Genomic DNA, 72,089 nt, shown 5'->3' with positions numbered 1-72,089 from the left:
AGGGGCGTTCCCGAGAGAGCGTGAGCTCGAGGTGTTATAAGGCCGAACTTGGCCGTTAAAAATCGTTCTTGTCAGATCGCTGAGCTGGGCAGTTCCCGGCGGGACAAGGAGTCTCGACCGTTAAAGCTAGGTTGGGATTTGTGAGCCCCTTGGCTAGAGGTTAGGATCGCGTCGGAAGTTTAGGGTGCAGTTCCGTACCGGGCAACTAGACGGATCCTGCGGTGAGACAGAGTCTCGGCCGTCGTTTCCCGAGCGGTTTGTGTACGCTCCGAGGATAGGAGAGTTAGACGAAGTTGAGAAGCTCGAGTGATTTGTGCGCACTTGGAGCTAGCGTCTAGCTGAAGTTTGAAGTTTTTCCTTTTATTACTCGTGTACCCAGTTTTCCCTCTGTAAATAGCTGTATATAAACTCTTCGTTTCACTTAATCAACCCCAACTTCTCGAGTTCGTCAATTCGACCGCCGTCTCCAAGAACTTCAACACCATCGCCCTGCCAGCCTCCTGCCAAATCAACCGGAGCCCAGGTGATTGGGTTCCTGATCGACACCGGACTTCGGGGAAACGAACCACAAACATCTTCACTCCCTGTATATTCGCTGGGGGCAAGTTATTACCGTAGCCTTTCGCCTACACCTAATTACATCAAATTTATATTGGGAGTGTTCGCATGGCGACACTTTTTAAGGAAGCCTATACAGAAACAAAACCTACCCACCAGGGCTGAGCGCCCTAATTTGCAATATTTTATAGCGGAGGTTATTGCCATTTAGCCTTTTAACATGCAATGGTAAGCAAAAGCTCCTGCATTAACTTTATTTTACATTTACAGGTTCCTATTGCCTCGGTGATTTTTTCAAAAAATGTGGTTGTTCCCTCTTCCATAGGAACCTGTAACTCACAAAAGTTAAATGTGCCTTCACTGGAGGAGTTCAATGTTTATTCGGCATCGTTATGAACTTGCGCGTCGCTATTTATATTTCGTCGGTATTGCACCGTTAGACGCATCAACGTTAGACGCTGGATTGCACGCTTAGGAGCATTGCGTAAATCCGGCTGAAACCACAGGCGCCCGCATACCGTCGGTGCGAACGAAACCAAACGGGTTGTCAGCGAATTATATCAATTATATGGTGAAAACACGGTCCGCTGCAGCGAAAGGAGCAGCGGACTCTGTCACGAGCGCGACATCCGCAAGTCGGCTATTCCGCAGCTTACGCAGCGCGTCCCCCGTACACGTAGGCACTGGCATCAAAGCGCCAACTGTCGGGGCTCATTAGCGACATGATTCACTACTTGCTTCGCCTCTCCTAGATGGCAGCACTCTGAAACGAAGCCTATAAGGCACGTTTGGCGTCCTATTCACGCGTCTGTTCGTAGCTCATTCGGGAGCGTGTTTCGTACCTCCCGTTGCAGCGAAAGAGTTCGTGGCTCGAATTCCAGCACCGCCGCCTCAATCGAAGTTTTCCTGGTGATATAATTTCCGTGACGGATATGACGTCGGTTAGATCTATGGTGGACCGCGGCATAAAACACTGCCGTGTTAAAATATGCTGAGGCAAGCTCCACCAGACCCGTTTCACCATGCATGCGCGATTGCTGATGTCGTAACTGTAGGGCAGAAAGCTGTGTGCAGCCTAGATACCTGTTTTAACGCTTCTGGCCTATTCGGCGTTATCGAGCATTTGCTCGTGCTGTGATTGTATCTTTGTATTCCCATGTAGGACACGTTGCTTTTTACACTGTTATGATGAAAAAGTAGCGAATGTGTAATAAAGGAAACCAATACTCTTTTTACCAGATTAAAGCAGAAAAATTGTGATAATTCCAGAGTCCTCTGATAAAGCAAGATACTTATTCACACAGTGTTTGGAAGAAGTATGACTTCTCAAATACCGGTCAGTATAAAGAGCTCATAGCGGTACAATCATGATCATCACCACTGCCCCGCTGATTCTCATCAGCGCGTGCACTCCTCTATCACCATTATCCATTGCGCCGGTCTCGAGAGGTCGAGCCACGCGCTCAGCATAAATCGCACACCCGTTGTGACAAGACGTCTGATGCCGTCTCTCACTCTCCTGGAATGTGCTCTACAGCTGGTGACCCCCGTACGTGAGCCGATAGCCATTGCGCGTCACCGAGCAGAAAGTAGAGCCATGCCTGACAACGACCAGGCCGATCCTTTGCCGCCGGTTACAATCGCCGCTTCTTCCGTCATGCCCCTGCTGCCACCATACTCGAACCCGAATACACCAACTGGTTCGTGCAAGTGGAGTGTTGCTTTGAGCTGGTCAATATTACCTCGCAGCCAATGTAAATCGCTGTATCACCGCGTCGCTTCCGGCAAATTTGGTGGATGAAGTCATGAACATTGCAGCAGTTTGCAGCGCCGCTCTAGCGGCAAAACCTTGCTACCAACATAAGCCTACCCTGCCTTAAAGTACTGCCAAAACCAAGCACTAGTGTGTGCGTCAAGTACTCTCTACGAAAGAGCTCGGCGATCGGCGCCCCCAGTCGGCTGTTACGACACACGCAGTACCTCATTCGTTTGTGCACACACCACAAACGCCTCCGTGAGCTGCTCTTTTTTTTCAACTGCTGCAAGATATATAATGTCCAGATTGTATTGGTCACTGCCTCCACATCGAATTTTAATGCGCTCGCCGCCCTGACTGACCAGGTCATGGAGGCTGCGGTACGTCACATCAAGTTCGCTCTATCATCACATCTTTATCGTCTTCCAACCATTCTTGGAGCAAGCCATCCGTCCTGTCCGATGTGGACCCGTTCTGGGACCCGCTCTGCGTCCAGCTCGTCGCGGCCAGAACGGGCAGGAACAACACGGCATTGTGCGGATATCGACGTCAGCGTTCGCTATCTCGCCATCGATCGCCTTCGACCCGACATCCCCGCCGCAGTTCTCCCGGGGTTGGCGCGTGCTACTATCACCACAGCTTTGGCAACCGGGAACGACACTGTTGGCTTGGTCCTGTCAGGGAAAATGCGTGGCCGACCGCTAACGGTGACCAGTGGTGCAGGCCTCAGTGAGTGTGGTGTTGAGTGTGGTGTTTTCTTAGTAGTGTTGCCTTTTGCACAGCAGTTCCTAGTCGAAACGGTATCCCAGGTCAGCACCCTGCCTGCTACACGGCCGGAACGCTCTTTCACCCCGATCATGTTCCTCCAGGCTGTCAACGGTACTAGAATTCCCGTGTACAAGCAGGGTTGGCTCACGCTGAACCTGGGGCTCCGCGGAGCCCTTCGATGTATTTTTTCTTATGTCTAGCGCTACTTGCACGACCATCGGTGCCGATTTTCTCACGTATCATAGCCCCTCGTCGACGTCAAAGCGCAACTTCTCCTCAGTGCCACCACATTCCTTTCTGTCCATGGCATTGATGCACCCGTGACTAAAGCTGTGGCACTTTTCCATGGCCATTGTCACCGAAGGGCCGTTCGCGCCATTGCTGCGTGAATTTCCGGATTTGACCGGCTGCCGATGGTCTCAAATAAGCCTGTCAAGGATAACGTTCGCCACCACATATCGACGAAAGACCACCCCCTCTTTTTCTAAACTTCCTAACTGAACTGAACTTCCACTTATTGAAAATTTTCTACTGCTCTTTTTTAGATCAAGCACTTGTGACCACGCTCACAAGCTGGGTTTTGTCTATGAAATAGCAAGAGCCCTCTAAAATAATACACAAACTTTTCACACATTGTATAGGCGTACCCTTTGAAGAAGAATGCATCCGGGGGTTGATACCAGTTTTAAAAATGAAGAGCTGCAGCACCTTCGTTGCGGAACTCTACAGAAATAATGCGCAAAAGGACGGTGCAGGAAGCTGTCTACTTTTAATCGCGGGAAGGAAGGAAAACCGCTACGAGTAGCCGACAAGCTATTGGCGGCGCAGCAGTGGGTACAGCTTTGCGATTATTGAAATCGCAACAAAATCCCGGCATACAACTGGACTACGAACAAAACCATACGCGTTTCGTTTTCTAAATTATTTCAAAATAAATACACACTTAATCACAGAGCTGGCGATTTCAATACTGCGGCACAAAACTTAAAATCACAATAGAAGTAGTTTGTACATTGGGTGAATAAAATCACATTATCCGGTTTCTATGTGATTGCGAACTTTCCCAAACAGCACAAAAATTAATAAAAGCAAGGGATTGATAAGTAGCGGCAACATCGGAAGTGAACGATGGTTGATGATGGAGAGCTATATTTATCACGCTTCCACGAAAACCTGAGCCCGAAGATGTGCGCTATATGATCTCTTTTTCATTTTCAAGGAAGATCATATCACCGCGCGAAACTGCTGAATTTTAAATCCCAATTATTTTTGTGCGACTGAACAAGAAAAATTTACACCATCTTCCCGCGAGGGGAACCATGGGGTAGATGCAACGCATCGGGGGTTGCCGTTGCGTTTCCGTTATGTTAGCGATCTCAGCGTTTGGATTGCTGTTGTTGTGTATCCTATTTACGCAGCATGTTCACCCCCGATGCGTCGCATCTACCCCATGGTTCCCCTCGCGGGAAGATAATGTAAATTTCTAACCGAGCGCAAGCTGCGCACTAACGCACAGCTGGCACGGCGACGGGAGCGAGCGCAGCCGAGCGCAAGCTGCGCGCTGACCGCGCTGACGCACAGATGGCGCTGCGGTGAGAGCGGCGGAGCGTGCAGCTGCCGCGGCGAGAGAATGGGGGAGGGATGCGGACTACGCCGCGACAATGACGCGGGACAAGGTGAGTTAAAGAGATTCGTTGCATCTAAAAACGTTTGGCAAGCAGTAAAGTCACCGTTTCACCGCCAAACGCAATGCAGTATAAGACATAAGGTCGCTGCTATTGAGATTTGTACCTGAGTATGCTGGACTTTAATGCAGGCGTCCCACCCAATACATTACCTGTTTCTCGGCACTACACTACCTGTTTTTGGCTGAAAGGTATCTAAAACTAATCTTTGTCTATTGCATTTCGCCACCATGGCAACTATAACATGACACCAGAGTGCCAATAGCAATCCTGAGGGCGCAATTGCCAGCGTTCCTGTCATTCGAGCTACTCGTAAGAGACAGGATTTCGTGCACTTTCGTGAACAGTACAGCTTGCGCGAACTTTACGAATTACGCAGGAAAAAGTTTGCGCAAGAGACGAGGACGAAGATTGAGAGGAAAACACGAATGCAGTCTTTTCCTCGCTATGTCGGTCCTCGTCTTTTGCCCGAACGTATTCCTGCGTAGCTCATGATCCAACTAGACAGCAATCAAGTCCTACCATTTCACGAAGCCTCGAGTGATTCCGTGGTACGAAATATCCGTTGCGAAATCCTGCTAAATATTGGTAACGTCCATTTATTCCTTCTCTGTCCTTATGAAATGCGTGGATTCTTCCAAAATTGCGTTTAGCGACTATTATGTCCTTCGTCGAGACAACGCCTCTAGGATATAAATTTGATAACGTTAGGTCAATAGCCCTCGCGTCAATTTCTGTCAATAATTGCGGGTGTGTTGCTGCTCCTGATCAAGAAGCTTTTTAATGCCAATAGCATACTAAATCCCCAAAAAATTGGTTCAGTGCATGATCTATTTGGTTGGCACTTATAGATATAGAAAGTTGCTGCACTAGGGCTGAACGATAAACACGATTCAGCCCTCCTTGTGTGCAAACGCCTACACCAAATTATCACAGGCTTGCTGTGCCCGAAGTCTGTAATTTAGGCTAGGCCATTGAGGGCGCCAAATCTGCGATCCTTGATGGATCTGTGGCCGAAACCTGAACTACTGAAATTAAGAAGTGCAGCAGATGCTGTGGTTCTGAAGCAGCAAGCGCTGGTTGGTCGCAAAACGGTGTTTTACAATTACTGCCACTCATCAGCAATAGTCTCCACCAGTTCCTCAACGTCTTTATTCCAGTGATATGTACAAAAAGGACGTGTTTTCTATTGTATTCAGTAGGTTATTCTTGGTGTGAGGTAGAAAAAAGTGCCTTCGCCATCCTTTTCATGGAAGGGATGGTAATTTTTGGAACGCCTTTGGTAGGCAGTACTCACGGAGTGCCTGAGAGGAATAGACAAACATGTCCTCGGTTAAACATTTCCTTGAAACTTGCAGACAGCCAAATCCTTGATCTAAGAAGTTCCCTGGACAAATATTGCTGGTGGATGCGGCATAAAGCCTTCCTCCGGGAAGCACACTTTCCACTGAGGCATGGTTTGTTCTCAGTAGTGCTGGGTATCAACGAAGTCGGATGGAAAGTCATGTTCTTCCAGAAAGTTCCAAGCAATCGTGGCTCAAAAGCGAGCGTGCATAAAAATAAAAGGCAGAGTGGAACTGCAAAAATCCTTTTTATGAAAAGAAACATCGCAAGAACGTTTCTCAACATCCGTCAAGGACTAAGAAAAGATTGGGAAGTGCAATCATTCAAGCGGTTTATGGGAAACAGCAAAATGAGTCTCTTAGTGAAGAGCCATTTGACATCAAAATAGATTCTATCCCTCAAAGCAGCATATGGCAGTCAAGAGTTGTTTTCCCGCTACACGAAGACAGTCACATAAGTGCATGGGATACGATGATGTGGGAATTTCAGAATGTATGTTATTGGGAATGCGAAGCCCGAAGTTGTATGAGCATCTCCGCAGAGAAGGCATTATGGTCTTATCAGGGTGAACTTCCTTACAAAACTACGAGCAGTTTCAAGGGTGGCGTTGACCTCAGTGCGAAATTTTTTAAAGGTTCAAAATAACAGGCGAAGACTATAAATGCTTATAGTCGCCATGAAGGGCCTCATAGTCGACGAAATAAAGCTTCTGGGACACGTGAGAGTAAAATCAGCCGGTAGGTATAGGTTCATCCAATGGTTGCAATGTTTAATACGTGTATATAAGGAAAAAATATGGTACCCTGCTAATCCAAGTATTTCGTCAGGTTTCAGCATTCCTTGGCAGTATTCCATCACAAGGTCTTCGATAATGGTTTTTGTATTGCTCTAGTAGCATTGATTCCTTCCTATGCATGTTAAAAGATCTCTTGGTATGAAATAAGATGTTCTTCATTTACTTAGGTGATATTTAAGGCTTTATAGACCTTGGAGACTATATACGCCAGCTGCCCAGTAGACTATGCACCGGCTGCCCAGCCACTTATTGTTAAGTTTTTAGAACGAGAGGTCTACTACGCTACACCTTTTAAGGTCATTCATCATTTCGCAATGACCTTAAGCCACCGAAGTGCAAGCAGGGGCTTTCTTGTCCCTTCTCTAGCTTTCGGGGTCTTTCAGCGGTGGCTGGCCGTCTGTCTGTTCGTGCGCTTCAGCGCAAGCGAACCACGTGAGTATGCGATGGTTTAAAGGGGCCCCGCAAGACATTTTTGAACTTTTGGATGCAAAGCATCTCTTAGTCGACCCTCCGTCGTTCGGGGTCCGGCGTCCAAACCTCTCCTCCCCTCCACAACAGCTGTGATAACGCCGCTCTCTCTCCGCTCCTCCTCTCCACACCAGCTGTGCGCGAGTGCGCGCTGCTCCTCCTCTCCACACCACCTGTGCACTAGGCGCGCTGCTCCTTCTCTCCATTCTCCACACCAGCTGTCCAGTCACGCGCATGCGCGCTGCTCCTCCTCTCCACTTCCTCTGCTCTGCAAATAAACCCGGTCCCCGCTCCGCTCAGTTGCTTCTTTGGTACTGCGCCGTCCGATGACTGGAAATGGACGCCAACGATTCCGTCAGCGAACTGGCTGGCACACCTTCAACTAGCGCCTGCCAGCACACTGTCAGAACCGCGAGAACCTCCGAAGACAAGGCTGCACAGAAGAGAGCTCGCGACGCTGAACGTAAACGGCAGCGTCGAGCAGCGGATTCCTCGCTTCGAGAACGAGAAGCCGCTTTGAAACGCCAGCGGCGAGTAGCTGATCCAGATGGCGTTCAACGCTTCGAAACGCCAGCGTCGAACAGGGGATTCGTCGCTTCGAGAACGAGAAGCCGCAAAACATTCCCCACTACTCGATATATAAAGAAGACATTTAATACGCTACTACACGTGTCTTTACTTTAACAACCAATTAACGCGCTACTACTCCGCGGCTTTGCATCCCCTCAGGGTTCCAACGTGGGAAGATGATGTAATTTTTTCTAAATACTAAATGCTTTCATAACGCAGTCAACACACACATCCTCTACTTAGAACAGGAGGTCACAAAGTACCTGAGTCAAAGCCTACTGCTCTATGGCCATTAGATAAACCTGCTCAGAAGATTTTCTTCCTTTACCGAGTCTTGGCGTTGCTTAAGCGCTCGAATTACATCAGTACAGCAATGTAGCGGCAATTGGCCGCTTCCTTTTTGTTGCAGCAATGTGCGCATTCGATAGCCACTTTAGAAAAATGCAACAGAGCAAAGCAGAAACCGAAGGCGGATAATTCTGCTGCGACGAACAAATCATGCAATGCCGCTCAGTGCTGTTGATACCTATAGCTTTGACAATGCTTCCCGACGCAAAGGGAAGGGTGAAAGCTTTTATCCAAAATGTTTTGGAGAGTTTTTTAATGGCTGCTTCGCCACCACTGGGGCCCGCAGGCTCGCCAATGATGGCGCGCCGACTAAGCTGTCTGTGTGTATCCTCACCGGGTAGGGAAGGGATGAATCCAATCGTCCAGTAGATACATCCAGACGGTCGGCTGTGAAATTTCAAGCTAAGGCGCTTTCACAAAAGATTCTGTACGCGGTCTTTGCGTTCGCTTTTGGTAATTAGATTCAGAAGTGCTAAACATGGCCTTTTTTTCTCGGTACCTTGCCAATTTGTATGCACGATAATATGTACGACCCATCTGTTAAAGATAACCTCTGCATTTCTGCAATGACAAAATGAACGTAACTCCCTGCTAGATTTCTTTTTGCCTCAAAGGCAATGGGAAAGCACCAACACTGGGTAAATCATTTTTACACCCACGTTCCTTGCCGAAAAATCTGATCTATTTGTGAATCGCATAACAAGCGACAGCGCTGCCTGGAATAGAAGCGTGTGGCAGCTGCTTGCAGTACAAGGTAATGCAATTTTACGAAAATGTAAAATTGTTATTACAGTGTGGTGCTAGTGCAGCTTTAAAGTGGCATATGGACACGTTGGAATACATGAGACAGCCCGTAATATTTGCCTTACCATCGCTTCCTTGTAATATTTCATAAGCCGTTAGTATACATGGGGCACGAGGAGGCATCAACGTAGAATCTTTAAATAGCTTATAATTGAATTTCTTTTATAACGGTGTTTCACTTTCAGTTTCATTACAGGCTGTGACATCAATGCCTGTGTATCCTCTATTCAGAATTGTTCATGTCGCCTCACGTTTTATTCTTTCATCGCGCATATTTTTTTGCTTTTTCGCGCGGCCCATTTTTACTCCCGTATGTTTGGATTTATCTTTTCACGTTATGCTTCCTCATAAATCATGCTTATAATTGACACTGCCATGAATCACTAGACTCTGCTTCCACCAAGTACCGTACATGTCGTACATCATGTTAGTCATGCACCCGTGGTGCCTGTTGCATACAGCAGGGGTGCTGCGGCACCAGCGGACAAAAAGGTCTTCTTTAAAAATATCATGTTAACAGTTTACTTCACTGTATTTTTGTCCGACATAATCCATCCATACATCTATCCATCAACCTGCCCGTCCATCCTTTTGTCCGTCCATCCACCCGCCTGTGTGTATGTCTGTCTGTGTTTGTTTAGGTCACATGTGCCACAAAAAACTCCGAATAATCACTAATTCATTGTGTTTGTCGTTCTGGCTTTTGAGACAGGATTAATTAAGGGATACATTGAATTGGAATGACGTATTAGCAGCTATATTCAGTTTTTCGTGCCCCTTACCTGACTTAGACGCAATTTCGACTTCAAAATCATCGTTTGGTTGTAGAAACCGAAACATCATGGGAGCAAAAAGTTCACTATAAATTATTTGTTGGCCGTAGGCACATTCAGCGTGGTCATCCATGTAACCCCATCTTACATCATTGGAAGGAAAAAATATCGACTAATACTACGCGTCCACACAACGTGGTCATGTTTAAGTGTTGTGATGAAGTAAATGATACCAATTTTCTATTTCGCAGGGTTCCGCAAGCAACGTTCAGAGCAGCACCAAGCACCCAGGGGATCCTGAGGGGCAACTTTACTTTTTCTCAAATTTTCCACACCTCCTGAAGAAAGTGAGAAACAAAGACCAGGCTTCAAAGTGCATTGCAAAAATGTTACACTAAAAGTGGTGTCAGGCATAAACACTGCATATATCAAACGAAAATTGCTTTCAGAAAAAGAAAGCGTCTCAAGTCGACGTGGGATTCACTCTGGGAGCCTCATTCTCAGGTGGGAGTCTATATGGTACAGACAGGGGTGATGAGTTTCGGGAAAAGGCCAGAGGCGGTTTCGTTCCTCTAAGGCAAGCTGCTTCGCTGGCGCGGCAGCCTCGTGCTTTGTAACGAAAATTTTCCTTACATTGCGCAATTTTAGCCCTCTGCAAGCCGCTTGATCTGCTTTATCGTTGCCGATAATGCACAATGTGCGGCCATTCATTGTAAGGTCACATGATGGCCAGCGACGTAGGCTAGATGGTGAAATAGGCGACGTCGCGGATACATGGTCGTGAAGGCTGAAGCAACTGGCGTGCCGTAGGGTTTAGCGCTCTCTTCGAATCCGTGAATATAGCCCATTCTGCTGATGGCTGACGAAGAATGTAGCGGCGGGCTTGCTTAATTGTATGAACCTCAGCCGACGTGGATGAGGTTGCACGTTCAAGGCGGTAGGACAGTGTTTGGCCGGTTGACGAAACGTAGACGCCCGATGCCCTACTGTAAGGTGTAGATGAACCATCCGTAAAAATCTGGGCCATATGTGAATAACGGCCATTGATGCGGGGCAAGCGCGAGTTGAAGGAGGCAGAGTTCAGGGAGGATTTTCTTTGAGTTGACTTTGAGTGGAGTTTGTTGAGTTTTATGCACACGGGTGAGAGAGTCCAGGGGGGGATCAGACGGCACGGTTGGTCGCGCTTGGGACGGTACAGATATGTTAATAGAGCTTATCATCTCTGCTAAGCTGGAGCTTTCATTTCGCTATACAACACGGGTCAAAAGATTGGTTTTTTACCATCGATACCTCAAAAGTATTCCGAATGTCTCCTGCAGCCGAAGAACATCTAAGAGCAAGCCGCCAGCCTCCGCAACGGTACCAGCGCAGGAAGAGCCCCTAGGAAGGCCAAGGCAGGTGCGCAGACAATTATTTCTTGCCCCATCAAGCTGCTTTTTGCTCGTGCTCGACAGCCGCTGCAAAATAGGCAGTCTGCACACAGCAAGCAATGGACATAAGCCTTGGAGAGAAGCACCATCGATCGACAGTCACTGCCCCATTGACTTGCGGCAAGGTACCCAATGACTTGCGCCGCCGCGGAAATGCGACTTGTAATACTCCAGAAGGCGTAAGTGGGAGTGATAAGAGAGGTGGGAAATCTCCAAATATGTTATGCCGTCAAAACCCGGAGAAGAGCAGGAAACCCTACTAGCGGCCTTGACAGCGTGTTCCCAACCGACTACTGCAGCCGAGCTTGCGTTAGTGTTCAGATTGGCCACTACTGCCGAATGTTGTCATTTGCACCGCGTTCGTAAGCTTGAAGACAGTCTGGTAAACTTAATGACTCAACAATGAAGAAGCAAACGAATTTTGCAGAGTATTAAAGACGAGAGTCCTTCTTGGGCTACGGAAACGGGAAAATTTGGGCCTGTCTGTCTGTCTGTCTGTCTGTCTGTCTGTCTGTCTGTCTGTCTGTCTGTCTGTCTGTCTGTCTGCCTGCCTGTCACTCGAATCTTTTTTTTCCTTATTGCCTTCTTTGCAGGATGACAAAGAAAACACCCGTAAATGATGATGTATACACTCAATAATAAACACTAAAACTGGAGCCCTTCATGGGCCAACGGAGTGGTTTCAGTGTTCTTTCATTACCAACAATGCTTCAATTGTGGGTAGCCACTCTGGTTTAGAGGGCTGAAGTTTCTGTATCTGCACAAGAGAACCAATGGACCCTTTGAAGTACTGTAGGATGAGTGTGGCATCCGGGTCGGAGTAGCGTACCACCATCCTGTTTCTCCAGATGCTGTGTAGTCCTTACAGCCTAATTGTGTCAAACGGCACAACATTCAAAAACCTAATACTAGTACCATAAGCATCAACAGGCAAATCTTTTTTGAGTGTTTGCTGGACGATGTCCCTAAAGAACACCGCTCCCCAATAGTCCAAGAACACATGCTCAATTGTTTCTGGCATTCGACACAGAAAACACAGCTCACCTCATGGCACAAACCACCCCTTTTCCTCCATCCTGGTCTATACTTACAGCCAGCCGTCCAAACCAAACCTGATGTGACGCAACAGTTATATACTCACAGCCAAATCTAAACATCTAAGTCCGGTGTTAATATTCATACTTGTCAACATTGTTGAACCAGAACAAGACATTACGCAAATATCAGGCAGAAAATCAATACATGAGTGATATTTGCAGTGTTCCTTTATTTAAAAAATTACGGGTGCCTCATAACATGAATCTATCTCCGAAGCTCCACTGAATTTAAGAAACATGACCCTAAAGAAAAGGTCTTACGTCGTGTGTTATGACTTCAACGGCGTTGCTTCAACGCCTGCTGCTCGCGCACATGGAGGGCAGCAGCAGGGCAACAAGAACGCGAGGAGTGATTGGGTGGGAAAGGCAATAAAGAAGGAGAAACCGACCAGAAGCACCAAAAGCGCTCGGTTTGTGGCGTCTTTTTCTACGTTCTTGAGCGGTTATCCGTGGTGGCTTGCGAAGGGCATCCGATTGGGCAGGTTGCGTGTTTATTTTGCCCGTGGCACGCGTTTCGGAGCCATGGTCACGAGAAACACCGCGGAATTTGTATTCAACGGAGAAACGGACATCATCCGACGGCTACCGGACGGTGAAAAGATGTCGGTTGCGGAGTCATTCAAATTCTTCGCACCAGCCCGGCCACACCCAGGGCGATCCGGAGCGTGTCGTGTGCAAAGCGGGCCTTGTTGCGCAGCTCCAGACGGGAGGCGTATTTCCAAACGCTTCGCTGCACAGAGCACCCACGTGACATGTTTGTTCGCGCGCTGAAGACCGGTGACTGAACGTGTTTATTGGCTGCGCCTCAAACCTAAAGCGACTTATAAATGCCAAATCAAAATTATTAACCAAAAATTAAATATAGAAACAACGAGGTAATGAAAGCAATAAGAGATGGACCTGCTGGTGCTCGAACCCAAGCCGTCAGCGCCAGTGCTCAGTATTCTACTTGGAGGCTGCAGAGCCCTTTTTCATTTTCCTTATTGCCTGTTTTCGGTATACACAATACGAACAAAAAAAGGATTACAAAGCGCGAAAAGATGCCAGCACGTCAATTGCTAGTGTGCGATTGCTAAAAAGGCCGAAGCCATGCCACACTTACCAACACATTTAACCAGTCAGGTGGAGAAGGTTGGGCTTTATACATTTCTAAAATCTCCCGTACAATCTGGCAGAACAACTGTCTGCTCGGCCTCACATCAACATCATTATGGCGAACTGCCATTCGAGATTTCCATATACTATGCAAGGCCGGCAACATCAAAAGATCATACGAAACGCCGCCGTAGTTTTCAACGGCCTAGAACCCGATTCCATGGCTATCCAACGCGAAATCCTATTTTAGTGTTCTATGCAAAGCGTCCCACAGGAAACCCCGTCCCAACAGTCTATGAATGCATGCTCTACTGTTTCTAGCTTTTTACAAACCAAGCAGTCAGGGCCCTAGGAAACAAACAAACCTTTTTGAATCGCCCAAGTTTTAACAGGTAATACTCCCGCGTGTAATTTAAAGAAAAAATACTTTACATAAGGTGGGACAGTCATCTTTTTCACACGCTGACCTATATCTTGTCCTGGACGGTATAGGAATCTGTACAAAGGAGTCGGCAAAGTCGTGTCAAGAAGGTCTCTATACAGCTTCTTTGTGTAGCCAAATATCCGAAAGGAAACCGCGAGAATAAAAACCTTGCCGCAAGTGAGTTCGTTTTAGCAGGCGCTCAAAAGAATAGCGCGCGCAATGACATCACACATATCACGGGTCTTCTGTGCAGCGAAGCGTTTGGAAGCACGCAGACGGGAGGTGTTGGAATACCGAAGACGACGGCGCGCGCTGAGTGCCTCCAGAGTGAAGTTTGAGAGCTCTGAGCGTTCCCGTGCCCCATTTTGAATAACACAAGAGCACAGGAGCTCGTAAGTGCTGGCGGCGATGTGCAGGCTGTGGCGGACATCACCGATGCCGAAGAAGTTAAGAACGGCAGTGCCCCATGTACAGTACATTTACAGTATAACTCCGTCAACTGACGGACCCGGATATCAACAAGCGCACGCATCCTGAAAGGAGATTGCTATGAAAGCGTCATATCATCTGCCTTTTCTCACGTTGTTTGTTTGTCGTCGCTGCGGTATTTTATTAGCAGATTGAGTGCAAAAAATCACGGAAACGGCTCGTGCCATGTTCAAAATATGGGATCCCAGTAACGCACTACTTGTGCCGCGCGGCGTAACATCCGGCTGTGGTGATGACGCCCAGCCGCAACTTCCGTTATCATTCTTAACTTGTACCGGAGTATAGTGGCCGTGACGACGTTCCCAGCCGCCTATCGGCTGCCGAGCTGCGTCAGCCATCAAATTCGCCACGGTTGTGGCACAGTGCCCAACTCCGAATTTTCTTATTTGCACGGCTTTCGTAAGTTGAAGATAGAGCGGTGAACGTTATGACGCAGAAGAAGCAAGCGAACCTCACAGACTTTTTTATTGTTAACATAACTGCGGCGGTCATTGCGCTGTGGTTCGAACCCCTTGCCGCGACTTTACAAAGGTCTCGGGGTTGTGCACAGTTATCAGATAATCTTCAGACACGCATATTCTGTATCTCTAATTCTCGATATATCGAACTATTTTGCGGTTTCTTTGGAGTTCGATGTATCCGTGTTCGACTCTATAAGCTATCAGCGGCGGTTAGGAAGAGAGGAAGAAGAAGAAGCAGAAGAAGAAGAAGAAGAAGAAGAAGAAGAAGAAGAAGAAGAAGAAGAAGAAGAAGAAGAAGAAGAAGAAGGAGAAGAAGAAGATGATGATGATGCTGATGCTGATGATGATGATACTTGGTACTTAATGGCGCAAGGCCAACAAGAGCAAACAGCGCCGGAGAAAAAGTTATTTAATGGTTGATGAGACTGTAAATACTAAAACCTGCGAGTAGAAGTAAAAGTGACGCAAAACAAAAGACAATGAAGATGGCTGGTGTATAGGGCCAGGGTGATTACACGTGATTAGACAAGAGCTGCAGAAACTTTACCTCAGCTAAAAACTTAAAAACACGTTGACAAAAAACATTGGTTCGTCGGCTAAAAAGTATGATGGGTGCAGTGGAACGTGTCGTCTGTATAATTCAGGGAAATGCTTGTGTCGTGTCGTGTCAAGTGTCTTCATGTGATTAGTATGTGGACTACGGATAGGTCCTCTGCAAGAGAAGAAGAAAAAGCCTCTAAGGGGCAACGGTGATGGCGAAAATCAGAGCACGCGTTTGGCGATTGGGCACTAAAATTTTCACTTCACTACATCCCCGTATTACTACATCAAAATGAGTGCTTAGATGTTCTCAGAGTTTTTGTTTTATTTGCGGACAAATATTCTTGTCGCATGTTGTACGCAAATATTGTTTCCACTCTGTGAGGCAACTTTTGAGCATTGCTCGGACGAAGGTTGTTTGTGTCACTGGCCGGTCATCCACGACGGCCACAGCTCACGCTCCTGCCTGCTTTGGCTTTCGTGTTATGGAGTCTGCAGATTCGCACCTTCCCAAAATGACGTTCGTGCTTCCTGGTAAGTCGCCCTTGAGAACGCCATTTGTATTAACGAAGCGACACACTCCGATTTTCGGGATCGCGGACAAATCCCGCCAGAGGGCCGAAGAAGTGGGGAGTTCAGCTATCAAGTGGTTTCTGGCGGCAGCAGCTGCAAATAAATTATTATATGAGGTACTTGGGGTACTTTTAATGGCTTTGTTCATTGCCGTGAATTGGATTGAATTCAATACAGTTCATTTAGGCCGGCAGAACGACGTTTTACGTGCCGAGACGCGAGCCTCGACGTCGTCCTGGTGGTTAGCTACTACTCAGCCGAGACGTGAGCTAGCCGTTGCCGACTCAAGAGTCTGATGCCTTTCGAGAGCCCGCAGGACCTGCTGGACGGCCCAGTGTTGATGCTCGTAGTTGTAGCTCCTTGCGGCTTCTGCAAGACGTGGCGGGTTGTTTCTTGACATCGTTTCTACAGGGTTCATGACACAGTCCCACAAGATGTGCTTCTGGTCTGGTCTCCCTGCTCCAGAGCTGGCACTTGTCGCTCGGGTAAGCCTCCGGATAGATTCGGTGCATCAGAGCAGGGGCAGGTAGGGACCCGGACTGAAGCTGTCTTAGTAGCACAGCCTCTGCCCTGCTCAACCACGGGTCCGGCAGTGGGAAGGTCCTACGAGCCAGGCAGTAGGCTTTGGTGATTTCGCCATAATCCGTCATTCAGTCATTAGCACCGAACCAAGTTGAAGGTCAGTTGCGGGGGCCCGGTTGGTTAGTGCTAGCGCCTCCGCGTGTCCCGTCCCGTTGTGGTTTGCGTTCTTACTTGATGCATCCTTGCCCGCATGCGCCGGGATCCACTTGACTCGAACAGTTCTTGGGACATGCTGATACGCGCATTGCGTAGCACCTGCAAAGCTTCTTTGCATACGCGTACCTTGGGGTAGTTCCGAACTGCGGTTCTTGGGTCGCTGATCCCCGACTGGTAGCCTGAGTCGGTAATGGCCAGGGCGACGTCCACCTGCTCTGTTAGTTCTATCTCGGTGGACTTGACGCTTGCCGCCGTTACAGTGTCTCAGGTGGTTGTCTGTATGACAGCTGCAGCGAGGGCTTCATGTTGATATTCTACCGCAACTACATAGCGAGTGTACTTATCCTGGGCGTGTAAGCCGACGAGCGCTTTGCCCTTGCCGCCCTCCTACCCTTGTTGCAGTCGGGGTTCATATTTTTCGGTAGATCTACCCTTATCCGGCGGTGTATCTCATCCGGGATGGTGAGTATGTTGTCACCTCCACTGTGGCGTACGTATTCTAGGTCCTCTAGGATCTTTCTTCCAGTCTTCGTTGTAGATAGATGCTCGAGCTGGGCCGTACGTTGTGCTTCCGCTGTCTCCTCGAGAGCGGTGTGCTTGCAGATTCAAACAGGCCTAGCGTGGACTTATAGGCCTTCTAACGATGGCGTTGATCTTATTACGCTCGTACTGTAACCAGGCGTGCTAGGCCGCGACATACGTGATGTGGTTGATCACAAAGGAGTGGACTAGTCTGATCACACTGTCCACCTTCATGCCAGCTTTCCGTGATGTGATTCCTCGGATGAGGGCATCACCGGATATTGGCACGGGAGCTTTGAAGAAGCACAGGTTTGAAAAACAAGACGCATTTGCCACTTCGGAGGTTCGGCGGATCTTGATCACGTACCGCTCCTCCTAAACGCTCGGCCACAAGTCGTGGCCAATAAGAAGTTGTAATGACGGGTTTAGAATTCAAATTTTGTGTCTTCTATTACATGCTACGCGGCCGCAGCATACTTATCGAAGGCTTGTAGACTTTAGCGCAACTGTACATGGAAAATACAAAGATACATGTCGTCGTTTCCAAAGACGCATACTTGCGCACACATAATTCATGGCACATAACCTGAGGTTGACCAATAAGGATAAAGCCATTACTTTGTCTGTATATGCGAATGGCCCTTTGTCCAAGTCAGTGCCCACACATGGACACAAGATGCCCTAGCTTTCGCTATTTTCTCTTTTCAAAGCTATAGCTATGGCACTTACTGCACAAAATATTCCGGTTTACTCGCGTAATGATCGTTTTTTTTTTAATTGAGGCAAATTGCTGCGTTCATTACGCAGGGTAAATTTTTCGCGAAAAACTTTTGAGCACAGAAAAGGCAAGCGAGCGGGTCAAACCTTTTACGATAGGCCTCATGAACGTAATAAAAATATAAATAAAAACATAATAAAAACTCCGCACACCGCCGCCAGCCGCTTTGCAAAGTGACGCAAAATGCAGTGCTTTCATGAATTCCGCAACGCGCCGGAACGAGTTAGCTGCGAGGTGACAACCGGGCGACCAATACGTGGCTGCCGCTATCACAGTGCGGGACGTCAAAACAGACATGGGGGCCGACGAACCAAGCTGAGTGCCTTTTTTTCTTTGTCTTGCGAGTACATTATGTGCATTTAGTGAGAGTTTCTTCCATGTCAATATTGAACAAATGCTTGCCGATATCGCTAATATCGGCAAGTCTGCAGCAATAACATAGCCATGTCCGCTTTGAAAGGGCAGGGAACAGAGGTAAGCACGACCATGATCAGCTAAACTTCAGGGTGCATTCGTTGCGCGAGTGCGATAATTATGCGAGTAAATACGGTAATACTTTAAGAATCATTGCAACCACAAAGCTGTAGGCTCTATCATCTCAGCTTACAGTGACCATCCGCAAATTTTTTAATGTAATTCCCACCATTTCTAAAGAAGCCTATTCTATTAAAACGCACCAAATTTTCCTCTTGGGCAGTTAGTTTAGTTGCTTTATCTAGTTCGCAAATCTTTATCTGCATTGACCATGATAGCGCTCCTATACAAATATACGCCTTTGGCTGCAAGGCCAAGACTCAGCAAAAATGCCCCACTCCCTTCGGAGCAGGCCGTCTGGCTCATCGGAGAACTTTATCGGGTTCCGTGGACTTTTTTCTCCTACTGTATCAGCCCAACGAGAGATATGAAACAGTGCCCCGAAAGATATTCTCGCAGAAGTTGTTTCCATAGGGATACGGACCATCTGTCAGCAGCTAACGACAATTCCGTGAATCATATTCAGGCAGTGTGAGAACACGCCCCCCGTGTCCTTCAAGAAAGAGCCTATAAGAACCTGCGTTTGACACAGATACTAAGCGCCCCCTCCTGTGGTGTGCGACCAAAATGGAACGTCTTCGGCGTCCGAGCATCATCGTTGGTCTTGCGGTCGTGTTTTGGTGCCTACGGAAGGCGTCATCAAGCTATGCGGCCTACACGCAACCTCAACAGGTTCATCTCTCCTATGGAGGTAAGGAAAAGAGAGCCGGACGAGTTCGCAGATAGAATAATACTTTATACTTCTCTCACTGTCGTAAGTGTGCTTTATTGAACAACTTCTAGCTCTGCTGGAATCCTGTCAGCTAAAAAATATAATCAACATATCTAATGCAACTTTCACTGCATAACCCAAAAAGGGGCGGCTCTATACCACCAAGCAAGGTCCGCCCCCACAGGCGTTGTATTACATATCGCTACGCTTGGATATTTTTTGCGTCACACTTCACATCGTTAAAACTCGGCATCGGCTGTCAGGTTAAAAAAGCACATCAGGCCTGCTCGCGTCGAGAGAACAACCACCAAAGTTTTTTTTTTTATTACCATAGGTGTCGTACAGATTGGCGAATGGTAACATGATGCTTTTAGGTCCATCTATTAGGACCGGCCATTTTGCTCTTGCAGTTATGCAGTTCATCGCGCATACAATAGCTGAAGCAGTTGTAAAGAAGCACTCCGCCAGTGTCTCCGCGTGATATGCACTATTCTGAACACCAATTTTCTGCAACCATCTCCGAAGCCACCAACGCCACCGCCGCTCAGAAGTAATAGAAAAACAAAAAAATACCGAAAGCAGAAAGAACACTTCCGAGCAGCAAAGACCGAAGAAAGGGCACGTAAGAAAGTTCGGTTTATTCAAGTGAAGAGAGGCACCACGGAAATGAGTGAGGGTGTCGGCAAAGCAGTATTTTTCAAGTGGAAAGAGCAATGAATAAATGCAGACAGCCAAACCAGCAAAAAAAATGCGACATCCGCAGTGTTTCTTTCGTTTTACAGCGTGGGACAAACTGACGCGAAGCACAGCCATTTAGAGAAATGAAGATGGATCCCTTAACTTTTCATTTTGCGGGCCATATCGCCCGCTGCTCGCCGTATCTTCAGATCGCTGGCAGTTGGTTTAATGGTGGAACTGCTACGTCGCGCAACTTCTCTGCACAGCACTAAAACCTGCAGGCACGATGTTCTCAGTGCAATATTCACTACGCCTTCTCGGACACGAGAAATGCGTTTGCCAGCTGTTCTGTTTTTTTTTTCTTGCTGAATCTCGGTGAAACGTGCGTTTGTGTGTTATGACACCTACGATACTGCTAGAAGTGATTGAATATTCAGATTACACGACTGAGGCTTTTTTTAATGTTGCCACTGGTTGGAACCAGGAATATTTACAACTTGCGGCAATTGCAATGGCAAAAACACTGCTTCAGACAACGATGAGTGCTCGTCGTATACGCAGGGGCAAAAACGTGTCGATTGATGAGTTTGTTTTCCCGCTATGCTCGTTGCTTTGCATAAACATTGCTTTCTTCAGCCATTAATTTATCGTGTGTGTGTGTTAAATGCGTACACTGAAAGTTTCTCGGAAGTACTCGTTCGTTTACTTAAGCCGTTATCTCTAACAGTGTCCCTGCGCACTAACTACAAGCAAGTACGCGGTGGGTCAGTAAAAGAGAGCTATAATTTCGAGGAATTGTTCCCGTCACATCCATAATGGCAACGAAAAAAAGGTTCATTTGGCACGAAGCAGATCGCTTGATAGCAAATAGAAAAGAAAGCTCTCGCGTTAGTTTCGTGAAACCGAATTCTACCGCCTGCATTTTGTGCCGGTAGAGTTGCGTGTGTTTTTTGACAACAAGGTCAAGTCTCAAGGTTTCACAGAACCAACCACAGCAAATCGCTGATTGATTGATTGATTGATCGATTGATTGATTGATTGATTGATTGATTGATTGATTGATTGATTGATTGATTGATTGATTGATTGATTGATTGATTGATTGATTGATTGATTGATTGATTGATTGATTGATTGGGGGGTTTAACGCGCCGACGCAACGCAGGCGATGAGGCGTGACGTAGTGGAGGGCTCCGGATTAATTTTGACCACCTGGGGATCTTTAACGTGCGCCGAAATCTCGTACACACGGGCGTTTTTGCTTTTCGCCTCCATCAGAAAAGCGGCCGCCGCGGCCGGGAATCGAACCCGCGACCTCGTGCTCAGCAGCGCAACGCCTTAGCCACGGAGCCACCGCTGCGGGTCACACACACACACACACACAGCAAATCGCTGGACTGCTAGTTGGTACAAAACCATATATTTTAATAAAGCTATGTATGCGAGCATCCCATTGTGCTTGCCGTTTCGATCTCTCTTGTGGCATTCCCCCGCTTTGCGTATTGTCTTTTTGTTCCTTTTGCTGTCGTCTTCACGTACTTTTCTTTACTTTGGGCCGGCATGTGCGCGTGTAATAGAATCGCGTGTATCAGTGGTTAGATGCTTCGCCACAAAGTAAAACTACACCAATTCTTACTCCTCTTGCTTTTTTATCCCACCGACACCAGAATACTTTATTACGTTGGTAACTAAAACATGAACACTCGTTGCGTTTGACTGTGCTTCCATCAGAGTAGCGTGTGTGCATTCGGCCCCGTGGCGAAACAATTGCACCAGAAAATGCATATGTACTGCTGTCTGCTTTTGTTAAATATTTCACAGCAATTTGAAATGTTTTCCAAGTTTGCTGCGGAAAACTTCGTTATGTAGGCTCTCGTGGGATCTATACCCAATGAAACAAGAATTGCGTTCCGCTTGGCTGAATTTTCAGGCTTTCTGAAACGGGCCTGAAATTGCTGTATCTTTTCAATTCCGTTGCGAGCCAAAGGTGTCTGCCACAGCCAGCAGGGGGCGATGCATGTTCATTTAGCAACGGGAGTTCATGAGGCCCGCCGTCGAGCATGAAAACGCAAATCCGAAGTTTAGGCGTGTTAAAGAAGACCTGAACAAGTCTTTATCGCTTGGGTGCGGCCTAAATCGATACGTTGCAGTAGCCGACATCGCACTAACCTGCAGACTCGCCAACTGACCGGCGCCACTCCACAACGTACAATTGTTTTGGATGCACTGTTCTCGACATGCCTTGGCTTCACAAAATTTTCGCTGATGGCGGAATGCATTTTTCTGTCGGTACCCGAGTCACCAAAAACTCCTTCTGTTATTCATCTTAAAATCACGCGTACGGCTCGGCTGTCCGATGTAATTTAACCCACAGCACTTCCTACCTAGTGTTTCAGAGGAAAGAAAAAATATGATAAACTTAATGGTGAAGCCTTGCTAGAGAATGTTAATTGGAGTTTTCATTGATGAAGTTCGAGAGAAGCAGCCTAGGCCTCGCTTGGTTAACCTGTGTCGAATTGACCTGAAGTTAATGCGTGCCAAATGTTCACAAGCGGTCTAAATTACTCCGTTGCTCTCCACTTCGGCATGCTTAAAGGAGCCATGAAGAGAAAACACAAGTTTGGTTCATTCAAAAGATTGTCTCGTTAGAATCATACTGACACCACTTTTAACGTAAACTTCGCTCAAAGAAGCTACATAATTAGGAAAAACGGGAATGGTCATGCGACCCACCAGCTCATTTCCCGCAACAGAACCTATGATGTCACATGAGCTAAGCTCTGCGATTGGCGGAGGCTGGCAGAAGCAGACGCAAATTAGGTAGAGCTTACAAACTAGACGAACGAGCGATTTGCGCTTAAATTTAGGGCACATTCTTTACAAAGCAATAAGAATGATGGGACAAACAGTGCAAGTTACGAAAGCACATGTAAACATAGAAGTACTGATGCGTTCTGCTGTTCGTACTGCGCACAGTATGCTTGGTTTAGCTGCACAGCACTACGGGGCTTGGGGTTGTCTCAGACAACACTGGCCGATTGACGCAAGCAACGGTGTCTTACGTGACCCCATTTGTCGAGCGAGCACTGTTTCAGGTGTCGAATATTTTCTCCCAGAACAAAAACAAGCCAGGTTTAAATGCGGGCAAAAACAAATCAAACGCTTGCCACGGTATGGTGGCGCCATCTAGGTTACGGAACGTAAAGAAACGCGGGAACAAACAAACACCGCTGTATAGGGTGGAGACAACCTTTGAACGGTCCCGTGCCGCCGCAATTGGGCCAACGGGCTCAACGCGTTATTATTTTCGTTTCCCACGAGACCTAGCAACGCGAAACAGACAATATGATTCAAACTTTTTCAGTAAACCGCGTTGCGGCGATAATTTTAGCGCGGTTTTGACACAATGACTTGCTTCGGCGGCGAGCGAGCAACCGAAAATGGCGGCGCCAGCGTATACGTGTCTCTACCCTGTACGGCGGATGCGTGAATGAAGGTACTCTAGGCTGCAGAGCGGTCGGTTCCTGTGATGTCATTTGGGACCACGAAAACGCACGATTGAGCGGGAAAATCAAAATTTTAACCTAAATTGTTTAATTTCTCAGTGAATAAAGCACCGTTTGTATCCGGACAAGCGCTGGGGGCACTTTAAAACACGAAATCTTTCGAATAAAGCCAACTTGCATTTTCTCTTCATGGCTCCTTTTATAGCCCATTTGGGTCTTCGGCACGTTTGAACGATCGATGTTAAAATGTGCTGTGTCGGCGAAGGGGTCGGGAGCTCAACTAAAGGAGATGGGAGATCAAGTTGCCTCTGCAGTGTTGCAATATTTCGAGTAAAAGGATATTACCTTTTGTTGAACACCTCTTTCTTGAATACGGGCACAGGGAGTGGCCAAAGGATGTACTTCCTGACTACTCTAGTGTGTTTAAGATGTTACCATCTTGTATGGGACGTGGTAACTTAATATCTGCACCACCAATGGCCGCCAACTCCTCTCCCTCCCCGTTAATGTTGTATCCTATCAAGGCGAAAGCCGATTGCTAGCCCACACCTTCCGTGCAGGCAGGGGCATATCGTGTCATATTCTGTCAGTCCAAGGTCTCTGGATAATCACACTTGATAAACATAATGTGCATATAAATGTGGCAGGCTTGGGTCGGCTGGGTCGGCTGACGGTATTTACTTTGGCAGAAGGAGGCGTACGTCCCTTTACTGCGAACACATTGTGGTTGTTAGTTCACGGAACTACGCACCCAAATTGCAGTTGAAAAGACACTGGAGAACCATAGGCATCACCTGGCTTCTACTGGTTTAGTTCACAGCGTTTACATATTTCTCCGTATGTACTGCTTACATGATTACCGCTCTATAATCCTTCACTGCAGTAACGACTTTGTACTCCTTCGTAATCCTGACTGTAAAAGTATGGATCAAATGCAAGACAGCTATTAAGGAGACATCTACGCTACTACGCATGACTGTTAACAACAACCAATGAACTTGGAGGGAAGTCCGTAGTGGCGTGTCAGATTTTTTCATTTTTAGGACGACATATATCATTAGCGTGTCTGACTTCGATGTTACCCCAAAGCAGGGCAACTATACACGGCGCAAAGTTGTAGTGAACGCACGAAGACCTGTGCGTCTGCCCTATTATATGTCATTTCGCCCTACTTTCTATTCGCCTGATCCCCGTTTCCGCATTTCAAGGGGACTGTAAGAAAAACTGTAACAAAACCTGTCACGAAATGCAACGAAAGCCGTTAACTGTAGCTTACTCACCAGGCATTCGTGAGGGGCGAAGAAGTTGTGTATGAGCGCACTCGTGAGTGAGCCTGGCGACTAATGGGACAGCAGACGGGAATTGAACTTTAACGTTTACAGCTTCGCTGTGAAATAACTAATTATGACAAGTAAAATATCTTATGAGTAATGACAGAGTAATGTGAGCGGCCACTTTCAGTGCGTTTTTTTAATGCTTCTTTTAGATTGAGAGCTACAGAGAATTTTACACCAGTTCAAGAGTGAACACTTCCAATATGTTGTCGACCCGATAAAAGAGCACAATTTTGGTCAGAAACTAGCGCAAAACAACTTCGCTGGAAAAGAGACAAGGTCGGAGAAAGGTCGGCTTACCGCTGTCCTGCTGCACTTGGTACGTATAACCAGCACGGGGTGTATAAGACAGTAGTGGTTGCGTCGGTGACTACCAACGTCCTGCAATTAACCAGGCGCGGTACGACCACTCAAGAGTTGGAGGGCTTCAAAGGAGCTGGCTATCCTGAAGCCACAAAGGGCCCCCCCTTGAACACGTGGTGGGAAAACTGTTTTCGCGGGCCAGTCGTATGCGCAAATTTTCTTCTGGAAATTGATAGGGGGGAAGGGGAGCCCAAAACGAGAGAGGAGGAGATGACAGCAGGGAAAAAAAATAAAAAGTGTGAAAGAACAAACAGGATACTATGATGTTAAATAACTCTTAGTTATTCCGTGGGCGTATTTTATGTGCCCTTGCGATTGATTTGCTCATTTTAGTTTTTCTTCCGGGAATTGCGAAACGCTCGATCGTTGTGGTGAGAGCAGGCCTCGAAGCCGCGTAACACTGGTGAGTAGCGGGCGACAAAAAACTAAGAATGGGTAGATGACACGCAGATATATTCGCCTCGCCCAACCCGCCACGCCAACCCGAGCTCGAAAATTTCGGGTGTACCGTGGCGTTTTTACACCACCGCAACGTGCATGAGCAAGTTCCACAAGCGACTAATGCGTGAGTAAACAATACTGCGCTGTTCGCGTTGCTTTCGTGTAGAACTCCGAAAAAAAGGATTATCACGGCTATCTGGGGACTGTGGTGCAATGTATTGATAAATCTGCATAATTTTAACTGAGGTCCTCTTTCACGAAGGAAAAATGAAAACAGCCTTTGCGATCAAAGCAAATTAACTCTAGCACCGTATTACCCGTCTTTTCCCTGTCATCCTCCAAGCAGTGCGAAAACGTTTTGTTTGTGCTTGCGTTTTGGTTTTAGCTCCACTAATTTCTAAAGTTCATGAAATTATTCGTAAAAAGGCCGACACGCTTTTTAACAGAACTGAAAAAGCGCGTTTCTTCCAGTGAAAAGCTTATTGCTCTGATCACAGCTCACTCGGAAGCCGCGCTCTTTCTTGGAACAAATCGGGAAGACGAACGTAACACGTCGAGTCATTCGAAACGAACCTTGTGCCGCACAGACATGATTTACTGCCTTTACTGCTTCCGTTTGTCCTTCGTAAAAATGGCGCTGTTTAAATTACGGGTGGATATTTAGATTCGATTTCTTGAAGCGCACTAGGCGCTCTCACACAGCCATTTGATCCAGAATTAAAGCCTCCAACTTGGCCCGACCAACTTCGCTCGAGAGTAGTGACCGCTGCCGGCACGGCCGGCGAAGCACCGACGAACCCCGCTTATTAATCTCGCATGAGTGGATTTGCCTCGAGCGCATCTTTCATACGGGGGGAGCCAATCATACGGGCTGGCGGCCGCCTCCGCCGGAAGGGCCGCTTCAGACACGCGTCAACCCCGAGATTACCACCGCTAGACGCACGCAGCTTCGCGCGGAGTTTGATTCCCCGACCATTGGCGCAGTGTGATATAGCGGCGGCCGTGGATCCAGTGATAATTCTGCCCTGTGCCATAGCATCTGCGTAAGCCAAGTCTCCTGGCCTGTTCTTTACTTACAACTGATGCGCTGCGGCGCTTCCGTCGCGAAGGCACTTAAAAGGCGCCTTCGGCGTTCCTCAAAATTTGAATAATATCCCTTTTTTTTTTTGCTACGCACCCACACAAGTCCCGATTTGGCACTTGCCTTTTTGAAGGCAATGATCTCCAACCTCCTTCATTGCCTTCCCTATGGCGTTCTCTGTACCGAGCACGTGTATTTTTGCGAGGACGCATTGGGTACTCCTGGGGAAAATACTACGGGGTGTCCGAAAACAGCCAGGGTTGCCAATCACGCTAGACGGCATAAGAAATCAACCCCACCAGAAGTTTTCTGGTACGCGTGGGATTTGTCCCCAGGAGTGTTATTGAACTGCCACATTTTATGCTCGAAGTGCCAACGATTCGTGCAACGGACAAGAACACGTTCACTTGCTCCAAACGTGAAAAAAAATCGTACGGCAAGGCGGAGCCATCAAAGTATCTCCCGACCCACGGGATTGGTTGAAAACTCTGCGCCTCAGCCGTAAACGTTATCGGCGAAAGGTTAATGGCAATAAGTACTCGGCTACTGCGCCCGCGATCACACGGTGCCGAGGCCACGTGCGGTACGTCTGTTCGCTCTGTTTGTTTTTGGTCGACACGAGGTTCGCCAAGCGCAACACACACAATACAGATGAAAGAAAGATGCAAGGATAACATGAATCTTATCCAGGACGCCCAAGAGGCTAACGCCATTCCAAAAGCACAGATGCGTACACTGTGAACGCACAGGCATAACACCATAGAAAACCTGCCCTTCTCTCAAAGAAACGAAGCATTTGAGGAGCTCTAGCAGTTTCGAAACAGCTAGTGCTTATATACTAGCACTACTTGTTAGTGCTAGTGTTAGTAGTAGCAATACTTGCTAGTGCTAACCTGCAAACTTCTGCACTACAGACCATCTCAGAGAGAGAAAGACGCAAGGACAAGCGCAGCTCTTGAATAACAACAAATGTCGAATAGAAATTCATTTAAGCTAGTTCGTGTATCGGTGCAAAATAGTGTGAACTGCGTAAATTACATACGCACACCGATAAAGCATACAAGGGCGTGAATAGGGCCCGATGTAGAACAAATGTGATTTAGCAGGGCTTGTTGGGCGATGTACACAAAAATCTTTGAACTGCGCAATTACAGACAACCGCTAAGGTCTTTCACCGAGTAAAGAAAAAAATTGGTTCATGCCTCTTTCATAGGAATCGGGAAAACACGAAAGTGAAATGTGCCTTCACAAGAGCATTTATGGTGCATCCATATGAACTTGCACATCGCTATTTATATTACGTCGGTATGGCACCCATAGACGCATCAACGTTAGGCACTGAATTGCACGCACCGGAACATTGCGTAAACCCGACTACAACCACATCCCCTTTAAAACCGCGCGAACGAAGCGGAACCGAAACCGAAACTGAAAGCAGTAGGTGGCGGAGGGTGTCTCAATTCACCGGCGTCCCGCGCGCCCGAAGAGGCTGGCATCGAGGCGCCAACTGCCGGCTCTCATTAGTGTCATGATGAACTACTTCGCTTTGCTTCTCGTAGACGGCAGCATCTCCTAGACGGAATCTGAATAAAGTAGTGGGAAAGATATTGGCCTCGAGGACATACCGTGGCGCCACCTACGAATGACGTCACTTTTAGGACGCCGCGTCGTGTTGCCGTTTGCTACAACACATTTCCTGTGCGTATGCGACCGCGTGTTTTTTTTGTTGTGGACGCCGTCTCTCCAATCGTGAATTTTATGCAAATTACCAAAAAAGTGGTCTGCAGACCGAATAATTCGGGTAAGCAATCAGCGACGTGCTTGTTCTTGGCGACACCGTCGCGTTTAGGTGGTTGCTACCATAGCGACCCGAGGCTCGTACACAGCCAGCTAACGCCAAGGACGATGCAACTGATGCCGAGAAAAGTGCGCTGTAACTTCATTATGAAATACTTGTGACGAGACATGTACAAGACTGTGTGCAAAGAAACACCTTGTAACAGCGACGGAAACGGGTCGCTCACTTGTGAGCTCACTGCGCGTACTGCTCGCATTGCCTGGTAAATGAATGACTACGCGAGGACGGGGATCGGATTGCCTCGCCGCACATGCTCAAACTGCTGATGTGATCTGCAGTTTGGCTTAAGCAGTTCCTGTTTCCTCTACAATATTTTTATAGTTATGCCCGGATTTGATTAACGATGACTGCCGTAGCCTGTACTCTTCACGGCTGATATCTTTACTTTTCGCGACAACTTGTCCGCAATGTATGAATGGTATGTAGATGATAAATTCTTTTATTAGGAAGGGAAGGACCGAAGGTCGCTGGTGGGGGAAGACGGGGAATAGGGAGGGAGGAAGACGCCCACTAAATCACGCTCGCCTGGCCACTGAACAACACCGAACTGGGCTGAGGTCACCAGGTGTTGATGATGTTCAAGGATGTCGCTATGGAATGCTCACGAACGCGAGTTTTCAACGCCTTCGAGTGGGTTTGGACATGACTATATTTATTTTTCATTATGACCTCGGCGTGGGAATTTATAATTGCGACGTGGGCTTTTGTCTGTTTACAGTGAGCCTGCCTTTCTCTAGCATGAATTTCGAGATTAACGACTGCTCACAGAAGGCGAGGCTGTGTACGAAGAGAAACACGTCGTTAATGATTTGGGGTGATGGGGATTCTGGAGTAGGAGAACTGAGCGTTAGGGGCCCCCAAGAAGTTAGGGGAACCAAAACGCAACACGCACGCGTGCGACGGGAGGGTCTTCTCCAACAGCTCGCAGCCAGCTTCGGGTGCACGTAATCGAGTGTTGGAAACTTTCGGCTTAGCGTCGAGGTCGATATTTCATCGCCGCTATCATTATAGTTACGAATGACAGACCTTAACAGAACTTCTCCCCGCACTGTCGCCCCCTTCTCGTATGTGCAACTCTGTATCCGCGGTGAAAGCCGTTTAAGCAATCGATGATCAAGATGCCTGCCACGGCCTCGGCCGATTCTTGCGTGCAGGTGTCGCCACCCTTCGAGCACTCGCCAAACCGCGCGTGAACGGGCACGGCCGGGCTAGAGCGGCGGCGCGCACGGCGCACGTTGCCGCTGTAGCCCGGCCGTGGAATGGGCCGGCGGTGCCGGGACCGATCTGTGCGGCCAGTCGGCGTAAATCGCAGCAAATATTTGAGCATCGCTTTGAACACCACAGCTGATGGCACTACCTAGTACAATTTTTCACCACACTAACATCCACTTTCACCAATCGGGAACTTCTTTTCCACTATTTGCGTGTTTTTAAACAGCGGCGGCAAGTTGGTGCTGCACCGACCTGCGTCGGTTCGAGCCGCTCCGTCGGCCGTGCGGGCAGGGACGGCGGGTGCGTGTGCGGAGCGTTCCTGTGGGCAGTAACCGCTTCATGATTTCTTGCTTTAGGCTTTATACTTTCTTGCAAACAAGGACAATCTAGAAACTTAACTCGGTGATCGTCATGGTCTACATTGCTGATCGGGGAAACAAACCACAGCTTACGCTTCGCATACGTCATGCACCACTAGGCTCAAGTTGTTTGCGGATAATGTACCACAGTTGATACGGTTATGAAGTCCCCATGAGGTCAAACTGTCCTTGACGCGCTGAGAATTAACTTCACACGACGGAAATTAACACGAAAATACTTTTAGAACGCGTGTCCTAAACGAAGTGTCACGCGCTGCAAGCCAGCTACGCTGCAAGATAGGAACGGTGATCCTACAAGTGACGTCAAAACAATCGCAGAGCCGTCATCTCCAGTGGTGAGCCTCGCGGCTAACAAGGCGCGTTCGTAGACCTACTTGCGCTTGAATTCGTAGTGCAGTGGGCAGAGTGCTGTGTACCTCCCGTTGCGGCGAGAGAGTTTTTGGCTGGTGTCCTGGCGCAGCCGTGTGAATGGAACTTTTTCCGGAGACCTCATTTCCGTGCCGTATATTAGGCCGCCAGATCTTGGTGTGCCCGGGCATAAAACACTTTCGTGTTAAAAGAGAACCGGTAATTGTGCGCCCAAATAACACCTTTAACCTGCAGGGTTCCTGGTTAATTATGTTTGACCGTGCAAAAAATGGACGGAAGAAACAAAATTAGCAGTGGCTTAACTCGGCTATGCCAGGATATACGTAGCGTGTGCTAAGGTCCAGCTGGTTATTCTTAGCTTTCCTGGTTGTCTAGGCGTAGCTTGATTAACATGGTTACTGCTGTTTCAATGACACACACATGGTATACATATTACATGACAGATGTATATTTATTAAGCGGCTATGGCGCAGCCTCACTAATCGCCCAAGAGCTAAGCGTTCCACAGGCGCACGCCGCTGTTGTTGCTGCGACGCACGAGCCATCGGTTTCACACCCGGCCACCCCTCGCATGATCATCAAGTGGACCGGGCCGCCACGTGCGGAACGGAGGTCGGCGAAGACGCTGGGCGCTCGGGGTGTGTGAGAGACGCCAGGCAGCAAGCAATGTTCTGTACGCCGTGTGACGTCACTGCTCATCACGCATGCGCAGCACGGCTCTCCAGGAGCCACGCGAAACTGCTCAACATCCGCCGGTGTAGCTCAAGCTACAAAACCGAACATTTTAAAAGAACGTCCAAGTCTATTCGAAAGGCTTTATATTGTGTATTATTTTGTGAGGTCGTCCACTACAATAACCTACAACCTAAACGTGAAGAAAAAGCTTTGAAGAATGAATAAAAGTAACCGTAATTGTTTTCTTTTTTTTTTGTACGGAAATTTAGCGTGTACCTCATTACCTCTTTTGCAGCTAATGAAAACCAGAGGGTGGTAACCTGGGTAACCTATGACGCTTCGACGACGCCGACCGTTGAGTACGGTGTCAACGGCTTCGAGCTCAAAGCCGTAGGCTCAACCACCAAATTTCAGGATGGAGGCAAGAAGAAGAGGGTTCTGTACATCCACAGAGTGCTTCTGAAGAACCTTAAATGCGGCACCCAGTACTGTGAGTTGTTTCTGTTGTCTTGCTTCTAATGTTTCATGTACACGACAGGCTGCCAATATTACAAGCCTTCCTGAGGCATCAGTATTAGTTAATGAAGGTAAAGTAAGCATCGTCGTTCCCCTGATGTAAGTTTTATTATAGAATAACCTTAAGGAGCGACATCACCTACTTTTATCGCCTCAATCGACCTCCAGTTTCGTCGTAGACTGACCTCTAAACCAAACCCGAAGGATGTCGTTACTAGGAGGACATAAAGTGGGTCTCGCTGGTGACGGAGCTATGTTACCTAGTAGACAGATTATGTGAATAATCACTCGTCGATTGTCAAGGGGTTATTCAGTGTAAGCACTCTTTTATTCGAAAGCACACTGTACAATTCCATCAATGGCATCACCTTTAGGGTAGCTGCAACGTAAAATTATTGTAACTTTTCTATTACCAGTGTCATATACTTTTAACGTCGTAATGTTAATTGTTAAGTACAGCTGTGACAATGCTCCTGTGTTTTGTTAAAGTAACGATGGCGGAAAATATTATGCTAATCTCCCTAATTGCAGTGTACCACTGTGGCAGCGCTGACGGCTGGAGCGCAATCTACAAATTCAAGGTGGCTCCCCAAAACTCCAGCAGTGCTACCCTTGCCGTTTACGGGGACCTTGGTAGCGCCAATGCTCGCTCTCTGTCCGCGCTGCAACGGGACGCTCAGACCGGCACCATTGACGCCGTTCTACATGCTGGTAAGTGGCCGCAGGAAAGTACACTTTGAGGAAGGATGTCTTGGCGAATCCTGGACATGTTTTTCTTGGTGCCGCCCCTTTTCTTTGAAGCTGTCTTCAGGGCCATTGCAAAATGATTTCTGCTAAAACAAACGCAATGCAAACTCAACGTACATATACGCAAGATTTTTTAGTTATTTTACTTTATAGACCAACGCGAAGAGAAGTTATCAATGAGCTGTCTCTAGTGCAAATACCACAAGGAGTATGGATCACCTTTTCCAGTTGAACGGCCGTGTTTTCTCAATAACAGTTAATATCTTTGCGTATACGGTGTGCAGGTTACTTGCTTTGTTTTTTAGTCTTTCAAATGGCAATCTAGACATTTGGGTCACCAAGATGAACCTCGCGCGAACTGAATAAGTAGCGCACGCTTAAGCTATCTCCTAAGGGTCATTTGCATGAAACACTTTTACAATGCCGTCACGCGATCCTTTTGTCTCTTTTAGGTGACTTTGCTTACGACATGCACTCGGTAAGTTGCTCCTTTCAGTGTAAGGTGCCTATTTCATTAAGTTGCTCTGGAGAATGTGTAAAGAGCCGCCAGAAGCTGCACAGAGAAGCGGACGCGCCGCAGATAAAGAGTTTGAGAGGATGGTCCTGAAATGTGAATCGAACCCGTCGTATCATCTGTCTTCCGGAATTCACGTCTCTTTGTAAAGACAAATGGTTATTGCTTGCTGGCAGCCACCCATGCAAATGAATGCGCAGTGTCCTTATTAATTCCTTTAATCCACCGCATTCTTTATATCACGACTGAATTAAAATGTATCACGTGGAGAGGTCGAAGATCACAGCGCAGGCGTGGGCTATACACAGTGTCATTGCGGGATCGACATCCATTAAAAGGCACTTCAACCTCTCTTCGTAACAAAACGATGGTATGTTGGTGTGCCGAGAAAAATCAACCCTCTTCGCCCGTATCGGCAAAATACCATGGCACGCTCCGTTCTATAATTTTTGTTCGGGGAAGTTTTCCTTCGAATTCTTTGCAAGAAAAACGAAGCTCTTGAGAACTCTCCAATTGACCAATATAAAAAGCACTGCCAGTTTATTAAAACATTTACATTTGCAGTATTTCAAGCAAACGCTGACGTTGCAGTGTTTTTCCTTCAAAAAAATGGCGGACTATGGTGTGTAGAACTGGCGCAAAACCCTTGTCGTAACTTTCACATGCACCATGTCAGCGCTTCTCCCAGGCTGTGATTTTATGCCTCGGAGGAAACCGCGTTTCATTGTTTAGTTAGAACGAACTGTTGTCTTTATCGTGACAGTAACTTGCGTACCTAATTCGATAAACATACATGTAAATATTTGTTATGTGGAGCCTAACTAGCGTGAACAGCATTCAAAAGTGATCTTGGAAGAGGCGAGTCACTACCAGATAAGGTGAATTTGGTCCTTGTCGAAGGGCTCAGTCTTTGGTTTTACGCCGCAGGCAATTTAAAGTAGACTTCCCGCTCAGGCTGTTTGAGGGTGCTACGTAATTACATCGGGATTAACATGGTCATCATTAAGAAAAAAAACAGATTAACGACTGGATGGTGCGGCAGTCTTGTCCAGTTGAGAAGGCAAACTTACAAAAGCTCTTCTCCGCAAGCTGGAGTTATACATGCTATAATGAGAATAAAAAAAAAATTATTCTACTAGCGAAGAAGTCAACAGCCGAACAGATTTTTATACTCTTTCTTGATTTGTCTTGATAGCATTCTTGTATAAGCAGTCTATCAAGAATTTTATACAACAGCGAGCGTCGACCTATCTTCATCTCAGCGCCTTATTACGGGGTCAAGTGGCAAAACAGGCCAGTTTGCACGATCGTGCGAAAAGCTCTCTCCAGTCCACTGGTTGTCCTTAAAAGGCACATGCCCTGCGACAATATCCACGCGGGATGTTTAAAACGCCAGAGCGACCACAGCGCAATCGGCATGCGCGATCTTCAAATTTTGTTGCATATCGTTTGCCCGCGCGCTGCTACTGAATGTAGACGCTAATAAGGCTAACTTATAAGGGTAATCTATCTAGTGCAAATGAGGGCGTTGCTATTGCTCGATGCGCAGTAGCTACCTAAGCAATGATAGAACTATGAACCGCAAACGAGGGAGGGGGCTCGCTCTAAAAACGACAGCATTAGCTGACGACTGTTACGCCAGAGAGTGCCTTTGCGTGTCCGTTCATTCTTGTTTACGTCGCCGCTTGACGCCTTGTGAAGGCGCTGACATATCGATCGGTGAACACTCCCATGATGTTACCAGGCTTTAAAGCGAAGCTTTCTATGTACCACTGATGGCGTCCGTGCGAACCACAAAACGCACTGCAGCAAAGCCAACTTCTTCTAACGATGACGATGATCGTGGGTGAAGACAAGAAAAAAATGCTTTCAGTTATCAGAATCAAATCTGGGTCCCTCGCGTTATGAATCCGACGCTTATCTGATTCCGCAATTCCGACATGGTTGTAGCAGTTTGGATTTGGAGAGGGGTGCACGGACATTCAAAATTCGACAGAAATATTATGCACCCCCCAGGATAACGACGAAGGTTGAACGCAAAGCTTTCTTAGTGTGAAATCCAATGGTGAAGGGTAAAAGTCAAAGCCATGCGAAATCCAATGGCGAAGGGTTGAAGTCAAAGCTGCTGCGAACAAAAGTCCGAACTTCGGACTCTAGTCACAGTCAAAGCTCGACGAGTCAAAGTCCAGACTCAGACGACAACAACAAAATCTCCCACGGGGAAGCTGCGCGTTCAACCATCATCGTCGTTGCACAGAGGGGTGCAGGATTTTTTGCAGACCTCTCTGGGTGCCCATTCTCTACGTCGAATCTCAGTGTTTTAAAAACGATAGACTTTCTTGGGCTACTCAAACCCAGAAATTTCGGTCTGTCTGTCTGTCTGTCTGTCTGTAACTCGATTCAGCCACCCGGCCAAAGTAAAAGAAGGCCTGCGCAATGGTCTTATTTAGTCACAGCTAAATCTACCTGTCTAAGTCCGATGTAATGTTCATACTTGTCAACAATGTTGAATAGGAACAAGACATTACGCAAATATAAGACAACATATTAATACAGAAGTGATATTTGCAGTGTTCCTTTATCAAAAATCATACATGCCTGATTTTGCGAAATTAGATACTTCATCAACTGCAGAAAAAAGTTTACTCCACCGTCGCCTGCTGTCGCCCGCGCCCCTATAGCTTCTGGCGGCGTTTTAAGAAATCAACCGGCAACAGTTACGAAAGGTTCCACTAGATAGGTTCCATGTTCTGCTTAGAACGCACGTGGACGGGAGCAGCGCAGTTCTATAAACGTTGAAGTATGGCGACCTCGATCCACGCGCATCTCTGCCGTACGGCAGCGTTGGCATCGAGACACCCGGCCTGGAGCAGTGGAACGCGGTAAATTTAAAATGATTTAAGCAAACCTTTGGCGTCTTTACGAGGGCGACGCAAGATGAACAACATGAGAGGTGAGTGGGAAAGCAAAGGGAGGCATTTACTTGGCAAAAGACGATAAAGACTATCGGAATTTGTCGACATTTGCTACGAAAGTAGCATATACGCGGCCAATTTTTTTAAAGAGGCGGTTCTCAACTCGCAATGATCGCGAAACACGCTTCTTTATAAACCTGTATTACAAGTGTACTCCCTCTTTAAATCTTCGCCCATCTTTTATTATGAAAAAAGAAATGCATTTTTATTTATTTTTATGGCATTTACTTCCTGATATTTTATTGCTTGCGTATTTGGCCGTCCCACAATCTTTTAATTGTTCGGAACGTTTCTTTAGTTGTATATTGGAATAAGTGGATTTCCTGAGCAACGAAAAATTATGTTCGAAGATGCGTTACTGAGAAACCTAAGGGTAGTGGCGTACAGTTTGTGATGCGCGAATGTGTTTTCAACAGAAAGATGGGAAAGTAGGAGACATTTTCATGCGTCAGATTGAAACCATCGCTGCCTACGTTCCCTACATGACAGCTGTGGGAAATCACGAGGAAAAATAGTAAGTATACAAGAAGGTACAGTAAGGCTGCCCAAAGTTTTAGGGCTATATTAGCGCCACACAACAACCATGACGCTCGCAAGAGCCGTTCATACTAAACAATGTCATCCCAACTACTTTTGTTTAGCGTAAATGTCACAACCAATTACTCGCTGGTACACTAGCGCTGTAACCCATAACCGATAATGAAGGAGCTTTTCGGGTTCCGCTGGCAAGAACAAAATGCTACCAGCATGATATAAAGCAGTGAGATTCCGTTCGTAATACTGAGCAGCCACAAAGAGCACTAGCAACCCAGTTTCATAAAGTTGACAGTGATGAGACACTTCATGTGGATTAAACCACGTCAATTTGATGTCACCATCTAACCTGAATAGTATAATGTTAGTGCTCTACGTAGACAATCCAGCATAGCGAATGTAGATCTATGAAATGATGTCATAGAGAGTGTCTTTACCCCACAACGTCAAACAGCATCACTGAGAGGCTTTTTGTTCTTTTCAAGACGTAACTGCACAGAGATAGGACCGCAATTTATTAGCAACTACCAACAACTTGGCGGTCACCAGACTAAACGAAAAACCTGATGCCTAACGGCTAAGGATTTAAGTGGCTAATATACATTTGATCGAAGCAAGCTATTACATTTTATTTGGGTGTCTGTGTTTCGTTTTTATAACCGAAATTCTGTGCTCGTCCCGCAGCAACTTCTCAAACTACAACAGTCGTTTTACGATGATGGACAAATCGGGAAATGTGAACAACTTCTTTTACAGGTGAGAGTCCCTTCGCATATAAACTTTGATAAAGTGCTACTTAATTCCTGTCTATTTTCAGTCGGCTGTGTTAGGACTGAAGTTAATGTTAAGGCTTAATAAAACTTAAATGCACGCCCCGAATTCCCAACCGAAAAGCATATTTTGAATACAGATTTACAATTATAGATATCTGTAAGTGGACTGCAACGTGTTGGGGTATTTCTAAAAAGCTGGGTAAATTCTTTCCAGTGTCATTTTTAAGGTTCAAGGAGTACTGACACTAAATTTTTGTGTTATGTTTTTTTCGCTTCGATGGGTGCATATTAGCCCACTAATCATACAATCGCACATTAGCCGGTCGATCGCAGCGTAAACAATCATTTACGGCATCGTTTATTCGTGTTAGTTTCGGTTTCGACAAAACGAACGCCGAGCGGCCGCCATGACAGGCGCGGTAGCACCTGACGTCATTACTCATGTCGCACCGCTGCCGGTCTGAATGCCCGCGCGCCCGGGCAGCATGACGTCAGTCCAAAAACCATGACGTGTACATACGGTGTAGCCGCGCGCGCCAACCGCAGGCAGCGGGTCAGCTACGTCACGGGAGCCCTGACGTCGGCAGTTTGGGGCAAGTAGCAGATGATGTCATGCTGGCCCGCTCTGGGCTTTATCGTGCGGGCAGAGATTAAAATGGATTTAAAATATATTAAACTGAACGGCTACTGTTGAAACTTGCTGAGAGATATCTCCTGATAAAAAGGAAGCATTTTACATTGTTATCTCAGCTTTGAAATTTCGTGTCCCTACTCCTTTAAGCCTTTAATATCTGTTTTCATGAATCGCGTAAGGTACACAAAATTGTGCTGAGGTACAGAGAATCGCACAGAAAACATCAGCGCGAGACGCCAGCCGGGTATCGCGCACAGGGAGAGTGAAACCGCAGTGTTTTAAAGGGTCGTAGGTGGCTCTGAGAAGGGGTGACGCAGCGCACGCCGGGAAAAAGAAACAGGAACACCACAGGATGCTAGGGCGCCAAGTGCAATACCAGCCGTCTTGAGATATGAAGGTACCAACGGGGACGTACAGGTGGCTCCTGGTGGTGCCGAGCGAGCAGAACAAGCTCGTTAAGTGGAGAAAAGCGCGGGCGCAGCAAAGTTTAGTAGAAAGTCCAACAGCAGATCAACCGCATGGTCCAAGTAGGCTTCCGCCTTCACAGTCTTAAAGAAGTTATAAGTACCCCCGTAACTTAAGGGTCTTTGCTTTTAAGATACACAATAAAAGGAAAAAAATGCGGTGTATGCTCAGGACGTTCTAAGAACGTGAAAGCGAAACCATAGTTGGACCCTCTGTTCCCCTGCTATCGAACTTTCTGTTGAACTTTGCAGCCGTGATGGTGCCCACTCGACCAACCTCCTGAACAGCACCCTCCGGAGCTTGTTACGCTCGCTCATCGTCGCCAAAAGCGTCCTGTTTGTCCCAGGCGGTGCCTTAACCTTATAGGCGGCTCGTGTGTGCGGGCGGCAGTGGCGTACCCTCCAACGGCGTTGCGCCTCTTCGTACTTTTTGCAGCATGAGCTACACTGGCCGAGGTGGAGCAGTTTCGCGTGGCTCCTGGAGAGCCGTGCTGCGCAAGCGCGAGGAGCAGTGACGTCTTGCGGCGCACAGCTGGTGCGCCGGAGCCGTTGCCGCCGCGACTGGATTGGATTGGATTGGATTATATTAGATCGGATTAGATTAAATTGGATAGGATTGGATTCGATTCGATTCGATTCGATTAGAAATCGTTTTAGCAGCAGTAAGCATGGTAATCAGCTAATCCTAGACAACCAGGAAACCTTAGAATAACCAGCTGAACCTTAGCTCACGCTGCGTATATCGTGGCATAGCCAAGCTAAGCCACTCCTAATTTTTGGAAGGCCGACTAAAACCCTGCTTCCCAACTGCTGTTTCCCTCTTTTAGTACGCAATTCCCTGCGTGTGCTCCTCCCTGGCGTGGTTATGGCGTGGGATCACGGAAAAAAATTTTGTGTTAAAATGCTATGAGGGAAATATCTATGTGCAGGTCAATGGTAAAATTGTGTGTGTGTGCAGTAGGATTTAAGATTACTCAAGAGAAGGATTTCAAAGAAGATACTTAAAACACTCAATGCTTAGTTCTCTCTAAAAATAACGACTCGGGCCTTCTCTTTGTGCAATTTACAGATAAAAGGTATTTTCAATAGTGTTTGATATTCAAGGTGCTGCATTCAGCTTTGCGCAGGAGTCAGATTTCTTCAGTTCCTGAAACGACAATAAAAAAATTACACCATCTTCCCGTGGGGAACCATGAGGAGGATGCTAAACATCAAGGGGGGTCCATGTACGTTCCGTCGTGTTGCCGTTATGTTGTTTCATTTATCGGAGCACAAATGGGAACGTAGTGTGAACCCCCATGTAGAGACAGAGAAATGTAGAGACAGTGAAGAGACCGACATCCGCGTTACCTGATCGAAAACCTCCTGGTTCTCGTCCTTCTTTATTGCGTGATCACCCTCCTACCCCGCTGCCCGACCTCTTCGTCCTCTTCTCTGGTTGAGCTGCAAGGCGCGTGGCGCTTCCACCCACAGCTTTCCCACGGCAAATTCAACATCCTCCTCTAAAGTTTTCAGTTCGTCGTTTCCGTTGGCGTTCAGCTTCGCGTGCCTTCGTTGTATCAGTAGCTTCTTGACGTAGTTTGAATGAGTCAAGGACATAAGGCGCGTTCGTAGCACTTGCTCCGTTCTCGCTTTGTAGTGCAGTGGGAAGAGCGCCACGTACCTCCCGTTGCGGCCAGAGAGTCGTGGGATCGAAACCGGGCGCCGCCGAACTATTTCTTTTATTTAGAGTGGACTGCGCTGACGTGAGGCCAAACGCTGACGGGGCTGAAGAGACACGCATGTGCAGTAGAGTGCGGCGGCGGACAACAACGACAACAAGGGAGGGGGGGACACAGCCCCGAGCATGAGATGCTTTGCATCTAAAAGAAAACAAAGGGCCTGGAGGCTTACCGCCTCTTATTTCAATTGAAGCATGCAGAGGTCATTAAAAAAGAGCGTTCAGTGGAGTGTCCTAAGTGCACTCAATTCAAACAATGAGGGGCCTGAATAACGTTCATACAGGTTTGAACGTCCAACATTCAAGCATTTTGTTCCTTACTCGCAGAACCTAAGACATCTTTGTATCAAGAATACCGCAAAAAAGGCAAAACTGCTGCAAACTGGCAACTAACACAACTATAAATTTGCCCCAAAATTCTGCTTCGATATCTTCAACACCTGTCCAGGGTACACAAAAGGCACAAAAATAAGTAAATAAATAGAATAAATATTATACAATACAAAACGAAAATAAAGTCACTGGCAGTTTATTGCTCTCCACGCTCGCCATCGCGCTCTCCATCGGGCTGGTAGAACAAAATGATGTGGAACAAAATTCCCCGTCCACCTATTCGCGTTGTATTGCAATTTCCAGTCTTGCCCACTTAAGCTGTATGACAATGCGGCGAAAACAAAATAACACGAGAGCTTTGAGTAGGCCGTCGAATTTTCAATAGAATTTGGCGCCACTATTATTCGAGTCCTAACATGAAATATCGAGCATTTCAAATTGTCACCATCACAGAGTGTCTCAAAATGGCATAGCATTTATTCAGTTTATTCAAGAAAAGGTCACGTATGAGCTCAAGATGGCAACCAATATGAGCTTAGGAGGCTGTCCCGTAAGGAATATGATGTGCAAAAGCAAGCATTCACCTAACTATTGTACAGATCCGAAGGAACGCCCACCCAAAGTAGACTAGTATTAACTGAAAAATACGGGATGGGCAAACTTTCCCGTCAAGTTCGGAAAACTACAAGAAAGTGGCCGCACCACCAACGAAAACTGTGGAGATATAGAAAAAATAGGAGATGGGTGAAATTTTGGGTTAAATAATTAACCGAATCAGCAAATAAACACATGATTCTCGCTAAATTTGTTTACTCATCGGTGCTAAAGCCATGGATTTTAGGGGTGGGCGAGCTTTGGGGTTCTTTAGTAAATTGAGTATTTCACTCTCAAAGGGGATGGACGATGTTTCGGGAGAGTGCGTTCTCTCGGAGCTCTACGGTACACAATAATAACAAATGAAACCACAAAGTGTGGTTCAATAACATCAAAAGCAAATCTCTAGCTGACCCGCCGCGGTGGCTCAGTGGCAAAGGCGTTGTGCTGCGGAGCACGAGGACGCGGGTTCGATTCCCAACCGCGGCGGCCGCTTTTTTGATGGAGGTGAAAAGCCAAAACGCCCGTGTGTACCGGCCGGTTGAGGTGTCGGCGTAACGCCAGACAGTTACCGGCCTCTGTCCCCCCTCCCCCCCCCCCCAACAACCACTTCCTCATCATCATCATCATCATCATCCCGTGTGTACGAGATTTCGGCGCACGTTACAGATCCCCAGGTGGTCGAAATTAATCCGGAGCCCTCCACTACGGCGGCCCTCGTCGCCTGCGTTGCGTCGGCGCGTTAAACCTTACAATCAATCAATCAAATCTCTAACTGAAAGCAAAGCGTGCAAAAAACGTGTACGCTGCAATTGTTCTCAGTAGCGTAGATGCTGGTTCCGTAATCTAAACTATTGAACATACAATGGTGGTATTAACACTTCTTCGGGATACTGAACACGACATAACACTGTAAATCCTCCGGCGTTCGATTTGTTTGCCTGACGGCTTGTGCACGTTTCAAGTGTGTTTCTGTTTGTATGTTTATGTTTGTAAAGAAACTTATCGTGTATGTCGTAGCAAGTCAGGCGGCTAGTCTGACTAACCGGGCCAGTTAAGTAAGAAGTTTATTTCTCTCTTTTTAACCCTAAAGTGTTTTATGCCCGGGTACACCAAGATCTTACCGGCGTCATATCCGTCACGGAAATGACATCGCCAGGAAAAGTTCCATTGACGCGTCTCCGCCAGGATTCGAGCCACGAACTCTCGCGCCGCAACGGGAGGTACATATATCGCTCTGCCAAGTGCGCTATGTTTCAAAGCGCAAGTTGGTCTACGAACGCGCCTTATATCTTTCCCACTACCTTGTTCATTCAGACGGTGCTGACGTCTAGGACAGGCGACGCGAAGTAGTTCATCATGACACTAATGAGCGCCGACAGTTGGCGCCTCGATGCCACCGTCTTCGTCTACGCGGGACGCGGGTGAATTGAGGCACCATCTTCCACTTACTGCTTTCGGTTTCGGTTCGGTTTCGTTCGCACGGTTTTCCAAGGGCTGTGGTTTCAGTCGAATTTACGCAATGTTCAAGCGCGTGCAATCCAGTGTCTAACGTTGATGCGTCTAACCGTTCCACACCAACGTAATATAATTAGCGATGTGCAAGTTGATATATATTCACAATCAGCATTTAAATGCTCCTTTGAAGGCACATTTAGCTTTCGTGTTTTACCTATTCCTATGAAAGAGGAATCAACCACATTTTTTTTCTCTCACCCTCTCCGACAAAGACCCCTCATTCAACTCGAAGGTTGGCTCCAGTGTTGCGGAGTTGCCATCCGGAATTGGAATGATTCCGGATTCATTCCACCTTTTGTAGAGTCCGGAATGGAATGGGAATGGAATAACGACAACACTTGGAGGAATGGAATGGGAATGGAATTAGGGGCCTTTTGCCCGGAATAGAATGGGAATGGAATGGGGATTTTTTAGACGACGGTGTCACCAGTGCTGGCGCCTTCCAGCTACTTAATTACTCTGTGGCGACGACTGCGTCGGTATATCTCAAAGGTGACGAAAACGAGAACGCATACCCGCTATCTCGAGTGACTGAATACGCGCAACCTGCCGCAGCGTGTGTCAAAGTGAACTTCGACCTGCGCAAGCACGTCTGTGCGGTGGTGCTGTTGGGTCGGCTCTTCAAGCTTCGGCAGGCTGCGGGTACGGAGGGAGGGAGGAAATAATTAAATATGCAATATTGAGGCATAGCTTCTCTGTACAACTGTCCGTGGCGCCGATGATAGACCGGCGTCTCTCACACTGGCAAGCGCCGTGCAGCCAGGCCAGCAAGTGGGGAATAGCGTGGAGAAGCAGAGGGGATACGAACGGCGCGCATGCGAAGCCGCGGTGTTTCTCACCGCAAGATGATGCTGCGAAGTCTTGGAGCTAGCAACATAAAGCGTTCGCTCATGAAGCATGAAACAACGAGTAGATAATCCAGAGACTTATCTACTAATGGGTAGCATTCTTACGCCGCCTGTCGTGAGTGTGGGTTTTGTTCAGCCACATTTTTTTTAAAATGCTGTCCCACCAATTATCTTCATTTGCGCTATTACAACGATTACATTTGGGACTTTTCCGAAATCTGCATTATTTTGGAAATGCAGGGCGTTACATGGTTCATCATTTTCCCTAATTATTTTATATTTGTCTTCATTTTTTTATTATTTTTTTTTCAAAATTTCGTTCGAACAATTATGTCTATTTACGCTATTACAACGATTGCAGGTGGAACTTTCGCGAATGATGCATTACTGTGGAAACAGCATGCGGTATACCATTTGACATTGTCCGTATTTTTTCAATATATTTCTTATATTTTGGTTTCTCAAAATTTCGTCCTGCCAATCATCTCCATTTAGGTCATTACGACGAATACATTTGAAGCTTTTACGAAATCTGCATTTTTGTGGAAATGAGGGCGTTACACCTTTCGCCATTTTCCGTAATTTTTTTAATATTTCTCTTTCTTTTAGTTTTTCGAATTTCTGTGCGACCAGTTATATCCATTTACGCCATTACAGCGATTACAGGTGGATCTTTCGCGATATCTGCACTTTTGTGGAAATGCAGAATGTTACACGGCTCTGATGTAGGAGTACTCGGCAAAGAACGCTACGCATTAAAATTGTTAAAGGTGTTCTGTGCCGCTGCCCTCCCTTCTCTCGCATTGGTACAGTAGTACTAGTGTAGTGCTCGATGCTGTATATTAACTTGAAATCATTCAAGTAAGCATTTAGAATACGTGTACATGTGAGCAAGCTCCGCGCAACATGTCTCTTAGTCATCCACAGCATACTAATGGCGTTGGTACGACGGTACGCAAAGCATATAGCAAGATAGCATGCGACGGACTGCGCAATGAAACGGAAAAAGCCTACATCAACGTAAGAGCGTAATACCTGTTTCATCTCGCATCGCTCAATAACAAACCGTTAAAACCTACTAACATGCAAATACTGTAATATACACTCGATCCGTTACTTATTATGCAAAAAACATCCCCCTCGCGAGGGGCACGATCAAATGCAGAGCATTTCCGCGGGGGGCGTGCCTGCAAGTCTTATGGATTACGTATTGGTTGTTGTTGTTGTAATTGTTGTCTTCCAGCGTAGACATTGTCGATGAAGTCGATGGTGAAACGTGAAACGTGCCGTGAACCCCCTGCCGCGGCTATTACGCAACGTGGAGAGGCTACGACGCAACGTGGCGCGGCTATGACGCAACACAATCCAACACAATCCACTTTAATCCAACCCAATCCAAATCCAAGCCAAGCCAATCCAATCTAATCCAATCCAATCTAATCCAATCCAATCCAATCCAATCAAATCCAATCCAATGCCCTTCGCGAGAGAGTGTTATAGCGCCGAAATCGCGCCACCACATGAACGCGAACCGAACGCGGCGAGAGAGGGTGTTGCGAGCAGAGAGAAGGCAAGGAGGACGCGGGGGAGAGGGCACACCTGTGGCCGACGGTTGAATGAGTCAAGGATATAAGGCGCGTGCGTAACCTTCCATTCTGTGTTGGCTCCGTGGAGCAGTCGGTAAAGTGCCGTGTACCTTGCGTTCCGCCCGCAGAGTCGTGGGATCGAAACCTGGCGCCGGAAGGTATTGTTTCTTTATATTATTTCTTCTTTGGAGTGATGCGGACTACGGACGCTTTATATTATTTCTTCTTTGGAGTGATGCGGACTACGGACGCCAACGTGGGTGACATCGTGAGTTACTAAAATGCTCTGCATTTAAAAGGGGCAGTGCGACACTGAACCTTTTTAAAGCGAATGCTTTCTTAGTAGGACCGAGTACATTCTCTAAAAAATTTATTACATTACCCTTTATACCGGTTGCTCGAACGAAAAGCTCTGATAAGGTCTCTACACACGGCGCGTGCGTAAACCCGGGGACCGCAAATGAAGTCTCTCTTTTTCTCTGTCTCTCTGAAACTGGACTTCCATTGCGTCAAAACGCTTACTTAAAAATCGCAAAAAAACGAACGGGTCTAAATGAGACAACACACGCTTCGATCATGAAAAAGAAGTACAATAATGAACCTTTACCTTTATCTCATAAACCACGTAACTTTGTACTACATTTAGATCGCTCGTAGTTGTGTTTACTTGCGAAAAATTGTCTCATGGGTTCGTTCGTCGCTTGCGATTTGGGTGCTTGAAGGTTTGACGATCGGTTAGAAGCACTTTCAGTGAAAGCTGGACGCACTTTTAGCTTTCGCGCTTCTTTCTAGTTTCGATAGGACAGGACGGTAATTTTTTGCGTTGGAATGTTTTTCTGAACGATATATGTAAACAACCTGTAACACCTGAAAACTTGGGTGATAAGTGGCACATTTTGCTTACTTTTGCAGTTTTAAACCCGTACGATAACGAAGGTACACGTTGCGTTTCTCGGCAACTCTATAAAGCACCTGAGGGAATTTTTACAATGCGGAATTAAAGGAATGGAATTGAGCTTCCCATCCATTCCAGGAGTGGGAGTGGGTTAACATATGTCATTGAACAGCATATGTCAATTGAAAGGAATGGAATCACGACAAATTATAATTCCTCGGAATGGAATTGGAATGGAATGGCGATGCCCATTCCGCAACACTGGTTGGCTCACTAGATTTAAGGAAGCATTTCTTGTTGTTTTTTCCTGCACGAACGCCAGTCTTCAAGCATCTAGCTGATACGTATTTTCGATACACTGGTGTAATGGTTGATTGATTTCTTGACTTGATCGCTTGAGTTATACACTGATTGATTTCTATTGATGTATACATATGGATATCTTGCAAATAAAAGCAGATGAATTCTTACGGATTACATAATTTGTGTAATTATTAAAACTCACTTTTTGGCATTTATTCGTGCCGGACGTGCAATTGGGTTGTGATGCGGGCATTAATGCAATCTTGTGGACCAATAGAGACCACTTCAAGATCTCCAAAGTGCCCCGAAATCTTGACACCCCAGGCTTTTCAATTTTTTCAACTAACAAAAAAAAACGATCACCACACCCGGGACGAGCACTCGTCCTCGGGCTCAACAGCGCAGCGCCGTAGCCCCAGATTCACCCCAGCGGATGCACCCGTGTAACTGCTCAATATTTTGGCTGACTGCATAAGAAATAACAAATTAAAAAAAAAAACATACACCTTTAAGTACAGGTTTGCAAAGCATTGAACATTCCCGTTGCAAATATTTTCGTATACGTTCTTTTTTATGCGTATCCTTGAGACGTGCAGTATAGTTTTCATCTACACGCTGTCTTTATTCTGGTATCGCGACTGAAGCATCCTTCTTTTCGCAGCTTCGACATCGGGCCGGCGCATATTATAAGCTATTCCACAGAGTTCTACTTCTTCCTCAACTACGGTTGGCGTCAGGTTCCACAGCAGTACTACTGGCTGGAGAAAGATTTGCAGGTACGTGCTCTTTTATCGCTCTCACTTACTCATGCACACACAGTAAAATCGAAGTAAGAAATACCGAAGTGTTTTCTGACTGCGGATAAATTTACCTGACAAAGACTACTGAATAATGGCTACACCTATGCGCCTGTTTTAAAAAAAATTCTGGTTGGCTTGTCATCCTTCGGCCGTCATCTGTGTGTGATCAAAGTTCATGGGGCCCTTAGACCACCCGTTTTCCGTCCTTGGTCAGATCCAAGCAAAGATGCACGGGCTGCACAGCTCTTTCAGGTCTCGGCGGAGTTTTGAGAGGACCTTTATTGCCAGGCTCTGTGTATGTGCCTGAACATCTTGGGCGCGTCATGCGACATCTTTTCATTTTTATTTTTTACAATTTTTATCTTCTCTCCTTGCGTTGCAAGCTAGCCGCAATAGTACGGCTAACGTTGCCGTCACTAATAAGCACTCTCTCTCTCTCTCTCTCTCTCTCTCTCTCTCTCTCTCTCTCTCTCTCTCTCTCTCTCTCTCTCTCTCTCTCTCTCTCTCTCTCTCTCTCCCTCTCTCCCTCTCTCTCTCTCTATGTCATCGTTCTGTGAGAAATTTGGTAGCGCGTCGTTACTTCAAGACGGACTCGAAGCATGGCTTCGCAGAGTTCAATGCTCTCGCCTCAAGACGAAGTCCCCTTCAGAGCACATACCCCCTTATATTACCCTCTACGCTGTCGACGCATACAGATTTAACTTAAGAATGGAACTATACTACAGGGTTTAGCAACGAACTTCTTGGTCAGCCTAACGCCTTATGTGGTAAAATCATAAGAGTGATAAATTTGGTTTGGCGTAGACTTTTGACATTTTGTTTTAATCCCCGAGTATCTTCACACGTGATAAAACAGGTGCATAAGGTTTTCGACATTTTTCGCATCATCGTACTTTCTTACCTACTTCAATAAAGCAAACACGACTATCAAGAATCCATTCAGGCAGAGAGTATTACGAAATTACGAGAGCACCTTTGGCGCCCTTTTTTCATTTTTCATTAAACAAGAAGGAATTAAGGTCTTTTTGAGCAACAGGGTATTGAGACGGAGATGTGGTCAACCTCTCATGTCCAGGACGTTGCGTGCGTGCGCCGAATTCAAGGCTCGTTGCACCAGGGCTTCTTGAAGTTCCGGTGCTGACCTTTCCAGCGCAGACTCTTACTGCTCAAGGGAGGGGCTGATAGGCGGTTGAGGTAATGCGGGTGGGAACAAATAAGATAATGCGGCGTAAGGGGTGATTTTCAGTGTGTACGGTCGGGTGATAAGAAGGATAGCGAGATTTTCGAGGGGACTGTATGATAGCAAAATGTTTCTGTTTGCAGTCTTTGGAGTGTGTATGTTGGTAATTTGAGGGTGAGTAGTGCGGAGGACGATATGTTTTTCTATGTGTGAAGTGTGGGGGTATAGAGTTGTAAGAGGGCTCGACGGGCGCTAGATTACGCGTTATGGGTTTCATGCCGGTGGGGTGTCTTGTCTAGAAATTTTAATTGATTGATTTATTGTGGGGTTTAACGCGCCGACGCAACGCAGGCGATGAGGCGCGCCGTAGTGGAGGGCTCCGGACTAATTTGGACAACATGGGGATCTTTAACACGCGCCGAAATCTCGTACACACGGGCGTTTTTGCTTTTCGCCTTGTGGGGGCCAAGCCCCCCAAATCGGGATGAGGAGGCGCTAGCGACGTCTTCCTCCTTGGTGGGGTGAGCGCCTCCCTCCTCTCCCTACGAGGCGACGGGGGATGCGCGCTGGAGAGTCCCGGGGAGACCACCCTTGGGACGCGCAGCGATCGCACGGTACGCAAATGCCTTTCGGCCACTTTTGGCCCTTTCTTGCATTGGCCGTTGTTTCCCACTTCCGTGGGTCACGGCACCCACCGTGTCGATTTGTGCATGCCTTGATTTGCGTCAGTGCGTTTATCTAGGATGTCAGGCGAGTCTCCGCGGGCATATTCCACTCATTGGTGGGTTGCCCCCGCGTCGGCGATGTGACGGCTTGCGCCGTCTGAGGTCAGCGGATGAGCGCCGATGCCGCCCGGTCGAGTCCAGTGGCTTGAAATGTGTAGCGGCCACAGAGAGCCCCCTTCTCCTACGTCTACGAGCGTTGCGGCCGGGCGGACGCTAACTGCTGCCCGACTACGGGCTGGGCACACGCTGACGGGTGTATGCCCCAGGGGCTAGGTGCGTAGTGCAGTGTAGTGTTAGTATCGTGGTTGTCCGCGTAATAAACCCCTGTACTATGAAATGTATCACTTCCATGTGAAGTGACTGACAACGTACACTCGCGGCGAGAGTCGTGGCTCGCTCTCGAACCCGTTGTGGGCAGAGTCTATCGGCAGGGCAGTTCGGTGCTGCGCGAGAGCAGTGAGAATAACGACGGCGCGTTTATTCTGTTATTCTATTCCTTAATAACAAGTAATAAGGATAGGACAAATGCCCACAGCCTTTATCGGAAAAGCGGCCGCCGCGGCCGGGAATCGAACCCGCGATTGTCTAGAAGTTGAGGATTTTCGTGTTTGAATTTCGTGGGTGGCAGTGCGCGCTGCCTTGTTCCCTGAGCGGCTGGGGGCCCACACGATGGTGAGTTCAACGCCACCAAAATACTTTCTTAAAGGTGATAAAATTTGTTAACACTAAGAAATGTGATGAAACGGTGAGGCGTCTGTATTAAAGAACAATTGTCGAGGTCCTAAAAGGCAACTTTAAGGCCACCGCACGGTTATTCAAGGCCAATATACGGTCCCCTGCCCTAAATTTGTCCTCATTGACGGGAGAAGTTAGTAGCAGAGTTCAGGCTTCTCCTACCGAGTTTTGTACCATGCCACGGCCAGTCTCATGATGACGAGACCACCAGGCGCCAGATGTGTGATGATTGACCACTCAATATAGAAACAAGCAACAACTAGATACCCCCCCCCCCCCCCCGCCCCTCTGCAGATGCTCTGGGATTTCAAACTGCATTCTACGGCGAAGCTTTGAAGGGATATCACAATCCAATCTTTCTGCCGTCATTCCAGAAAAACAATTTCATTTTCAAGACCCACTGCAGTGCAGAAACGCAAGCATATCTTTCAATCCTCGTTGTTTTTATAAATAAAATTGTTTCTTTTTTACCCCAATCAATGCGGCTCTATTTTGGTGAACCACTGTAATGTATAAACTTTGTTTAATTTAGTTTTCAGCATTTTGTGGTGGACCAACTGTCTTCTATTGTACACCATACCCAAAAAATTACACCAACCCTAAGTAGTATGCGAAGCAGCCATGGGGTCGACTGAAGTTCCCATTAGTTTTCAGTTCGTCGTTTCCGTTGACGTTCAGCTTCGCGTGCCTTCGTTGTATCAGTAGCTTCTTGACGTAGTTTGAATGAGTGAAGGACATAAGGCGCGTTCGTAGCGCATGCTCCCGTCTCGGTTTGTAGCGCAGTGGGAAGAGCGCCACGTACCTCCCGTTGCGGCCAGAGAGTCGTGGGATCGAAACCGGGCGCCTCCTAACTATTTCTTTTTATAGTGGACTGCGCTGACGTAAGCCAAAACGCTGACGTGGCTGAAGAGACGCGCATGCGCAGTAGAGTGCGGACGGCTGGCGACAAGGGAGGGAGGGACACAGCCCCGAGCATGAGATGCTCCGCATCTAAAACAATAGGATAATATTTAAGAGTTCGAGCGAGCGAAAATGTGGGCTGTTTCCACGTAAATTTAATTTCGATTAGATCTCATTGACAGACAAACTGCCTCCCACTTCTCACCTGCCTGCGCTCCTAGAGTTTAAATAAATAGGCTTCCGCGAACGTAATTACCATACAGCTGTTTTCTATTCACTCATTTAGGAAGCAAACCTGCCGGAAAACCGAGCCAAAAGGCCGTGGATCATCACAATATCGCACAGGCCGATGTACTGTAGCAACCTTGGATTCAGAGACTGCAATTCAGACACAAGCATTGTAAGTTTTGCACACCTCATCTCAATTTCCTCGCACGCCTATGCGATTACGTTAGTTTCAATGCTGCCCTTATTTTGCGTGTTTATTCTTTCGCAACGCATAAAAATGAAAAAAAAAATAAACAAGAGGTTGGGGTTGCGCCTCCTTAGTGGCATTCTTGCTCCCAACGTAATGAAGACTGGTCGGCGGTCTTTTATACACATGGAGTACTTAACATTACCGTAGTATTTTCTTTACGTTTGGCTTTAGAATCTTCTTTTTAAATAATGTTCGCGAAAAAAGATATTGGAAATGCGTTGCCCGCAACTCACGCCAGTTTAAGTTAGGTGCGTCCACCATTTACGAGTACGGCCATAAAACCCAGGGCACTTGCCTCCTTCGGGTTTCTTCTTTGTTTGTTTGTTTGTTTCTCAGGCGCCCTCTTCCAGTGCACTCTGTTTGCCTGAACGTGAACATGAATAAACACCATGCCAAGTTATGTTTTATTTTTTTACACGTGCGTCGTTACTTGCCTGCTGCCGCAACATACTTCCCCCCCCCCCCCCCGGCACTTACTGTTTTCCTAGGCGCATTGAATTATTACGCGCATTGCGAATTCGCGCCCATGAGTGCTATTGTACTTCTCTTGTCACGTATTGTCCGGGAGTTTAAGAACACTTGGTTTTCTTTCTGTATCGCTTAATTGCGGCTACAAGCACATTTGGAAGGTACTGAGTGCCATTTACAGCCCACATTTTGTCGGCGCTGCAGATATTCTACAATTTTAAGCACTTCACATGAGGCTAAATATAGCACTCACATCATTTCCACCTAATGGGAAGATTTGATTCCTAAGATTTATGTGCTGTGCTAAACATCACAACTCCGTCTTTAAACAATGCTGCTTTTTAACCATGTTTCCTTTTCTGATTACTGTTGTCCTCTAATCTTTTCTCCGTAACATGTTCGACCGCTTAAATAAAATTCTACCCATTAAATTAAAAGCAAAAAAATACACCAAGAACATAATCTGGCCGTGTAGGCGAAATTGTGTCTCCAGGAGTGCCTTTATTTAACAAGAATACACTTTCCCTTCCACATAGGCCCGCAAGGGTTTCCCGCTGACCAATAAATACGGCCTGGAGAAGTTGTTCTTCAAGTATGGTGTGGACCTGCTGTTTACCGGTCATCAACACTCGTACGAGCGCTCGTGGCCTGTCTACGACGGCAAGGTTGGTTTCGGACTACGGATGCTGAACGTTGCCCCAACTACGTGCGAAGAGCTGGGAGGCTCTGCTGCACTTGAAATTAGTTTAACGAATGCGTTCACGTTAAAAAATACACGGAGTTCAAACGTTACGTTTTTATGATATAAACTGCTGGATAGGAATCCGTTTCGAATTTTGAATTAGTTTAAGATATGTAGCGTTATTAGAATGCATCGAGTAACTGCACAAGAAATTGCTTTTGTATGCAAATCCTCCTGTGCTCGGCAGTCACAAACACGGGATGAGGCAAGTTCAACACACTCATCAATGAATTAGAAATCAAAGTTTAGATTGTCTAGGATCCATGGGCAACGACATTCATTATGAATTTAAGCATGCGTGAATTTGTAGAATTTTTCGGAATATCACGCTATATAGGCTGTTACCATTATTCTATTCATGATTATCAAACTCATTGTTAGCAGGAATTCTTGAACACGTATGCCCATGCATTCTTGAAAACATGAATGAGAAGAACACTACTCATCGCCAAAAAAGGTACACATTGAGAGGCAAAACACTGCGATATGACTAGCCGATGTTAGTTCCAAGGGCAACGTAAGAATGCTAACTCTAGCCAAGAATTTAAATGAAAATAAATTGAGCTCACAACACGCCTCTGTTGCAAACTTTCCAGATTAACAAGACCAATTTTTGGGTCATAACAAACTAAATATAAGTTAATTAACGTGAATAAAACACATAACATATATTCACAGATTGCAAAAGAACGTCGCCTTTTCAATATTTGTGAGTATGCCTGGCTTCAGAAAAAAAAAAGTATACCCATAGGTAGTATCTAAGCTTTCATAGGGGTGCAGTGGTAAGATTCAAAATCCCAGGCCTTGTTGACGAGTAAGGCAACTGTTAATGAGCGGTGGGTTTTGTCATATTCATAAAATTATTTGCACACGCCAACTCCTTGAAAAGATGAATGACCCCTGGCTTGTTTTCCTGCCATAACTTTAGCGTCATTACTGTTTTTGCATTGGCTTCCAATCATATACGCTAGTATGTGTTAGTAAGTTGAAGTTATCGTAACTGCTATTTTAGTGATGCTGTTCGGCGCAAGTGACAAATCACAAATGAAGTAGTTGCTGCATATATTGTCAATTCTTGTGCTTTCGATTAAAAAGCAGACATGGCAGAACGTAGATTGATATTCTTCAAAAAACAAACGACCTGGTTCACCTTAGTTTTTTTTTTAGAAAAAGCAAGAGGAGATATTGATGACAGAAAAAAAATATTGATGTTACTTTCAGTGATTAAAGCATCTGAAGCCTTTAAAACACCACGTACGCATCCCTAGCGAACTTATTCTCGGGTTTTGGAGCGTCAGTATGTTCCTAGCATTTCTTCGTGGCTACTAAGTTGCCTCGCAACACGGATATTTTGACTGGTTCTTTGCCTTGTGCTCATTATTTTCCCCTTGAACGACAGCAGTTTGAACGCATACAGGTATTAGCAAACATATCTAACGTACAATGTTAGTGCCGTGCATCGAAGCGACAATACCGATGTTTCGTCTTTGCAGGTTTATTATGGGAGCGGAAACAATCCCTACTATAACCCGAAAGCTCCCATACACGTCGTCACGGGAGCTGCCGTAAGTGTCATTCGTTCAAGGTTTCCTTTTCTGCTTTGCTGAACACGCGTTATGTTCTTTCCCTTTTGGCTCGTATTATCTGAAACACGCGTGAGACTGAATATAACCGTATTAGGCCTTGGTGAAATTAAACAGGTGTAAAAATACTGCTTGACATCAGGGAGTTAGCGTTTCTTTAAACCTAGAGCAATTGATTTTTATTTTTCAACCAAAAGAAACGCGTATTCCAAATCTCTTGCGTTGCCCATAAAGACTCTAGGCGCCTCTTGGCGAGTTGTGATTGTTTATTATGGTGGAGAAAGTTTAACAAAGCTTTGATTTTTGATTGATGTGAGCAGCGTTCATAATTGCGGCCAGCGCGAGAGGTGATAAGGGTAGGCAGGTAAGTATATGAGAGGATCAAACAGAGAATCAAAAGTCATAAAGATACAGACTATCACTTTGCAGAATATATCAGCATTTTGATCATCATCATCATCATCATCATCATCATCATCATCATTGAAGACGCATTTTTGATTTTCAGCCTGAGCGCAGGCAGGGCCCTCGCGAATAAATTTTTAATGATAGAATATTTTTTTATAATTCTGAAACCGACGAGAACGCTTCAACAAAATCTGAAGTTGTCGGGAGAACAATAAGATTCGCCGGGAAATCGACAGGAACCACGCAATATGGAAGCCTTAAAACAGCTTTTGAAGCTCTAGTTAATTAAACAATCATGGACGAAACAACGTTCAAACAGAGTGCGACGAATTACTACTCTTTCGTCGTAACAGTTTTTAGATTAACGAAAACAGTGCTCGGAAATGGTCGCAAAGAGAAAACTAACTGTATGGTGCCAGCTTGCACCTGGAAAAATGAACGATGCTGGAATGGTTGTGAGGGTGTTGACAAACAATACTGCTACCCCTTTGGTCTCACACACCCACTATGCCAGCGGCAATAATAAGAAAAACCGGATCTGAGACCTCTCCAATGGCTCTCACCTTCCGTGTATTACAAAAAGTTGCTCACTCCCCCTTTTTGTTCATCTATCCAACTGCACGTACGGGCTTGCAACCAACTAACAGATACTAAACTTTCAACACCATGTTTACAGGATCAAAAAACAGATGGAGCTATCGTGGTTAAGTTTATTAAAGTGAAGCTTTCTATGCTTAACTGATGGCGTATGTCTTGTCGATTAGATTGAATTGGATTGGATTGGATTGGATTGAACAAACTTTATTTAGGCTGGCCGAACGACGTTTAAACGCGCTGCTGGACAGCCAACTTTCTCTGACGTCGATGATGCTCAAGGGTGAACAAAACGCTTTCTTTCTTCGGAATCGCACCTGGGTGGCGTTATGAAGCCGAAGCCTATGCGATTGCGCCATTCCGACACCGAGGAAACAGCTTGGATTTGGAGAGGGATGCTTGGACGTGCACGATTAGACGGGAAAATTATGCATCCCTACGTCTAACGACGACGATGGTTGAACGCGAAGCTTTCTCCGTGCAAAACCGAATGGCAAGGGAAAAGTTCAAAGCCGCTGTGATCAAAATTCCAAACTGGGTGCCAGTCGAAATGAAAGCTCAAATAGTCAAAATCGAAACCGCCTGCGACTCAAAGTTCAAACTCCGCGACAACCAAGAATTCTTCACGGGAAATCTTCGCGTTTAACCATCGTCGTCGTTGACAGAGAGGGGCATAATTTGTTAGTTGCATCCAGGGTTTTCCCATCAAGCGAAACAAAAATAAAGTGGAAGCTGGCGCCACAATTTAACAACGCTCACTTCTCATCCCACATGCGTTTCCTTGTAACAATGGCGTGTTCTAATTTTGGAGAGAATTGTGAGAACAAATCTTAAAAAGGTAAGGACACCCTTTTTCCTTTAGTTCATTTTCTGGTGTCGTAACACCTTTGGAAATAACAGCTACGTGCCATTTCCTTTACAGTTTGCAGAAATATATGATTTTGACTGCAAATGCTGGTATAAAAGCGACTGAGAAATATTCAGCGTAATCTAACCCTAAGGACATTTCGGACGACAAATGGTAAAACTCGCGCCGGCGAGAACGTTGTAATCGTTGCCATAATTTTCGTTGTACCTACATGTTTTTCCTAAATAAATCCGTGTTTCTTGGGCTTAAAGGAATGCTGAAGCAGAATTTGCGAAACTCTGAGTTATGGCGGAGTTTTACTCACGCAATGCTTTATTTCACAATTCAGTGGATGTCTGGAGCCTGAGTGAATTTGCAAGGCTTATAGCCCAGACATAACGAACGGCTAAAGTGAATACCGGAATTCGAAATGCGGGTTTTAGATCCGGCGCTGGGCACATGCCAGTGTGACGTCACAGTTAACGTCACAAAACTGACGAGGAGAATGGTGCAGTGTCACTTTTGGCTGAACTTCTTCAGTAAGAAAGTGCACATAATAGATACAAAACATTTAAAGAAAGCGAACAACCTCTAGTCTTGAAGTTTATTAAGTAATCAGGCAATACATACTTCAGCGTCACTTTAAATGTTGTCAGCTTGGCGAAAGAAGGGTAAATTAATTATCCACGGATTATATTTTCATTAAGCACAATTCGGTAGGAGCAACATATATTGGCGTGCTTTTAGATCTGTCTTCTTAACTTGCGCTTATGAGTGTTCGTACAAATATAACTGCAAAGTTTATCGAGGTTAACTTGCTATCCTTTTTTTTTTTTGAAGGTGAGCGGAGCGTTTCGAGAGCGTTGCTTCCAAATTGTAGTTCACCGTTACGTTACAAGAGCAACAAAAACAAATTCATGTTTTGCGCGCAGAAACACAACGTGGTCTTAAAAGAGCGCCATAGGTGTTGAGTACGGATTAATTTAGACAACCTGTGGTTCTTCAATTTTCTCCGACACCTCAATTCCACTGGCGATTTTGTTGTCGCTCCCCATCATAAAAACAATCGCCACGATAGGGGAAAGGACCCGCTACATGGTACTGAGTTGCTGCCAGTAAGCCTACATCTCAAAAGGTTGGAAAAAGCAAAATATACTCAATACCAAGTTATCCTGCTACAGACGACTGTGTTTTTACTCATTCCGTTACACAGGTTGTAATCTTGTCATCTGCTGTGCAGGGAAACTGGGAAAAGCTTTCTCAATTCATCCAGGACCCGAAACCTTGGAGCGCGGTGCGAATATCAGACTACGGTTTCACAAAACTTCGCTTGGTCAACAGGACCCACGTCGAGCTTCAGCAGATATCGACAAGAAACGTAAGGCTTTCAGAAAGTAATGCCTCGAGCATCACTCGCTTTCAGTTGCTCAATCGGTGCTGACTTTGTGCAATCTGCTTCGTTTCAGGAGCCACGTGTCGTCGACTCGGCTTTCATCGTAAAGGACAAGCCAAGGAATTTCTGAGCGATGACGACGTCTGCTCCTCTTTCAAATTGATCATCTGAACGATATCGAAATCATCGCTGCTGCACGACTCGCTTTGTCAGATTTTTTGAGAAGGCTACTTCAAGAGCCAAGCCCAGAAAGAGTTTGGAATAAACATGGTAGGAACGTTTAACGAACCAACAAATAAAGAAATATAAGGTCAAATAAATACTCTGCTATCTTCACAGCCTCTGCTGAGTACGTTCCACGCAATGTAGTTGCCGTGACTTCTGAAATTTACATAGTAGACATACTAATGGATCTTACCAACGTTCGTCGTGTGTCAGTGCCACGTTTTGACGACTTGACGTGCTTGTTGTAAATGGCACAATATTATTTTGCTAGGTCTACATTCAGTTTCCTCGGAGGGCGTGGGCCGACGGTTTTCTTCATTCACAAACACGGCGGGTATTCGTCCTGAAATGGCTGTTAGGAGCGTTCTTTTGGCTTACATATTGCTGCACCTTGTCCTTTTCGGTAACTTAGTTCCCCACATAAATCCCACGATGCAAATAATTACAATCTATACAAGGAATTTTCATATTGGAGTTCGGACGGCGGAAACTCACGGTAATTGTAACCTCCCAAGTGACAACTGCCATTACTACGCACCCGCATGATTGTGCACAAATACACACACGGCGACATACACACAGACATACATGCAACTGTACACACTTTCGTGCGTGTGTTGTGCCATGTTTGTATGTAAAGCAAGTCCTACATCGTGGAAATTTACCCGTAAATTCACAGCTGCGGGCCGCTCGTGCGGCAAAATGTCGTATCTCCGTAGTTCCGGCAACAACAAAAATAGATCGTTTTGCCGAACGAGTGGCGCCGCAGCTGCAAATTTACGGATAAATTCGCACCTTGTAGAACGGGCCTAACTCCGTAAAAAATGTTACCTAATATCACGCTTGCAATTACCTCCTACTGTTATTACCTCCTACTAGGCAAAATATCAATGCATATCTGGTACTGGACCGTGTTATTTAATCGAAAATAGATGTGTGTTTGATTTTCGCGATGGCAAATAACAAATATGCGTTGAAAACAATGTATTATCCCAAAGTGCGACCTTACGTTTGAGCTCGCTGTGTACGGCGCGAATCGCTACCTGCTGCTTGGCGTTCAGTGAGCAGTCTTTTTGTGTGTGGATGGCGGGTTGGGCTGTTCAACCCCCAAGATGTGTCGTTAGGCCTAACATTAGGCCTAACGCACAGCAACGCCATTCTCATCCTGCGTTGGCCTGCGGCTAGCGGTTCTCCATGTTCAGTTGACAATATCACGTTAGGGTTATTTACGTCGTGCTCTCGCACGCCTGCGTCCCCTCCCCCCTCTGCTGCACATCAACGTTTAGCGGAAATAGTGAAACGGAGCTGTGGCCAAGCTTTGGAGAGAAGCGCTTTAATTTTTCTGCACACAATCATCATCATCGTCAGAGAAAGTTGGCTTTTCTGCAGAGCGTATACGCGTTACAGGCGCCATCAGTGAGAACACTAAAGCTTCGCTTTAAAAGGGTTTGCTCATGAGCCCAGGCCTCGTGGAGGCATTCCAGATCCAAGAGTAACTAAAGGTTTAAATAGATAGCGCGCGAGCAGTGGATCGCGGGAAAAATGAATTGACTTGAGCGAACTTCCACCGTATTTATCGTGAGTAGTGGGCGAGTGAGAGGAGAGAGTCATTTATGTGGCACGGACGCAGACGAGTATTCTTGTTCGGCGACATCTGCACCAAAGTGGGCCGACACGCGGCCATTTCTTTTTATTTTTATTTTTATTATTATTATTTTTTTTTCAAAATGAATCTGAGAAATTTCACATTTATTATGGCCGATTTATTTTGTCCAACCGGTCTCTCGGCTCGCGAATCTTTTTTTTTTTTTTTCGCACCGTTGTTATAGGTCACTAAAAAAGGGCGATACCACTTTCCCGTGATGTGAAATATCCGCCCACTCAAAACGCTCACATGATAATTTTCGTCCGCTACCACGCCACCAATCTTGCGCATGACGACGGTATGTTCCCTCCTTCAAGCGACGCCGTGGCAATTTCATATGGCTGCCTATTCATTCCGGAGCAAAGCCTCGCCGACTCTGTCCCCACAGCTGTCCAGTTCGCACGGGACGCAATGGTTCTAACGTGACGCACGCTTCGGGCTAAGATATAGGCTAGCTTACGTCTTCTAGCAACACCTATTCGCTGAGAAAGTCACCATAACTAGTGTGTATTCCCCCGCTAAGCGTTTAGTTGTGCACACCACCCTTAGGTCATGACATGCCGTCAAGTCGACACAACTCCCATAGTATCGTCTGTACAGCATCCTTGGCACAGCAACTCTCTGGCCACGCACTCTCGTCTAGTGGGCGACCATACGAGGTGTCGACGGCGGCTTTCGAGCGGGGCAGGGGGAAATTTAAAGGAACATTACCCCGCGGTGATACGACAGAGTTGAGTTAAAATACCGCGTGAACTTCAGTTTTGTTTGGTTCTTGTCTTTTATTTCTTCTCATTGGCCTTGCCAGAATATGGGAAACGCTTTACCGTTCTCACGGTGCTATCGCTAGCTAATGCGTGATTTTGTATCTCTTCTTGAACGTAAATTTTGTGGGTTTTAAACAAGCTGCATATCGATTACGTGTTTTGCTTGTGGAGTATTAAAATATTTGATTTGATTCTAACGTAACAATTGCAAGGACGAATCACAGAGGATACCATGAGGGCTCACGGTGTTTTTTCTCGTTCTCCGTCCTTGTCCTTTGTTTCAGTACGCTTTACGTTCTAGCGCGAGGCGTAAACGAGTTTTCCGGTGTTTTAGTACCGGGACGTGTGACGAACGACCATTACGACGACGACGACTACGACGACGACGACAGGAGACGTCAATAGCCCCAGCCCATATTGGGCTTAGCTCCTAAAAAACACCGGGACACTAGTTTACGCCTTGCGCTAGAGAGCTTCGTTCTTCAAAGTCAAAAGACTTTTACAGCAATGCAGTATACCTCTACCCCCAACGGTTTCATCTTCGTCGGCAAAAACGCCAAGGCGCCAAGAATATACTTAATTATACACTGCATGCTTCGCCCCTCCCCAGGTTTCACGGTAGCGGATATTGCCCGGGATTTTTTGTGTCATATATGCCCTAATTTATGTTATATGGGACCTTTTTGTGGTTACAAGCCCATGTTCTGTTGGGAGTGCTCTCACTTGAGAAGCCTCAAAATAGGCGTTTGTCTCATGCCCTTTGCGAGTAGAATCCGTGCGCCGTGCCAAACACGCCGAGACTCGGAAACCGTGCTCAAGCTTCCGCCACCTCGACCTGATGTCCCGAGCAACTGAGCCGCTAAATGCCCGTACGCAGCGACACCGTAACCAACCTCGCCGCCCGTTGGGCTTGACGTCACCCCTGTTCGCGCCAGGTGTTTCGTTCTATGTTCTTCTGTTTCGCTGTGTCTGGACATCAACGGCGAAAACGTGTTCCGACATGCCCCGTTGCTAACGCAATAATAAACAAAACGGCCATCTCCACTAACGTGAAACGTAGGGATGGGCGAGGCGTGCAGTGTATAAGTGATTGATTGATTGTTGGGGTTAAGGTTCCGACGCAACGCAGGCGATGAGGCACGCCGTATAGAGGCTCCCGATTACTTTTGACCACCTGAGGATCTTTAACGTGCGCCGAAATCTCGAACTCACGGGAGTTTTTGCTTTTCGCCTCCATCAGAAATGCGACCGCCGCGGCCGGGAGTCGAACCCATGACCTCGTGCTCAGCAGCGCAACGCCTTAGCCACTAAGCGACCGCGGCGTGTCAGTGTATAAGAGTATGATGTTGTTTGGATGATTCCGTTTCGATGTATAATGGAGTTTCTAAGTTATCATGAAGTGTACAATGCGGTTTCGATGCTGAGCGCTAGGCGTTTTAAGCCTTGGCACCTTGACGTTTTTGCCCACGGAGGTGTAACCGTTGGGGGTAGATGTATACATCTTTGCTGTAAAAGTCTCGTGTCTTTGAAGCAGAAGCGTTCTAGCGCGAGGCATTGGAAAACGAGTGTGCCTGTGTTTTAGTACCGTGACTACATGAGACGCCGACAGCCCGAGCCCCTAAGGTGCTTCGCCCCTAAACCAAGCAAAGAAGAAAACGACCTCGACAGAGCCGCGCATGTGCCGCCCAAGGTCAACGACTCCTCCAGGTAGATAACCACGTGAACATCTGATACGCGAAAGTTTCAAGGTGATACCAGGAATACGTGCACAGGCAGCCGTCGATAACCGAGTACACCGGCGGTCGGCAAGATGCAGCACGTGTAGCACAAAGAAGAAATGAGGGATGAAGGTTACAGAAAGAGCCTGTCCGCACTTATTGAGCTGTCTGATCATGAAAGCCGTCATCTGCCGTGCAGGTAACTTTCAAAGGCGTTTGCAGCATAGCTTAAAGGGTTAGCTGATTAAGGTTAAATATCTGTATATAGTGCACAGTACTGAATGGCGCCAATCATCAGCAGGTTTGACACCATCCACTTCTGCAGAACAGGATAAGTCAACAAGTTATCCGTAATTATATGCTGCTGAAAATGCGATAACACAATATAACAAAACTTTATTACAGAAGGTGGGCACGTCAATCGGCGTTGGGAATAAGGGAACGGGGGGGGGGGGGGGGGGGTGAGTGGAGTTTAAAGGTTACACTCACTCGGTGGTAGACGCCTGAGGAGCGCGCGAACTCCCACAGAGAACGAGCGTCTGCCCTGTAGTGACGGGTTGCAGCGGTGTTGTCCAGTACACAAGCCCATGGGCGCCGGGCGGGAGACACATTGAACTGAGCGTATGAAGGCCGGGACACTCCCACAACTTTTTGTGTACAGTGGTCGCGGCTCCTGTCGAGCAGAAGACGCAGGCAACTGCGGGCACAGGATGCTGATCCTTAATGACATGCTGGTGACGTTTTGGCACATAGGCACGCCTCTTGGCCAACACATGATTGGTTAGCGCGGCACGAAGACCGTGCCTATAGTGCAGAAGCACTTGTGCGCCCCGGGGTGATCCAACGGGTAGGGGAGCGGAGTCTGGCGGAACTAAATTCCGCAACGACTACTTGGACGCGTACAACGCCGCAGCCTTTGCTTATGCGGGGTCCGGGTCGTATTGTGCGAATGGTGCGGGTAACGCCGGGTTGGAGCGGAGTTCAAAGTGCTCGCTCACGCTCGCGTAAGCGGTCGCGCTGCCAATCCTGCCTGAGTGTCCCGGGACCCACTCTACCCGAAAGACTATATTGCGTGTGTCCCACAGTCTGCGAAAAATGGTCGTGATGAGATCGCAGGTGGTTCCGAGGTATGGGGTTTGGCCAAGGCGATCGAGAACTTCGTGGCTGTCCGTAAATATTATAAATGGGTGGTTTTCACCAGCGCCGTAAGTTGCCTCAATGTGCTCCGCAGCGAGAAGAACGGCCTCGAGGCGCGTATTACACGAGCTTGGCAGGCGAAGAAACTAAATCGTGCGGGTCATGCGCATTTGGCCGTCAATACACGACAGTGAATCGCCCAATTTTGCCTTATTTAGAACCGCTGCAGTAAAGATGGCGTTGGCTCGGAGGTCAGCGCGTGCAGCAGCGGTGCGCGTTAATGGTGGTTATGGTTACGGCCACCTAGGCGAGATATAGTCCATGGCCCACGAACCAAAACATTTGCCCAAGGGGCTCGAACAGGTGGCAGTTGTGGTGAAAGCGAGTCGCTCCAAACAGAAGCCAAGTCTTTCACAAGCTTCTCCGGGTGGGTGGCTGTGCGTCTCCTGTTGTGGGCTTCGACCCTCTCAATTATAACAGCGCGAAGTGGGGGCAGCTGTGAATAGCGGTAGACACTCTCAGGCTTTCGCGGTGTAATGTCTCCAGTCGTTCAGATTGTGTCTTCGTAAGGGTAAAGCATGGAGCACCGTAGCATGCCTTGGATGTCAGGACGGCCGGCGTACGTGTGCGCAGGACCTGCGTTGTAGCCCCGCCGAAGCGGCCTCCGATTCTCTTAATGATATGAAGCTCCTGCTTCCAAACATAAGTGATCTGCCGTATCAATTCGCTGGCGCCTCCGTCTTCATGGAATGGCATGCCAAATATCCGGAGCCACCTGTCGGCAGCACGCACAATGGGTTGACCATTCAGCGTTAGGTGTATTTGTGCCTGCAGGTGGTCAAGCCCGCCAATGACGAGGTATTTTGTCTTTTCAGGATACGGACTCATTTCAGTCGAGGGCAGACATTTGTCAATAGTATCAACTCCGAGCTGAATTTTGCCGATGACGTGCTCCGTGTTGAGCGCAATACATCGAGGTTCTACGAGATACTACATCAAGTGTAATACATCGTGTACCGGCTCCACAGAGAGAGATAAAACTTTATTCAGTGGACCGGTTTGAGGACTGCATAACGCCCCTAAAACCCACCAATACATGGCAGATGCTGCTTTTCCTGGGGGAGTTTGCGCGCTCATCATGCGTCGACCGCCGAATGTAACCTTTTAACCATTGCCACCCCCCCCCCCCCACCCTCAACTTCCCTTATTCGGCAACTTGACCCACTTGTTCACGCTGTCTAATAACGTTTCGTCATTCAGTGGCCTGACCCGCCGCGGTGGCTCAGTGGCTAAGGCGTTGTGCTGCTGAGCACGAGGTCGCGGGTTCGATTCCCGGCCGCGGCGGCCGCTTTTCTGATGGAGGCGAAAAGCAAAAACGCCCGTGTGTACGAGATTTCGGCGCACGTTAAAGATCACCAGGTGGTCAAAATTAATCCGTAGCCCTCCACTACGGCGCGCCTCTTCGCCTGCGTTGCGTCGGCGCGTTAAACCCTACAATCAAAATCATTCAGTGGCCTGATAGTTTCTCAGAGGATCGGTGGCCGAGTCCAACTGGGACCGGAAGGCGGCGCCTGTGGCTGGGCAGTTCATGGAGGCAAATGCTGTGGTGGCAGCACGCACGCGCGTCTCGCTGAAGCACTGGACGATCTGCACGGATCTCGTAGCACGTGGCCAGAGCCCCAAGAGCCGTCTGGATGTCCTTGTTGGGGCTTAGCAAAGCGGAATTCTACTCTGATTCGCTGTGAATAAAATTGTTGGTCTGCACAGTGGTGCACTGCCATAAAGCGTGTTGCGTGTTGGCCCAGACTCCGCAGGAGAACAAAGTGGGCTGTATAAGGTAGGGTGCATTCTGCTGTACAGTGCTGAGGAAGGAAGGGTGTTCATCTGGATTTTCAGGAATGTGGTCGCTTTATATCGAGTTAGTGAGGTGTACGGGTGTGGATAAATGCTCCTAGTGTCCTTGTAGTGTGCTATGATATCTTGAAAACTAAGGAGGAGCGCGGAAAGAGGTGGAGTGGCAGGATGATGTAACGCCTGGTTAGTGAGCTCGGAGGCCAGCTCATTAGCCACGCGAGGCGCGACCTATACATAGCCACTCACTTGCTTTCTTTTCGTGTTTATCTCCTTTCTCGACGTGCTCCACCCTAGGGGGCCTGTAGCGGCATCATCATTATCATCGTTGCACGGCCTGTCATCATCACCACCCGCGCGCCACCTTCATTACCCTTCGCGCTGCCCTCGGGGGCCGAGAAATATGCTCAGGATAAATCGGGCGCCCGTTGCGGCAAGACGTATGATATGGTACACTTGCATGACACACGCTGTAAAAACTATGAAAACGCGAGATTTCGTAAAGTTATGAGCGTCCGCCAACGATAATTATTAGGCAAAGAACTTTTTCAAGGCACATTCTAGAAGCTACAAAACAATGCATAATAGCTGGTCCATTGCTCTTCCGATGAAGTTGGTATGTACCAAGCAGACAGCGAAAGTACGAGTGCTGCGTTGTACACAGAGGTGCGCGCGCGATGCACATTCTTTCGCGTGTAACCCAATTTCTGGCAGGCTAGGGTCGTTCCAGGTGCCTTGAAGATAAAATACAAGTGTGGATCATTAAAAACACTGATTTGTCTTGATATCAATGACACTAACTTTACCGCAAAACTCAAAATATAAGCTGAAATATTATCGAAAACAGAAAGAGCAGTGGCCACCGCCCAGCCCTTCCCTGTGTCTTCTCTTGACGTCATAGAATTTCGATGGCTCTGACATCTCTATGACGTCACAGCCACCGCCAAAAAACATGGATGTCGATTGTAGTTTGGCCTCTAGTTCTGTTTGATCGCATCACTTGGGTGATAGCGTGCAGTTAACGCAGTGATAACTATGTTTGCAGTGCTGGTCTATATATAGGGTTGTTCCTTTACGGGTGAAACACGATTTTACCCGATTTTTACACCCCGAACGTGCTTCAGGAGGATCGCGTTAAGCCCTATCTCTCCCCGAATAAAGATTTCAAAAGTAGCGATCAGCACAATTGTTGGCAAAATTTCCTGGAGTATTTGCTAGCAAACTCTGATGTGCTCCCTACTACCAGCATGAAACAAACGCCAATTTTAACGTGTTGGAATTAAGAACCTCGTGATACCATCTGGTAGAATAAGTGCATTGCACAGTACATCTCCAGATTAAGCCCGAAAAAAACCTAATTTGGGAATGGTTCTATAAAAAGCTGCGTGAAAAATAGCACCCGATTTTTACCCCCAGATCTTAAAGAAATATAAAACCCGACAGTGAACAACCCTATTTATATTTCGTCACGTCTATCCCTATTAACTCACTGCAGGGAAAAAATTGGCAACTTTTTTCGCATTCCTTTCTTTCTTCGGTTAAAACATGTGTATCGTGGACGAAACGGAGTTGTGTAAGTTACAAAAGGCTGCTTCTTTCAAACTGAATAAAATTGTATTTCGTGATTACGACCCCTTTAAAACACTGTGCACTGAACTCAAGGAGGTTGGAGGTGGCCAATCATGGTTTCTTTGGATCTGTGCACTATACCGCAATACACCTCACCTCATCCACGCATCACAAGCAAGAACTGCGGACGGAGAGCACCTGACATTTTGCACCGTCGTCAATGCACCGCTCGTAACCATACTGACTACGGAAACAATAGTTCTACCCAGATCACCAAGTTCTATCACCAGGCCCCATTGTAACACTTCAGGGTGTTACCATGCAGTTGGCACTATTGGTCGGGAGGCTCACTCACTCACTTATCCCTCACTCAGCACTGACGAGTGAATGGTACGGAAGCCTCGCCATCGTTTTTGGCTGGCGAGCGGCGGCGGGAGGGCTGAGTGGCGAGCTTGAGTGGCCACTGACGAGTATCAGTGCCACTCGCATTGAGCCCCTCTCACTACGTACTCGCGAGTGGGGACTGGTGAGCGTCAATCACAACTTACAATTCGCCAGTGCGAGTGTCGCTCACTACTCGCAGCAGGAGCCTCTCGCTCGCGATACCGTGACAACAGAGCATGAGCCAAACAGCACGGCTTCATAGCACAGCCTACGACAAAACAGCCCGCGACAAAACTGAAAACGACAAAACACCACGGTGACAAAGGGGTGCGCTCCAAGAGCAGTTGGGCGGTTTCTTAGAGTGTTTGTTAGCGGGCGGTTTGTTTGAAATAGTTGGGCGGTTTCTTAGAGTAATTGTTAGCGTGCCTTTTGGGCCGATCTCTTCGATCTCCTACTTGCACCGTAGATAACAAAAGTAGCTCCAGTTACTTGCGTATTGCAGACTTATAATTTTGGACAGCAAACGATATGCAAGAACGAAATATATGTTTTACCCTATCTTCCTCTTTCAGTCATATTTCTCTTTGTGAAAAGCGTCCAGGGAGGCAAAGGACGAAGCCGTCGTCAGAGAAAAGCCAATACATTTATACTATGTACAGGGAACCGCTTCAAGGCACAGCCATCTTGACGCCTCGTCTTGTGGTCTTGGTTTTCCTCCGCCTCTGCGTCTGATGAGGTATGTTGTTGCTCAACTTCGCCGCCCTTAAAAGTTTCAACATCTGCCCACCCAACAACAGTTCGTGTGAGCGGTGATGATGGCCTCTCGGATTGCCGTTCGTGTCCAGCCGGTGTACGAATTTTATTCCTTTCTTTCTCAGTTTTAGCCTTCCCTTTCTTCTAGACTTCGCCTTTCTTCGTACTTTCGGCCTATGTGTAATTATGATAATCACGCCAGGCGATGAACCGCAGGCATATTTTCCTGCATAGCTTCTTGTGCACGCTGACCTCCAAGATTGGTTAATTGACGTCTTGCACCTCACACGCCGATTGGAACCTCGAATGCCTACATCTTGTGTAGTGTCAATTGTCGCGGTACCACAATGATCCCCAGGTTTCTTCGATTTCAAAACACATATGCTAGCTTTCTTAATCGCAGTTGTCATCATGCGCACGGCAGCAATATTATCTGGCGCCTTTCCTGGAGAAGGGGCTGTGCGATCTTCGGCTGCGTCTCTCAAGCCGACGTGGAGAAGCACGCTCGTCAAGGAGTCCGTGATTTTACCAAGACCACGTTTGGGCAGTTTTTTTTTCTGGTCTTTCCTTCGTATAGTTGTAGCTGCTGCCCTTTTCTGTATTGGTCGCCGGTCTTATGCCGTGCGCACTCCTTTCGCAGTAACACATCTCCCAGCATCGGCACGATTCTCCCGTAGTGAAGACTTCATACAGGCTGGTGCAGTTTTACTTGCGCTTTCACGGATTTCATCATCTCGATTTACATTTCCTGTTTTGTGAAAGTTCTGCATTCAGTATGTAGGAAATCTCATGGCCGCATACCGGCACGCAGAGGAGCGTTCAAATTCTTAACTCATGTGGACTTCGCCGATGACACCTTCCGTAGCTAGCCCGTCGTCCAGGGTGTTTTCTTTTGATGCTAATGCAGCCGACGTGTATTGCGGTGACTCTTTTTGGCTTTATTTCCGCTGCTGGTGTGGTGTTCCTAGTATTCCGGCGTCTTCAGGTCTCATCGATGGATGCACAGTTGTCTGGTGGATCCCAAGCGCCATTTCAGCAGACTGGTCATTCGTAGAGGCACAGGGCGTCGTGCAGTTGGGGATTCAAACGTGCACGATGGTTGTAGGGGTCAATGACCAATTACCGAAACGCCGATCGATGTCGTTGAAGTCGTTCGTTCATGGTAGCCCCCCGTCTCCTCTCCATGTCGTTTACTCTCTCTTGAGCTAATCGGTGCACCTTCTAGTTCGGCTTGCTCTTCTCTCACGATATCTGGCTTTTTAGAGTATTTTCAAGTAACGCGATGACCCTATGCCCTTCTTTCACCGACTCGAGAGCGTCGTCGTGTTGGCCGTCGAGGTTGGCTCCACGAGCCAGAGCATGTAGCTTGTCATTGATTCTACCAACTCGATTGGCGCTATCCTGGAGCCCGGCTAATGAAACAGCGGGCTCGACGTCCTTGGTTTCTTCTAAAGTGGACATTATTTCGGCGATAAGCATCTGATTGAATTCTAGGAGGCTTTTCAGGACAAGTTGCAACCGGTTCACCTGCCTTAACGCCTCCTCCTCGCTTCGGGGTGAGCAATGCGGTCGAAGAAATGAATCCTGCTCTATGGCTCACCTCGTCGTGTCACTTCACGTCCATGCTTTCGGCACCATGTGGAAAGCGTCCAGGGAAGCAAGTGAGCAGGCCGTCGCCAGAGAAAAGCCAATATATTTACTCTATGTACAGCAAACCGCTTCAGGGCACAGCCATCTTGACGCCTCGCCTCGTCGTCTCCATCTTCTTCTGAGCGTGATGATGACGATGATGATGTCCTGAAAGATTTTGGCACGTACCCACAAGGGGGGATTGGCAAGGCGTCTGCAAAGGTATGTTGTTTGTCAACTCCGTCGTCCTCGAAAGTTTCAACACTCCTCGTTTAGCTTGTAGAGTTGAAATCATTTTTGTTTGGTCTAAACCTAGTCTAATAAATCCAACTTCATTGTATTTTTGTATACCTTACGTCCACATTTTATTCCGCTTTAATAATGGGGCTTCTCGTAAACAGTTGCTTAGAAGGAACACGTCATTTCCGTAATATTAATTTCTGTTGCAAAGCTAGCGTCCTACAACACACCTTGTTGTAGTTCTATGATAGCCCTTCGACGAAACCTGGTAGATGAGCACAGACCCATGCAGGGTACTGTCGGTTATCTGGCATGCGGGTATTGCTTGGCGCCTGCTCGAATTAGCGCGCGTCACCAAAGTGCCTCATGCAACAAGAAATATTGATGCCGGAGAAAATGGGTTGCAGTCAGCGAGCGGCTCAAAGCGTATTGCAGCCTCCTGGTTTCCAGTCTGCCTCGAAGTTTCTTGGCAGGTTTTAGTGTTTCAGAGGGCCGATATGTTCCCCCAAAACAATTTTTTCCTCCAGTGCCAATCGGCTCCTTTGAGGCAAATTCAACCAAGCTACGTATGTTCCATAACTATTAACAAATGCGTTGAAGGCCTCCGCCATTAACATGGATGCTATTGCCAGAGTCCTTCAATACTTAATTACCTGGGAATTTTATTGTCTCCGCCGAAATGCAAGGACGTCTTACGGTTTGCCGCTCACTGAGGATTCGGATCTAGGGTCTTCCCCGGCCATGCGGTCAAATTTCTGGCCTGAGCTGCTGCGATGGGCGCTCTGCTCCTTGCGGATGTCGAGTGCAAGCTCCTGCTTCGCAACACCCATTCGTCTTGATTGAGTCGTTGCCCAGCAATCTGCTAAGTTCGGAATACCCGCAGACACTCTCGGCTCATCCCTTCACCGTTCCCTGCAAGAAAAACCCCGGACGCTGCCTGAAGCTACCCTAGTGTTTGTCGTGTTTTGTGAGGGGCAAGTCCAACCACTTGGGCAAACACTTTGTACATTGTCATCCCTCTATGACCTTTCGTTTTACTCTAGACTGCACTGTTCCCTCCCCCCAAGACCCATTCCTTCAACGAGTTACGTGCTGGTGAGATCATAGCTGAACTCAATATATCCTCAGTGCAGTGCACTTCCTTCATTCTGAGGCGGTTCCCTTTCCCATTTTCTTAACCCACATGTCTAACACTCCAGTGGCGCTTCCCATTCCATTCTAGGGCTTGCGAGTGCCATAATATCCTGGATCCTAGCAACAGTAGCTTCTCTAAAAAATGGAAGGTAGGTGACTTTTTCTTAGTCAGGACGCACTTTCGGACGAACGCACTGATTTTGCGGGTGGGGTTCTTCGCGTTGTTCGTCGCCCGACGGCAACACTGCCCGGATAACAGAGTCAGGCGTACGTATGGATACAATATAGACGAACATTTTGCATCCCCCCCAGCGCAGGTCGCTCGCTTTCTATATTATTGCCCCCTTAGCCCAGTTAAGTAAAGTTTATTGACGGCCAGTTGGAGTCTTTCTAAGTCCTCGAAGACACGAACCCGCGTGCGAGTCTTCAGACAGTATAACCATGGCAGTACAGCTCCGTAGCTGTTAGGCGAGCCACACTAGTCAGAATGGTACCCGCAATGCACGGTAGCCTGATTTACAAACGCTACTTCCATTAAACCTTCAAGTTATCTCTTGTGCTACACTTTTCATAGAATGTAAGTAGCGGTGTGTTTCGGAGGGCCTTCATCATTGGCACACGTGTACTGAAAGGGTTACAGCTGTGCACATTAATTGACCAAGTGTGGACCGAAAAATTATTGATAGCGTTTCAGTTAGGCCCTACATGTGCAGCCTGAATACATTTGACAAAATATTTTTGTCGGATAAAATTACACGAACCTACAAATGGCCCAATATATCATGTACTCATTACTCCCGAGGGAATGTCATTGACGAAAAAGAGAAAACAAAACGCCATACCGCCATACCAACAAATAACGTAGCTCGGCACAGAGGCACAAACCTTGCAGCCGCAGAAGTAAACGACATGCGCTTGATAACGTAAATTTATTTTTATTTCCATTTAAAGTTGAAGTAAACTAAAAAAACGTTCTATCTCATTACTGTAGATAATGCAGCATTATTAGGCTTAGACACAAGTAAATGAAACAATTCCCTTGAAATAGTTTTACACAGGATTACTAAACATGCGCTGACCTTCAACAACCACAAAGCACAGGCCACGCAACTGAAGTCTTGTTGCACAGTAATGCCAATCCCCTGGGCTCATTTGTTGCGTTGCTTGCGAAGCTTGGGAGACTTGGGACGACTGCTCTCGGCCTTTGGGGACGCTGGGCTGGATGGAGAGCTTGGCGTGCTCCGCCGGGGCCTCCCCGGCAGTAGATGTTTGAGGGTACTCTTCATGTGATCCATGGCTTCCTCGCGCAGGGTCACCCGACGGGAAGCTTCCATCTTCGAGCACTCAACCGTCGTCGCTGGAGGCAACCGGCGAAAGGCCAACAGCGATAACCAGAGTATGGATCCGGCACTGGCAAAAGCCACGTCCTCGCGGCCAACCTGCTGGAGGCCGAACGTCGCACACGCAACCACTGCTCCGAACCGCCCACTGCCCAATGTCCAGCATAGGGCGGTGCCGCGCAGCGCAGTGGGAAACAACTCGAGAGTGTAAGCGATGCTCACCACCATTCCGACGAGAGCCAGAGGCCTCATCACTACGATCAAGGCGCGGCTGATGACTGGGGTGTTTAACGTGGTGGCCATACTCAGAGCGCACTGTACGGCGCCTAAGGCTGCGAAGCACGCTGTGAGGACCTTCAGCAGAGGAAACTTGGTGACAACGACGACCATCCCTGTGAATGCTAGGAAGACCATTATGGAGGAGATGATTTGCAGAAAGCCTTCGCGTCGTGACACTGACGAGAAAATTGTTATGTAGAGCGAAAAGCATACAGAGAAGTAGCAGCCGAACATTATGAGCGCTCGCAGTCGAAAAGAGCAGCCCTCTAACACATCCTCTTTGGCTTTGCCTGTCCGCTTCCTGTTCTTGTCCACCTGAGCAGATAGTCTGCCTAAAAAAGCCGCCGTGGAAGGTAAGGGGAAGTTGTTCTGCTCGGCGGCCGCCAGCATGGCACATTCGGCCTCTTTAAGCTGTCCACTTGCGATTAGCCAGCGGGGTGACTCCGGCATGACG

The 72,089-nt window shown here is 47.1% G+C and overlaps 1 protein-coding gene across 1 annotated transcript; it reads left to right on the top strand.

The window, feature by feature from the left end:
• Positions 1 to 18,933: 18,933 nt before the first annotated feature.
• LOC144137736 (acid phosphatase type 7-like) lies at positions 18,934 to 57,301 on the top strand. The gene is made up of 12 exons (XM_077669680.1): positions 18,934 to 19,242; positions 31,456 to 31,650; positions 32,208 to 32,387; positions 32,876 to 32,901; positions 36,329 to 36,426; positions 37,131 to 37,202; positions 46,776 to 46,890; positions 50,741 to 50,854; positions 51,937 to 52,065; positions 53,636 to 53,707; positions 56,815 to 56,952; positions 57,041 to 57,301. Exons 1-12 carry the CDS (start codon positions 19,119 to 19,121, stop codon positions 57,095 to 57,097), a joined length of 1,320 nt encoding a protein of 439 aa, XP_077525806.1. The 5' UTR covers positions 18,934 to 19,118; the 3' UTR covers positions 57,098 to 57,301.
• Positions 57,302 to 72,089: the final 14,788 nt, after the last annotated feature.

Source organism: Haemaphysalis longicornis, unplaced genomic scaffold (genome assembly GCF_048455015.1).
Source record: "Haemaphysalis longicornis isolate Haplotype H1 unplaced genomic scaffold, Haemaphysalis longicornis Haplotype H1 scaffold_49, whole genome shotgun sequence".
Lineage (NCBI taxonomy): Eukaryota > Metazoa > Arthropoda > Arachnida > Ixodida > Ixodidae > Haemaphysalis > Haemaphysalis longicornis.
This window is presented reverse-complemented; position numbering and strand designations above follow the sequence as displayed.

What these genes read in the sequence shown, in the direction of transcription:
- LOC144137736 (XM_077669680.1), top strand. Translation starts at nt 19,119, where the DNA reads ATGGAACGTCTTCGGCGTCCGAGCATCATCGTTGGTCTTGCGGTCGTG. An exon ending in TGACGCCGTTCTACATGCTG is followed by an intron (nt 32,388 to 32,875) that starts GTAAGTGGCCGC and finishes TGTCTCTTTTAG; the next exon opens with GTGACTTTGCTTACGACATG. An exon ending in ACGTCGTCACGGGAGCTGCC is followed by an intron (nt 53,708 to 56,814) that starts GTAAGTGTCATT and finishes TCTGCTGTGCAG; the next exon opens with GGAAACTGGGAAAAGCTTTC.